Raw genomic sequence first — 72,089 nt, 5'->3', positions numbered from 1 at the left:
TTTACATATTGATTTTGTATCCTGAGACTTTGCTGAAGTTGCTTATCAGCTTAAGGAGATTTTGGGCTGAGACAATGGGGTTTTCTAAATATACAATCATGTCATCTGTAAACAGAGACAGTTTGACTTTCTTTCTTCCTATTTGAATACACTTTATTTCTTTCTCTTGCCTGATTGCCCTGGCCAGAAGTTCCAATACTATGTCGAATAGAAGTGAAGAGAGAGCATATCCTTGTCTTGTACCGGTTTTCATAGAGAATGCTTCCAGTTTTTGCCCATTCAGTATGATATTGGCTGTGGTTTTGCCATAAATAGCTCTTACTATTTTGAGGTACATTCCATCAATACCTAGTTTATTGAGAGTTTTTAGCATAAAGGGGTGTTAAATTTTATTGAAGGTTTTTTCCACATCTATTGAGATAATCATATAGTTTTTGTTACTAGTTCTGTTTATGTGATGGATTATGTTTATTGATTTGTGTATGTTGAACCAGCCTTGCATCTCAGGGATGAAGCCGATTTGATCGTGGTGGATAAGCTTTTTGATGTGCTGCTGGATTCAGTTTGCCAGTATTTTATTGAGGATTTTTGCATCGATGTTCATCAGGGATATTGGCCTGAAATTTTCTTTTTTTTGTGTGTCTCTGCCAGGTTTTGGTATCAGGATGATGCTGGCCTCATAAAATGAGTTAGGGAAGATTCTCTCTTTTTCTATTGTTTGGAATAATTTCAGAAGGAATGGTATCAGCTCCTCTTTTTACCTCTGGTAGAATTCGACTGTGAAACTGTCTGTTCCTGGACTTCTTTTTTTTTTTTTTCCTGCTTGGTAGACTGTTAATTACTGTCTCAATTTCAGAGCTTGTTACCGGTCTATTTAGGGATTTGACCTCTTTCTGGTTTAGTCTGGGAGGTGTATCTATCCACAAATTTATCCATTTCTTTTAGATTTTCTAGTTTATTTGCGTGGAGCTGTTTATAGCATTATCTGATGGTAGTTTGCATTTCTGTGGGAACAGTGGTTATCTCCCCTTTATCATTTTTTAGTGTGTCTGTTTGATTCTTCTCTCTTTTCTTCTTTATTTGTCTGACTTTTGCTCTATCTATTTTGTTAATCTTTTCAAAAAACCAGCTCCTGGATTCATTGATTTTTTTGAAGGATTTATAGTATCTCTATCTCCTTCAGTTCTGCTCTGATCTTAGTTATTTCTTGTCTTCTGCTAGCTTTTGAATTTGTTTGCTCTTGCTTCTCTAGTTCTTTTAAGTGTGATGTTAGGTTGTGGATTTCAGATCTTTCCCCCTTTTCCTTTGGGCATTTAGTGCTTTAAATTTCCCTCTGAACACTGTTTTAGCTCTGTCCCAGAGATTCTGGTACGTTGTGTCTTTGTTTTCATTGGTTTCAAAGACCTTATTTATTTCTGCCTTAATTTTGTTATTTACCCATGGGGAGCAGGTTGTTCAGTTTCCATGTAGTTGTGTGGTTTTGAGTGAGTTTCTTAGTCCTGAGTTCTAATTTGATTGCACTGTGGTCTGAGAGACTGTTATTATTTCTGTTCTTTTGCATTTGGTGCAGAGTGTTTTACTTCCAATTATGTGGTCAATTTTAGAATAAGTGCTACGTGGTGCTGAGAAGAATGTATATTCTATTGATTTGGGGTGGAGCGTTCTATAGATGTCTATTAGGTCTGCTTGGTCCAGAGCTGAGTTCAAGTCCTGAATATCCTTGTTAATTTTCTGTTTCATTGATCTAATATTGACAAGGGGGTCTTGAACCTCCAACTATTATTGTGTGGGAGTCTAAGTCTCTTTGTAGGTCTCTAAGAATTTGCTTTATGAATCTAGGTGCTCCTGTATTGGGTGCCGATATATTTAGGATAGTTAGCTCTTTTTTTGCCTTGATGCTTTTACCATTATGTAATGTCCTTCTTTATCTTTTTTGATCTTTGATGGTTTAAAGTCTGTTTTATCACAGACTAGGATTGCAACCCCAGCTTTTTTTTTTCTTTCCATTTGCTTGGTAATTATTCCTCCATCCCTTTATTTTGAACCTATGTGTGTCTCTGCACATGAGATGGAGCTCTTGAATACAGCACTCTGATTGGTCTTGACTCTTTATCCAATTTGCTAGTCTGTATCTTTTAATTGGGGCATTTAGCTGTTTACTGTTAGGGAAACCCACCCCACACCACCCAGCAGGTACCCCGAGTCCCGCGGAGACAAAGGAGTTAGAAAGAGACAGAATAAGCGTTTAAAAGGCGGGTTCAGGGGACCAGCGCCTCGGAGGTTTTCTCATGGCCCAGAGCTCTCCGGCTCCACCCAACTTATTGGTTTACAAGCTCTTTATTCTTAGGGCAGATGGGAGGGGGAGGAAGGGACGAGGAAAAGGATGAATGAGTGAAGGAGAACTCGTGAGTCATTCGATAAGATGTATAGCAGTGGTGGTTTCCGTGAATTTCCTTGAGCAAAGGTGTGTGTCTAAACTACTTAAGATCTTTAACTTTTTGGGACCGAAACCGGTGGGAGCGGGTTTCAGAAGGAGCCAAGATGTTTGATTATACTCCACAGCTTCAAGGGAGTGTTATCTCCATGAGTAACAAGGGAGTGGAATGGTGCTAGGTGGTTATGCTCTCAGGGCATAAAGACATGAAAGCAATAAGGAGACCTTTCTCCTCAGAGGCCGCCCATGGCTTCCCATGGGTGTCTCACACAGGGGAGACCAACTCAACTGGCACCCCAGAAACTCTCTTTCCCACATTTACTTTTAAGGTTAATATTTTTATGTGTGAATTTGATCCTGTCATTATGATGCTAGCTGGTTATTTTGCCCATTAGTTGATGCAGTTTCTTCATAGTTTTGATGGTCTTTACAATTTGATATGTTTTGCAGTGGCTGGTACTGGTTTTTCCTTTCCATATTTAGTGCTTCCTTCAGTAGCTCTTATAGGGCAGGCCTGGTGGTGACAAAATCTCTCAGCATTTGCTTGTCTGTAAAGGATTTTATTTCTCCTTCGCTTATGAAGCTTAGTTTGGGTGGACATGAAATTCTGGGTTGAAAATTCTTTTCTTTAGGAATGTTGAATATTGGCCCCCACTCTCTTCTGGCTTGTAGGGTTTCAGCAGAGAGATCTGCTGTTAGTCTGATGGGCTTTCCTTTGTGGGTAACCCAATCTTCCTCTCTGGCTGCTCTTAACATCTTTTTTTTTTTTTCATTTTAACCTTGGTGAATCTGACAATTATGTGTCTTGGGGTTGCTCTTCTCAGGGAGTATCTTTGTGGCGTTCTCTGTATTTCCTGAATTTGAATGTTGGCCTGCCTTGCTAGGTTGGGGAAGTTCTCCTGGATAATATCCTGAAGAGTGTTTTCCAACTTGGTTCCATTCTCTCTGTCACTTTTGGGTACACCAATCAAACGTGGGTTTGGTCTTTTCACATATTCCCTTATTTCTTCTTGGAGGATTTGTTAATTTCTTTTCATTCTTTTTTCTCTAATCTTGTCTTCAAGCTTTATTTCATTAAGTTGATCTTCAATCTCTGATATCCTTTCCTCCACTTGATCGATTTGGCTATTGATACTTGTGTATGCTTCATGAAGTTCTCGTGCTGTGTTTTTCAGCTCCATCAGGTCATTTATATTTTTCTGTAAACTGGTTATTCTAGTTAGCAATTCTGCTAACCTTTTTTCAAGGTTCTTAGCTTTCTTGCATTCGGTTAGAACATTCTCCTTTAGCTCGGAGGAGTTTGTTATTACCCACCTTCTGAAGCCTACTTCTGTCAATTCATCAAACTGTTGTCCATCCAGTTTTGTTCCCTTGCTGGTGAGGAATTGTGATCCTTTGGAGAAGAGGCCTTATAGTTTTTGGAATTTTCAGCCTTTTTGCACTGGTTTTTCCTCATCTTCATGGATTTATCTACCTTTTTCTTTGATGTTGGTGACCTTCAGGTGGGGTTTTTGTGTGGATGTACCTTTTGCTGATGTTGATGCTATTCCTTTCTGTTTGTCAGTTTTCCTTCTAACAGTCAGACCCCTCTGCTGCAGGTCTGCTGGAGTTTGCTGGAGGCCCACTCCAGACCCTGTTTGCCTGGGTATAATCAGTGGAGGCTGCAGAACAGCAAAGATTGCTGCCTGTTTCTTCCTCTGGAAGCTTTGTCCCAGAGGGGCTCCCACCAGATGCCAGCCAGAGCTCTCCTGTATGAGGTGTCTGTCGACCCCTGCTGGGAGGTGTGTCTTGGTCAGGAGGCATATGGGTCAGGGACACACTTGAGGAGGCAGTCTGTCCCTTAGCAGAACTCAAGAGCTGCGGTGGGAGGTCCACTGCTCTCTTCAGAGCAGGCAGGCAGAAACGTTTAAGTCAGCAGAAGCTGCTCCCACAGCTGTCCCTTCCCCCAGGTGCTCTGTCCCAGGGAAATGGGAGTTTTATTTATATGCCCCTGCCTGGGGCTGCTGCCTTTCTTTCAGAGATGCCCTGCCCAGAGAGGAGGAATCTAGACAGGCAGTCTGGCTATAGCAGCTTTGCTGAGCTGCAGTGGGCTTCGCCTAGTTCGAACTTCCTGGTGGCTTTGTTTACACTGTGAGGGTAAAACTGTCTACTCAAGCCTCAGTAACAGTGGACTCTCCTCCCCTCACCAAGCTCGAGCATCCCAGGTCGACTTCAGACTGCTGTGCTGGCAGTGAGAATTTCAAACCAGTGGATCTTAGCTTGCTTGGCTCCATGAGGTGCGGATCCGCTGAGCTAGACCACCTGGCTCCCTGGCTTCAGTCCCCTTTCCAGGAGAGTGAATGGTTCTGTCTTGTTGGTGTTCTAGGCACCGCTGGGGTATGGGAAAACAAAAAAAACAAAAAAAAAACAAAAAAAAACCAAACTCCTGCAGATAGCTGAGTGTCTGCCCAAATGGCCGCCCAGTTTTGTGCTTGAAACCCAGGGCCTTGGTGGTGTAGGCACCCGAGGGAATCTCCCGGTCTGTGGGATGTGAAGACCATGGGAAAAGCATATTATCTGGGTGGGAATGCACTGCTCCTCATGGCAGTCTCCCATGGCTTCCCTTGGCTAGGGGAGGGAGTTCCCAGACCCCTTGCACTTCCTGGGTGAGGCAATGCCCCACCCTGCCTTGGCTCACCCTTTGTGAGTTGCACCCACTGACTAACCAGTCCCAGTGAGATGCGCTGGGTACCTCAGTTGGAAATGCAGAAATCACCCGCCTTTTGTGTTGATCTCACTGGGAGCTGCATACCGGACCTGCTCCTCTTTGGCCATCTTGGGAAGTGTCTATCTCTTCTTTTTCTTTTATCTAAAATATTATCAATAAGATTGGGGTTATCTATCTCCTAAATAATGTATGAAATTAACTTGTGAAAGCTTCTAAGCCTGGTAATTTTGTGGGGAGGAGAAAGAAAGTGGTCTTTTTTGTGATTAATTCAATTTTTAAAATTATTACTGATTCTTTAGAGATTTCAACTTATTCTTGAGTCAGCAAGGGAAATCTGTCCTTTTCTAGACAATTATTTGCTTTATCTAGGTTTACAAGTGCATCGATGAAAACTTATTTGTTTCTTGACTGCTCTCTTCCTTTACTGCTATCCAAGCCACTTTAATCCCTTGTTTTTACTATTATAATAACCTCCCAACTGGTCGTTTCTCCCCATTTACCATGTAGCAGTTCAAATAATATTTTTAATATAAATAAAGTCATACTATTCCTCTCATTAATTTATTTATTACACATAAACTAAAATCCAAACTTTACCATACTCAACTTTTCTGTCCATGCTTCTATCTAAATCCCTTAATGTTATTTCCTTTGCTCGCCTACTGCTAATCACATTGGCTTTTTTTCCTACACCTCAAATAAGCCATTCTCCATCTTACTTCTTTTTTATTTATTTATTTATTTATTTATTTATTTATTTATGTGTGTGTGTGTGTGTAGAGATGGGGTCTACCTATGTTGCCCAGGTTGGTCTTGAACTCCTGGGCTCAAGCAATCCTCCCACCTCTGACTCCAAAATTGTTGCAATTATAGACTTGAGCCACCACACCCAGCCTCATGCTCACTGTTTGATCTTGAAAATTGCCATTCCTTTTGCCTTAATAGGTGTACCCCAAGGTTTTCTAGATAAGTGGCATTTTCTTGGCATTCATGTCTCAGCTCAAGAGTCATTTCCTCTGGGAAGCATTCTCTGACTACATTTTTAAATTATATTCCCCTAATGTATCTCTCACATACACATGCACATATTGACCTCAGCTCCATTTTATTTTCTTCATTGCATTCATCTGAAAGTATTTATTATTTTAGCTAAGCAAGTGTTCAGTTCATGGGATAATAAAATCTTGTAGTGGCGAAACCTGTTCCCCATATTTTCTTTCATGTCTCTAGCACCTAGAATAGTGCCTCATACATGGTCAAAGCTGGCTATATACCACAGGAGAGGAGCTGTTTGAGCTGTAACTTAAGTAGGTCTTTTCTCAGTGGAGAATGGGAGCAAGATATTAAAGCATATGCCCAGGAGTCTCTGTGCAAATAATTAATTACACCATTTTGTCATTTTTTCTTTTTTCTGAGACGAAGACTAAAGATTGAATGGTAATAAATAGGGAATATAAGGCATATCTTGCTATTCTCAGCATTATTGAAACTATCAGTTGCACTACTCTAGAGTACTCAGTAGATTATGAATTTTTGTCATCAAATAAATTCAAAACACCACAATATTTTTGAGTAAAGTGAATAGTCAAATATGTCAAATGTTCACAATAGCAAAGACATAGAATCAACCTAAGTGCCCATCAATGATAGACTGGATAAAGAAAATGTGGTTCATATGCACCATGGAATACCATATAGCTATAAATAAAAATAAGATCATATCCTCGCAGCAGCACAGATGGAACTGGAGGCCACTATTCTAAACAAACTACTACAGGAACAGAAAACCAAATACTTCATGTTCTCCCTTATAAGTGGAAACTAAACTTTGCGTACACACATAAACTCAAAGAAAAGATAACAAACACCAGGTCCTACTTGAGGATGGATAGTGAGAGAAGGGAGAGGACTGAAAAACTACCTATTGGGTACTATGCTTATTACCTGCTTGAAAAAATAATCTGTACACCAAATGCCCATGACATGCAGTTTACCTATATAACAAACCTCCACATGTACCCCTGCACCTAAAATACAAGTTTAAAAATGTGTAAAAATAGTTGAGGAGATAGAGTTAAATCTAGAGAGACTATATGAGCACTATGTTGCTCCAGGGTACTGCAGTTACTACCAATAGTTATTAGTTTCTAGTATAACAAAACAAAACAAGACAAAACTGCCTACATAATACTAAGCAGTTGGTCTGTACTAAAACAACCAGAGGTTATTTGCCACAGATTTAATATTTAAAAAACATATACTCGAATATAATTTAATTCCCATTTATCTCTAGAGAATCCATCACGGACACAATTTTACTCAAACTCAATGTTTGAAAGTAAAAGTAAAGACTGAGGTATTTACTCATACAATGCAATTGGATTTGAGATCAGCACATATTTGTTAGCCCTTGTGTTTGATGAGTGGCAGATAAAACTAGATAAAACTATAAATTGCCTATGTAGTATACGGTGATATAGAATTCAAGACACTAGAATTAATGTATCACAACTGCGATTGCCCATGGAGTTTGTGTAAAGAAAAACAGAGTCATCATAATTTTCAGATCCTACAGATCATTTTTGTCAGATATAGTGCTTGATAAAAGATTCTGGCTCATCCATGAAAGCTGTGATACCTTATTCAAATCATGTCAATACCTTGAGCTTCAGTATCTTATTCTTAAGACTGGAGAAAATATTACTTATTTCCCATAATTATTTTAAGATCTAGATAAAATCATACATGTCATATTTGCACATGGTAAAATTGGAGTTTCTTTCAATTAATTTTCCTTGTGTAACAAATTACCCTGAAACTTACATACTTAAAACAACGATCTTTTATATAATTATTGCCTGTAGTCAGCAATTTGGGATGAGCTTAGTTGGATGATTCTTCTGTTGGTTCTGCCAGGGTTCATTCATTCAGCTACGATCAATTAGGACAGCAGCAGGGACTGGATTGTGTAAAATGGCCTCACTTACATGGTTAGTGGTTGGCAGGCTGTTGACCAGGACACCTTGGTTTTCTTTTACGTGCCTTTTTCTATTTTTTTCCCCAAATCTCGAGAACCTGTGAGCTATATGGCTTTATCATAAAGCTACCTCAGACTCATTCACATTGTGGTAGCATTCTAAAAGGGCTAGAATGAGAACTGCAAGACTTATTGAAGTTTAAGTTCTGAAATAGCATATCACATATGCCACATTTTACTGGTGAAAAAAAAAATCATATTGCCAGCACATATAAAAGAGGTAGGAAAAATTCCACCTTTTTCTGGGAAAAGCTGAAAATAACGCACGGTCGTTTAATCAATGACAGTGACCTTAGGAAGTAATCTCAGCAGACTGATTTAGTAAAGGAGTTAACTTCTAATGAAATAAAGAATAAAATGTAAGTAAAGAAGTAGGTACTACATTCATAGACACTTCCAATAAACTTATCAGTAGACAGGAAGAGTATAAAAGGGTGTTAGCTGAAAGATACAGAGTCAAAAAATATTTAAATGTTTAGATTGGAGGGCCACAGGAATATTCAAATGCTAAGGGGAAATTTAGAAGCATGGAGGAGGCTGACAACAGAGAATAGAAAATGAGTAATGGAACAAGACATTGGAATGAATGGACTCCAGCAGGGCAAAAGAGGAAGGAGAACCTTCTTTGAGATGAAGAAGGTAAATATAGTTGCCATTGACATAAATATATTTGTAGAAAGTATTGGAGATGTTACAGGAGAGTTTCCCTTAATGACTTTTCTTGATGAAATAAGAGGTATGCTGATGCTAGGTATAATTTTTAATATTATGCATTTGTAAGATTAGCTTTGAAGATTAAAATGGGGTGGGCATTTCTGAATGCAGCTGTGATGACAGTGTTCCTCTTAGACTTCTTTCTACAGTAGGAAATGAGATTGAAGGCCCCAGCTGCTGCCTTGTCCTGAAAACCATCTCATGTTTATGCTGAGGCCTCCCATGTGTGCTTACCACTAAGGAAGAAAGGATAATAAGAGGACACATTCCTGGAAGATATAGAACTCCTTTGTGGTCGGTTTGGGCCAAGGCCTTCCCTACAGCTTGCCCAACCTTGCGTAGAGTGTACTGCAGTCTAGGTTGCTACCATTCAACCTTCTCTCCCTCTCTTCTTCTTTTGGAGTCAGATATACATGGAGATTTGACAGCTCTTTCAGTTTCCCCAGGTCCTTCCATATTGCCTTTTATATAGACATTTGCCCTAATAAAATCTTTGCACATTTAATCCTGTCTTAGTGTCTGCTTCTTGGAGGGATCCAGGCTAAAATGAATGGTACCCAGAGTAGTTCAAAAAAGATTGGCAGTAAGATCAGGATTTCATACTGGTTCGTCCGCTGGAGCATGGATAGTCCTTGGCAGAAAACAGTTGTTAAATTGTTAAATATTTGAGATTTTATGACCTTGGAAGATATCTCAGTGGTGAGGAATGCTGTAAAAGGTGCAATGAAGCAGGCATTTGGAACCTATAAGAAGGTTTGCAAAGACAGCAAAGTCAGCTGGTTAATGCTAAATTGTATTGACACAATGCATATGGATAATGAGAGACTTAGAGCTGTTAACAAGCAGTTAATACCTGAGTGCAAGAACTAGAGGGCCTCAGTGGTAGCATATAAAGAAGCCCTCATCACCTGTAGCAGAAGGCCAGACACAATCAAACAGCAGGCTGAAGAACTAATTGTAAGAGTTGCAGAGCCCCAGAGACAACAAAGTGGACTGTTATGCCAAAGTCAGGGTTCTGGTAGGTAAAGCCTATAATAGTATTCTGAATACTTAAAGGAGGACATCTGGATGGCTGTTCTGAAGATATTTTACAGCCCTCCCATACTCTGTACACACCAGAAATGCATAGGTGACCCACCCTTCCCTTGTAACAACTAGGATTTCCTCTGTGATTCAGGAGGTTTCAGAAGCCTATCTCCAACCAGGCAATTGGTGCTTCTTTAGATACTGCCCCCACTTACTTTGTTGTCTGCAAGGTTTACAACTAGTGTGAAATCCCAGCATAGCCTGGCTGTGGGCAAACCGGGACTCATAAGGAATTTATGAGATTATATACTTAAAGAATTGCAAGTATCGTCCAGCATATACCAGCAATAACCATGGCAGTACCTCAGGGATTCGGTTCTGAGGGTTCTTGATAAAGTCAGACTGGAAGGCTGGATAAGTAAGGATTAATTTGACTTGAGTACATTTTTTAGTTGCATGAGATTGAATGCTCCAGCAAAGACTTCAGGGAATAGGGCAAATTTGCTGCTAGGATGGCTCTTAGAAGTGTTGAAAAAAGTGATGGCCAATGTTCAGCAAAGGAGGCATGCATACATTTCCCTGGAATATGGTAGAAAAAAAAAGAGGCCTAGGGAAGTGGTCATCTTGGAATGGATATATTAAAACTAAAAGAACCACAGTGGGATTATATTCCATGAAAGAAGCCATAGTATATACCATTCACCAAAGCCACTGGGACTACAAGAGCACAGGCATCATTGAGAAGGTCAGGCGTGGCCCTCCTCTTTAATTTGTGTTTAATATTAAGGAAGGCAGTCACAGAATTGGACTCATTATTGACAATGGTGCTAGTGGATCCATAGTCTAGTAGTGGCCAGGTGGCTGTGCTTTACTGTCAGAAGTCAAAAGGCTGAATTTACCACATTGATAAGCAAGGTAAGACTAGCAGCCATAAGGACTTGATCTGCAGGGAGCTGTAAACATTAATGGAACAGGTATAACTAGAAGCAAAATAGAGATGGACATCTAGGTTCTGCTTAATACTTACCACCCTAAAAAGGCAGTCATGGAAGAGCAGAAGGCTGAGGGATGTCACCTCAATAAAGAGTCACAATTCTAGGCAGGGTTTGGTGGCTCACGCCTGTAATCTTAGCACTTTGGAAGGCTGAAGTGGGAGGATCACTTGAGCCCAGGAATTCAAGACCAGCCTGGGCAACATGGCGAAACTCCATCTCTACAAAAATTTCAAAAATTAGCTTGGCATGGTACTGTGCACCTGTGGTCCCAGCTACTTGGTAGGCTGAGATGGGAGGATCACCTGAGCCTGGGGAGATCAAGGCTGCAGTAAGCCGTGATATTGCCATTACGCTCCAGCCTGAAGCCTGGGTGACAGTAAACCCTGTCTCTAAATAAATAAATAAATACAAATAGGAGTTAAAAATTTTTCTTTGGTGCCCAGATCTGAGCTAATTTTCACTTCTAGGATTAGTTGACTGAAGAGGCCTGAGCTTCTAGAGGAAAGGAAAGGACCCCATAACACCATAGCCAGTATATGCTACGACAATTCTCTAGTCTTTCCCCAAAGTGATCTATGGTCATTTACTCAAGTGTGGTGAAATGACAATAACCAGACATTTTAAGAACTATTACACATAGAGTCTGAGTTGTATTGATACTCAGAAACCCAAATAATCATTATAGCTCTCTTGTGGGGAAGAAGCCTATGGGAACCAGGTAGTCAATGGAGTCTTAGCTAAAATTTGGCTCAGAGTGGACCCAGTGGTTATTTACCCAGATGCTAAGTGCATAATACAAATGGATGTAAATGGGAGGTGGAGTAATTCCCGCATTTGGCCCTTGGTTTATGGGGTATGAAATACTGTGGGAAAAGCCAGTGGGAACCAGTAAAAAGGTTCCCCACCTACTCTAGATAAAATAGTAAATTTCTAAAAATTATTGTATTGGGAGTTAGACCTTGGGTAAATTATTAAAGCTTGAAAGATGTTAGGGTGGTGATTTATATAATGTGAATAATCAATTCACCAAGTTGATTTCCATCCTGGAAGGGTCTGTAGTTTATCCTCACAAGAAGAAATACTTATCCAGGTGCGAGTTGCCTTTTCTGCTTGTAAAAGTCTCAGCCAGCACCACTTTATGCAGGATTATAGAATTTCTGATTCATAAGTATGGTATCCCATACACCATGGCATCTGACTAAACTCTCTCTCATGAAAAAGGAGGTGTAGAAGTGGGTCAGATGCCATTGAGTCCACTGATCATATCACCCACCAGACCATCCAGAGGCAGCTAGTCTTATAGAACACTGGAACACCCTTCTAAAGGTACAACTGAAGTGTCTACTCAGAAGAAACACCCTGAAAATGGGGCACCAACCTACAAGGTATAGTGCATTTGTTAAATCACAGACTGCGATATCGTGCTGTGCTGCAGTACTAAGGATGCATGAGTTAAGAATCCAAGTGGTAGAAGCAGGAGGGGCCCCAGTTGCTTTCACTCCTAATGACCCAATGGGAGCTTATGCTTTCTGTCATTTCAACTCTGGGTTCTGCCAAGCTGGAGGTCCTGTTTCTCAAAGGGGATGCACTCTTTCCAGGAAACATAGCAAGGGTCCCATTGAACTACGAGTCAGAGGTTATTTCAGGGCACTTTGGATTCCCTGTGCCCCAGGACCAAGCAAGTGACAAGAGTCACCATAATGGCAAGGGTAATTGATCCCGCCATTCAGGAGGAGATGTGGGGGTTTTTACACAGTGGTGACAGGGAGGAATTGTGTGGTGATCCTAGGTAATCCACTTGGGTACCTCTTTGTACTCTCTTGCTCCATTCTAACTGAACAGGGAAGTACAGCAATTCCAGACTGAGAAGGCCTCAGACCATTCAAGAATAAAGATTTGGACAACACCAGCAGGAAGTCAGCAAGATCTACAGAGGAGATAGCTGAGGGAGAGGTGGATTTAGAATGAATAGTAGAGGAGGGAAAAGATGACACCCAGTTGTGGTCCCAAGACCAACTACCATGATCAGAGTTGTAGTTCATCCCACTAACTACCTTCTTACCTTTCTCACAGAAAGAAATGTCCATGGGACAGTGCAGTAACTTCTTCACAAAACTGTGTGGAATAAGTCTGTGTGGCCAAAGGTGTTGACAGTGGCAGACATAAGAATGCACCTTAGACAATTTACTAAAAGAAAAAACAAATGACCAAGGTCCCCAGCTGTTGCACTTTGAAATTATTCCCTGTGCTTGTCCTGAGGAAACACTTCTCATGGACTGCTCCCAGAATCTGAATAACCAACAAGATACTAAGGCAAACCCATTTATGGAAGATACCGGGTTCATTGTTGGCTGACTTTGGTTCACGGACTCCTCCATGACTTTGCCAAAACTTCCTTACACTGCACTCCAGTCTAAGTCACTTTCACTCAATCTTCTTTCACTCTGTCCTTTACTTGGAGTTGGAAGTGCATGGCAATTTAACAGATTTCCCAGCCTCCCCATCTTATTCATATTTACTTTCACACAGGCATTTCTGTTAATAACATTCTTTCACATGTAATCAATATTAGTACCTGCTTCTTAAAGGCTCCCAGCTAAAACAATGGTGACTAAAAAGAAATTTGTAATATAAACATGGAAGTGAGTGACTGGGAATAAATGGGGTCATTGGAGTTCAGGAGAAGTGAATGAAAAATTAGGTTTTTGTGTAGGTTGTCCAAGTTAGATATTGACAATGCCGTACATGATGGAACCAGAGATAGTTTTCAGTAAGTAGTTCAATAGGAAAGTTTTCAGTCAATGTAAGAAGACTTTCCTGAAGAATATCTGTAAATAACAAAATCTTAGGGGCTAAAGTATAGTATAACAAAGAGAATGAACTCCAAAGAAAATATGGTACACAAAGAAAGAGAATTACTAGCCTAAAATGAGAAATGGGAAGTGAAAATATTGCTGGCGACTATAGCTACAGTACCTTAAAAATTGAGTAGCTTTTGAGAAACTACAGGGAAGTTTTTATTCTCAAAGGTGCAGGGGCCTTTGAAAACAGTATCCTGAGAATAGATAGGGCTCAAGGACAATATCTCCAACTGAACTTTTAATGAACTCCCGTAGGCGCCAAAAAGGTAAATAAATAAATAAAAATATAAAAACAAGATACTGAATAAAAAGTTACATATAGAAAAAAAAAGTTTGTTTTGCATTACATTCTTTCTGCTGACATAAGGTTTATAAAATATAAATAAAGTGAGGCAGAGGCTCTAAGTGCGGCCGCCATGTCCTCTGTGTGTCTTTGTCTTTGTGTGTGTTCTTTCATTCTCCACCACCCCCGGTACGGCCCCCAACACAAAGGAGAGCCAAATGTCTGCTATTATTAGGAGATAAAAGAAGCATTCTATATAAATATGCAAATATTTATATGCATAACAATATACATATCTATTTATAGAATAAATATAAGTCATATATATACACACATGTGCAAACACATGCAAGTGTATAATGTAGTATAAGGTAGTTTGCTTAACAAAAGAAATGCATGCAAGTGGTCCAGTTAGAAATGATTGGCAGTGATGGTGGCAATGAGTATATAAATCAGGAATAATAAAAAGCAAAACAGGATAGTATGAGATTATGGAAAATGTTAGGTGAACAAAACGTAAATAAAATGATGATAGCGGTAAAATATTTCTGTATTTTCATGGTTCCAAGAAAATTATATGTAATTTAAATATACAGCGGGCAGAACTTTGGGTAGTGCAACTGGTTGTGCATTTTGCTTGGAAAGAGAAATGGTGAGACATGTGATGATGTGCAGATTCATGGTCTGTGGCCAGTGGTTTGGCTAGACTGTCAGGGACTTGGTAGGAACATGGCTGGAAGATCGGTGAGAAAGAATAATGAGGAAGAGTTTTATTGATGGACATCTCTGAGTGGCAAAAAATGTTACGACATTTGTGTGCCATGTGAATCCTCACCCAAAGGTGACCTCAAGCGGAGGAAGATTTTAATAAAGTATTATGATGCATTCTGTGAACACTACTCAGCCTCTTTCCCCATTCACTCATGTCATTGTTCAATGGGCTCATGAACAAAGTGGCTATGGTGTCAGGGATGGACATCATAATGGTGTATTAAGTCAGTTCCCACATTGCTATAAAGAAATGCCTGAGACTGGGTAAGTTATAAAGAAGAGGTTTGATTTGCTCATAATTCTGCAGGCTGTACAGGAAGCACTGAGGCATCTGCCTGGCTTCTGGGAAGGCCTCAGGAAACTTACAATCATTGCAAAAGACAAAGGGGGAGAAAGTACTTCACATGGCTGAAGCAGGACAAAAAGAGAGAGCAGATCTCATGAGAACTTACTCACTATCATGAACAAAGGGGATAGTGCTAAACCATTCATGAGAAACAACCCCCATGATACAATCACCTCCTACCAGGTCCCACCTCCAACATTGGGAATTACAACCAAACATGAGATTTGGGTAGGGACACAGACCCAAACCATATCGCATGGGCTCAGCAACATGGACTTCCACTCATCAAGATCAACCTGGCTACAGCCATGTTGTGTGCCCAATCTTCTAGCAGTAGAGAACAATACTGAGTTCCAAATATGGCACAATTCTTTAGCGTGATCATCTAGCTATTTGGTGTCAGGTTGCTTACACTGGACCACATTCATCATGAAAGGGGCAACATTTTGTTCCTACTAGAATAGAAACTTACTCTGGATATGGATTTCCCTTCTTGCACACAATGCTTCTGACAAAACTACCATCCATGGATTTACAGAATGCATTATCCTGTATGGTATTCCACACAACATTGCTTCTGACCAAGGAACTCACTTCACAAGAAATCAAGCCTGTCAATGGGCCCATGATTATGGCATTCATTGGTTTTACCACAATCATTAGAATCCTGAAGCCACTGCCTTGATAAAATGATGAAATGGCCTTTTGAAGATACAGTTACAGTGTAATCAAAGTGGAGTGGCAATGGCAGTACCTTTCAGGGTTGGGGCGAGGTTTTCCAGAAGGCTATATATGCTCTGAATCAGCATCTAGTATATTGTACTGTTTTTTCCATAGCTAAGAGTCATCGATCAGGTATTAAGTGGTAGAAATGGGACTGGCACACTCACCATCACCCATAGTGACCCATAGCAGAATTTTTCTGCTTCCTGTTTCCTTGATTTACTCTCTGCTAGGCTAGAGGTCTTAATTTCAGAGGGAGAAATGCTTCTATCAGGAGACACAACAAAAATTCCAGTGAACTGGAAGTTAAGACTGCTCCCCAGACACTTTGGGCTCCTCATGGCCTCTGAGTAAACAGGCAAAGAAAGAAGTTACAATATTGGCTAGGGTGATTGCTCTGGACCATCAGTGGACATTTAGACTGCTACTACACAGTGGAAGGAAGGAGGAGTATGTCTGGAATACAAGAGATCTCTTAGGGCATCTCTTAATATTATAACATCTTATAATCAACGACAGTGGAAAACTGCAACCCAATTCAAGCAGAGCTATGAATGGCCCAAAGCCTTTAGGAATAAAAGTTTGGGTTACTTTACCAGGTTAAAAACCATGACTAGTTGAGGTGTTTGCTGAAGGCAAAGGGAATACCAACTCGATAGTAGAAGAAGGTAATTAAATATTTCAACTGTGACCATGGACCAGTTATAGAAACAAGGAAACTTTAGTCGTCCTGAGTATTTTCTTCTTATTCTATTGTAAATATGTTTGCATGTACATGTACAGATATTAAGCAAATATCTTTGTTTTTTTCTCTCTTTTTCTCTTATCATTAACATAAGATGTACTGGGTTTATATCAATATTTAAGTATTGTTAACTTTACATCATAGTACTTAAGTTACAGGGTATCAGGAGAAGAGTAAACATTAATCAAAGACTTGAGCTCCTTTTGCAGGGAAGAGATTAGTGCATTTTCAGTTGCATATCATGTTAGGTGGAATTATGACCTTGCTTTTGTCTTTGTTTTGCAGATAAGTATGGTTTAAAGAGATGTGTGTGCCTGCCAAGTTGACAAGGGGTGGACTTGTGATGCATAATTTATCAGTCAACTTAAGTGGGCTAAGGGATGTCCAGATAGCTGGTCAAACATTAATATGGGTTTGTCTATGAGAGTATTTTCAGAAGAGATTAGCATTTGAATCAGTAGACTGAGTAAAGAAGATCCACCCTCACCAAAGTGAAGTGGGCATCATCCAATCCAATGAGTGTCAGAATCTATTGTAAAGGAGGAGGAAGGGGGAAATTGTTTATCTTTTTGAGCTGGGATATTCACCTTCCACCCTTGGACAAAAGAGCTCCTAGCTCTGAGGGTTTTGGACTCAGATTGCGTTACACTATGGGCTTTCCCGGGTCTTAGGCTTGCAGAAAGCATATTGTTCTCTACTTCAATAATCACTTGAGCAAATTCTCATAATAAATTTCCTCATATATATCTATATGTATATTTATATATCTACATCTATATATACAGGTATATAGTTATACAGATAGATATTATATATCTATATCAATAGATATATATAGTGTGTGTATATATTCTATATGTATATATCTGGAGATATCTATCTATAGATATTTATGTATAAGAAAGATTATATATATATATATCTTATATGTATATACAGAGAAGATATCAGTTTTCTCTGGAAAGAATGTGGATGGCCCCTAAGATCTGGAAAAGATAAGAAAACTAATTCTCCTCTAGAGCGTCTATAGAAGATATCTCTCCATATACATATAGGATATATATATATATCTTCTCTGAATATACATACAGAATATATATATATCCTATATATAATATAGGATATGATATATGTAATATATTTATATAATATAATATGTTATTATTATAATATAATATATGTTATATACCAGTAGCATAGATAGATAGATAGATAGATAAATAATCAGTCAACTTAAATGGGCTACATAATTGTATTTCTAGTTCTGTTTTCTCTGGAGAATCCTGAGCAATACAGTGTTGTGTCTATATTAACAGACACTGATATTTTAGAATTGATACATTTTGCTTTTTGTTCCCTAGTTAGAGATTGTTGACTTTGGCTTTTAATTTCAAATTGAATGGAGGAAAACCAGTTTTTGCACTATGAGATTCCCACAATGTCTTTATTTCTGTTAAAATTAATTCAATTATTTTCATTTATTTGTATTCCTCCATATATAAGATTTTATACAGCTTCCTCATCTAACTAATGGGACACAAACTCACCATATTAATGATGCCTTACATTTGTACAGCATATATTTCAGTATCTCATCTGTGTTCACAAAAAGTGAGAAACTTTAAAGATTAGACTTTTTAAACAAATTTGAAAGAAAAGAGATCCAACAGAGTTAGAACATACTGAAATTTCCGACTACAAGTCCTGTGGTCATTTGTACCACTGCATAGCCACCAATTCTTTTTTCTTTTTTTTTTTCCTCAAGACAGATCCCAGGCTGGAGTGCAGTGGCGCAATCTCCGCTCACTGCAACCTCCGCCCCTGGGTTCAAGCAATTCTCTTGCCTCAGCCTCCCGAGTAGCTGAGATTACAGGGACACGCCACCATGCCCAGCTGATTTTTGTATTTTCAGTAGAGACAGGGTTTCACCATGTTGGCCAGTATGGTCTAGATCTCCTGACCTCGTCATCCGCCCACCTCGGCCTCCCAAAGTGCTGGAATTATAGGCGTGAGTCATGGTGCCCGGCTCTTTTTCTTAATCAAGGAAGAAAAGGGATAAAATAAAAATCCGAAGATGGACAGTCTCTGCTAATCTTTCACAAATCGTATGATTTTGAATGATATTAAAGATTCAAATCTTAATTCTATACGCATTCCATTGTTGTTAAATCATATTTAAAGCCCACATTTAAAGTTCTGGCAGAAGAACTAGTGTCATACTAATCCTCTGTAAGTTAACAATTGCAAACACTAGAATTGTGGTTTAAAATATTAGAAGGACATATTATCTTACACTTCTGAAGGTCAGAAGTTTAACATAGATTCCAGCGCTAAAATCAAAGGTTCAAGAGGGCTTCCTTATTTTCTAGAGGCTCCAGAGGAAAATTAGTTTTCTTATCTTTTCCAGATCTTAGGGTCCATCCACATTTTTTCCATATTCAAAGTCAGCAATTTTTAGTTGAGTATTTCTTAACATGCCATTCTCTAGTTCTGACTCTTCTGCCTTCATCTTTCACTTACCAGGAGCAATGTAATTACATGGTGCCTACCTGGATAATACAGGATAATTTTGCCATCTCAAAGTCAACTGATTAACAATCTTAATGCCATACGAATTCTATTTTTTTTTTTTTTTTGAGACAGAGTCTTCCTCTGTTACCCAGACTGGAGTGCAGTGATGCGAACTCGGCTCACTGCAAGCTCCACCTCCCGGGTTCACGCCATTCTGTTGCCTCAGCCTCCCGAGTAGCTGGGACCACAGGCTCCCACCACCACGCCCAGCTAATTTTTTCTATTTTGAGTAGAGATGGGCTTTCACCGTGTTAGCCAGGATGGTCTCGATCTCCTGACCTCGTGATCCGCCCGCCTCTGCCTCCCACAGTGCTGGGATTACAGGTGTGAGCCACCGCGCCTGGCTGCCATTATGAATTCTTAATCCCCCTTTGCCAAAGTTCAAGTTCCAGAGATTAGAATGTGGGCATCTCTGAAGAACCATTATGCTTACCACATAAGACCTTTGAGAGTGAATAAAAGCAGGCAAAAAATGGAGAGATTTCGACCTTTAAATGGAGGGAATTACAGGGAGTAAGATTCAGGTTCACATTGTTAAGGGTTTAAAGACATACCCCAATCCAGGCACCATATGTCAACCTGAAAGCTCCAGTAATATTATTTTAAGCAGACAGGGCGGAGATTGGGGCTTCCAAAGTAGCTGCAAATTGAGTGAGGAAATTTCAGGGGAGGAGCCTGAAAGAGTGGCAACCCCTAAAATCTGCTCATAAACTCCACTCAAATCCACAACTAAGAAGTTTGAGACTAGCCTGGGCAATATAGGGAGACCCTGTCTCTGTAAAAATAAATAAATAAATAAGATAAAAATTTTAAAAAAACAAAAACAAAAAAAACCCTCCATGACTAATTCCTGAACCGTGCCTGAGTAAGAGGGATTGCAAAGTAACAGCTGTAAGTCTAAAGGAACTAACCACAGATTTCAGGTACATTCCACTGTGTAGGGTTAGGGGGAGCGTGTGTAATTTACTACCTCATAGAAGAAACATCAAAATTCTTCAGAGAAAAGTGATAGAGTCAAGATCTTCTATAATATACAATGTGTCAACAAAAATATCCAGTTTCCAATTAACAATACTTGACATATGAAGGATACAGACCAATAAATAGTAAATAAATATTAAATAAATAGGACAGCAAACAGTAAAGGTAAATAAATAAAAGCCAATACCAAGATAACGGCAGTAATATAATTAGACTATGTAGGCATTACTAAAGCTATTATGAGCATGTCCAAAGAGTTAAAATGCAGCCATGATGAATTAACAGAAAGAAAATATCAATGACAAAATTATAATTATAAAATATGTGGGGAGAAAAAGAACTGGAGAAAAGCCATATGAAGTTAGAAAGTCACTGAATGGGATTAATATTGGACTGGACATAGGAAAACAGAAGGTCAATGAATTGAGATAATTTTTTTTTTTTTTTTTTTTTTTTTTTTTTTTTTTTTTGAGACGGAGTCTCGCTCTGTCGCCCGGGCTGGAGTGCAGTGGCCGGATCTCAGCTCACTGCAAGCTCCGCCTCCTGGGTTCATGCCATTCTCCGGCCTCAGCCTCCCGAGTAGCTGGGACTACAGGCGCCCGCCACCTCGCCCGGCTAGTTTTTTGCATTTTTTTTTTAGTAGAGACGGGGTTTCACCGTGTTAGCCAGGATGGTCTCGATCTCCTGACCTCGTGATCCGCCCGTCTCGGCCTCCCAAAGTGCTGGGATTACAGGCTTGAGCCACCACGCCCGGCCGAGATAAATTAATAGAACCTATGTAATCTGCAGAAGAGAGAAACTCATGATTGAAAATAAATAAACAGCCACAGTGACCTGTGGAAAACGTCAATTACAAATACATGTAATTGAATTGCCAAAAAGGGAAAAAAAATTGAATAAAACAGAGCAAGGCTGAAATTATTCTGCACTGTATTCATTAAGTCATAGTGCCACTTTTTACCCCATACATATATAAATATATATATAGTTATATATATAAAACTATAATTTGTCAACTTACAACTTAAAAATAAAAAATACAAACTCTAGAAGGGAAATCTATCACAATGAACACGCTTTGATCAAAATAAAATAAAACTAGAAATTATTAACAATATTTTTAAAAGCCCTTCCATTTAGGAGTGAAGGGAACCTCTGTTAAGCAATTCTGAGTAAAAGGGAAAACACAAACAAATCACATAATTTCTAAAAAGTAATGATCGTGAACACAGTTCATGCCGGAGTTTATGTGATATATTTAAAGCAGTAATTAAGAGAAAATTTCTATCACTAAATACTTTAATCAATAAAAATGAAGTGAAAGAACGGTCTTAAATTCTTATCTCGAAAAATAATCAGAAAATAAATAAGAAAACCAAATACAATTATCAGAAAAAATAATAAATATAAATATGATACTGATGAAGTAGTTAACAAAAATCACTAGACTGAATTAAAAATCAAAATTTTGTTTTATGAAAATAATAAACCACTAAGTAAACTGACTCAGAAAAGGAGAAAGCACAAATACATATAAGAAGAAATAACAGTGGGAGTAGGAAGGGAATTAAAAAAAAATTGGAGATCACTTTGCAGAAAACCTTTAGGCAAAAAATTTAGAAATATACGTAAAATGGATATCTTCATAGGAAAATACAGATTGCCAAATTTGACCCCAATTGAGGTAGAAAGCTTTGGTTCAATTTTTATGGAAGGTGCAAAGTTACTAATGCACTCCCCCACAGTAAGCACTAGCCCCACATGGTTTCACAGAGAAATATTAGAAAATCTTCAAAGACAGGGTAGTTGCGATGCTACAAAAACTTTTCCAAAACAAACTCCTACTGAATTTTTATGAAATACTAAAATATTGATACTTTAACCTGATAGATAGTACAATAAAACCTACATATAATTGCACTTATGGATATAGATGTACTAATTAAAATACTAACAAACGTAACCCAACACTGCATTTAGAATATAATAGACCATGACCGAAAGAACTTTATTCTATTAATGTAAAAAAAAACATTTAGTAGAATTAAGGGGAAAACATATGATATCTACAGTGATGCTAAATAAAACATCCAACACTATTTAAAATTATTCCTGTAAGACACTCGAGAACTTAGAAATTGATGGATATTTTCTTAACATTATATATATATATTTTATATATATCTTTAAGTATATTTTTATATATATTTATGTATCTTTATATATATTTACATATATATCTTTATATATGTATGCCTTTATATATATACATATATAAAGATACTTTAATCTTAAAGGCAAGATCTTACCTACTGCAGAAACACTGGAATCATTTCTGCAAAGATGATGAATAAATTAAAGATGCTCACTATATTCATTACTGTACTTTAGAAAATAAATGCACTTTATGTTTTAGGGAATCACTAGGTTCACAGCAAAATCGAGGAGAAAGTACAGTTACCACATAGCCCTCCACTACACACACAGTCTTCCCCACCATCAGCATCCTGAAGGAGTATGGCACATTTGCTCCGATCAATGAACCAGCACTGACATATCATTATCAATCAAAGTCTGTTGTTACATGAGGGCTTACTGCATACTACACATTCTATGAGTTTTGACATGTGTATAATGACATGTATCCATCATTATAGTATCATACAGAAGAGTTTCATTGCCCTAAAGCTCCCCATCCTCCACTAATTCACTCCCCCGACTCCTAAACCCCTGGTAGCCACTGATCCTTTTACTGTCGCCATAGTTATGCATTTTCCAGATGTCACATAGGTAGAGCCATGCAGTTTATAGCCTTTTCCTATTGGCTTCTTTAACTTAGTAATATACGTTTAAGTTTTTCCCACATCTTTTTATAACTTGATAGTTCTTTTATTAGCACTGAAAAATATTCCATTTTCTGGTTGTATTATAATTTTTAAAAATTCATTTAACTATTGAAGGACCTCTTATTTTTTAATTCCTTTCTTACCCCCATTGTTGTTTCTTATTACATACATCTGTGCTTTTTCCTTTTCTTGATCAACTTAATTAGTGGTTTATTTTATTATTTTTCTAAAAACAAAGTTTTGATTTTTAATTTGATCTAGTGTTTTTTGTTTGTGAGCTTGGTTGCTTCCAAGTTTTTGCAACCATAAATGAAGCTGCTATAAACAATTATGTGCAGATCTTTGAGAGAACATAGTTTTCAACTCATTTGGGTAAACACCAAGTTATGTGGATGCTGAATAATATGGTAACAATATGTTTAGTTTTGTAAGAAACTGCCAAACTGTCTTCCAAAGTTGTACCATTTTGTATTCTCACCACCTACGAATGACAGTTTCTGAGGTTCCACAACCTCACCAACATTTGATGTTGTCAGTCTTTTGGATTTTGACCACTCTGATAGTTGTCTAGTGTTATCTCATAATTTTAAATTGCAGTTCCCTAATGATATATGATGCTAAGTGTATATTCATATGCTTATTTGCCATCGGCCTATTTTTTGGTGAGGTGTCTGTTGATATCTTTGGACTATTTCTTAATCATTTTTTTTTTTCTTATTGTAGAACTTTTAGTATTCTTTGTCTATTTTAGATAACAGTCCTTTATGAGATATATCTTTTCAAATTATTTTATTCCAGTCTGTGGCTTGTCTTTTCATTCCCTTGAAAGTGTAATTTTGCAGAGCAGAAGGTTTAAGTCCAGTTTATAAATCATATTTTATGAATTATGTGTTTGATGTTAGACACAAAAAGTTGTTGTCCTACTCAGTAACATCTAGATTGTCTCCAATGTGATCTTCTAAGACTTATAATTCTGAGTTTTACATTTAGGTTTTCAATCAATTTTAGTTTATTTTTTAAAAGGTTTAATGTCTACATGTAGCCTTATTTCTCTGAATGTGTATTTCCAGTTGTCCCAGCACCATTTGTTGGAAAGATTATCTTTTCTCCATTAGATTGCCTCGCACCTTTGTCAAAGATCAGGTGACTATATTTGTGTACATCTATTTCTGGGCTCTCTATATTGTTCCATTGATCAATTTGTCTATTACTTTGCCAATTACACACTGTCTTGATTATTGTGGCTTTATAGAAAGTCTTTAAATCAGCAAGCGTCGGTTTTCTAACTTTGTTCTTCAACTTTAATATTGTGTTGGCTACTCTTGGTCTTTTTCTCTCCATTTAAACTTTACAATCAGTTTGTCGATGTACATAAAATAACTTGCTGGGATTTTTATTGCATTTATATTGAATCTATAGATCAATTTGGGGAGAGCTGACATCTTGACAATAGTATGCCTTCCTACCTATAAACCCCATAAATGTGGAATGTCTCTCCATTTATTTACTTCTATTATTTTTTCTTTTTTCATCAGTTTTGTAGTTTTTTCATATACCTTGTACATATTTTCTTAGATTTATACCTAAGTATTTCATAATCAGGAGTGCTAATTTTGTAAATGGTATTGCTTTCAAGTTCCACTTATTCATTGCTGATTTAGAGAAAAGCTATTGATGCTTATATGTTAACCTTGTATTCTGAAACCTTGTATTCTAAAGGTCCAGGAGTTTTCTTGTAAATTCTTTCATATTTTCTACATAGAATACTGTTTCATCCACCAACAAAGACAGTTTTACTTCTTCCTTTCTAATTTGCACACCTCTCATTTCATTTTCTAATTTTATTAGCTAGAACTTCCAGCATGATTTTGAAAAGAAATGATAGAAGGAGACATTCTTGCCTTGTTCTCAGTATTAGTGGTAAGGCTTCTAGTTTCTCACCATTAAGTAGAGTATTAGCTATAGATTTTGGTAGCTATTCGTTATCAGGTTGAGGAATTGCCCTCTATTTCCAGTTTACTGAGAGTTTTTATTATGAATGAGTTTTGGATTGTAATTATTATTTTGGACAAATGTATACAAGATTTTTAAGAATGCTTTGGAAAATAATAATTGATTCTTAGATAACACAAATCTTGCCTTCAATGCAAAGAACTGGACAACATTGTATCCATTATTAGTTGAACCATAATTTAACATTCAAAAACATATGCATTTTATTCATTGCAAAGCTGAAATGGAAGTTAGAATTAATGAAAACATAGTTTGCTGAACTCTTGATATGCTCCAGGCACTGTTTCAAGTGCTTTACATGCATTATCAATCCCCTTCCTACAAAATATTTTGCATGCTCCCCATTTTACTGTTGACTAATCTAATGCACAAAAAGTTTAAATGACATTCCCAAGGTCACAGGAATAAGAAGTTATTTTAATTAGAAAGGTGAGATGTGATCCTATATATTACGGCTCCAGAGCTCTTTATTTTTATTTCTGCTTTCTCCAAGTATAGAGGATGTAATACAAAACATAATAAAAATAAAAATATTTCCTGATCACTTACAGTGTGCTAGTAATCATGCTAATCACTTTATGTGTGTAGTTTAATTTAATCTTCATAACATAAGTGGGATATGTTTAACATCATTTCACAGAAAAGGAAAACTATGGTTCAGAAAGATTAAACAATTTGACGAAGGACACTGTCCAACAAGGTGGTAGGGCCAGTGTTGTAACTATGTTCTGTCAGACTCCAAGTATGCTGTACTACAATTATTAGTGAAATGTTTGTGAACATAATTGTAAAATTATTACACATTTGAAAAGAATAATGGCATTAAGTACATATAACTCTGTGATAAAGATGAAGGATACAATACATGCTGAGTGAAAATCATGAAAAATTACTTGGTTACTCTACAGTTCTTTGATGAGATGTTTGTTCAGATTATTCATTACTCCTTATTACTGTGGTATAAGTATTAGTTAATGAAACCATGAAAAGGATGATAAATTAGTAGTAGCCATAGTAACTGGTAAAGAATTGAAACCAGCTCTATTTTCAGATGCTATGATAATTCATCTAAATACCCTTAGAGATTTAATAATAAACCTAGTTGAAGCAATACAATCATTCAGTAAGATAGCAGGTTATAAAATAAATTATTAGGAGAATAATTTATTAAAGCTAACAGAAATTATTAGCTTTCATATATAAAAACAGTTATACTTTTCTCTTGAGTTGCTCCTAGACAAAGGCAACACATAATGGTTACTAGAACAAGACCATTTCTTCCTGCTCTCCATGAGAGTCCTCTAAGTTAACATTTGCTCTAAGAAATCAGATCAGCCTGGTTGAGACTTTTCCAGAACTGTGTTTTGATCTGAGGTTCTTGCTGTCCATTTTTTCTTCCTCTCTGATTGTTTCAAAGGTGTCAAAAGTGTTCATGGTCTTTCCCTATTTTGGCTCTCTCTCCCTTTATCTTTTACGGGCATTTCTCCCAATATATTCATTAAAAATTTAATCCTTGCTTGACTCTGCTTCTCAGAGGAACCAAGGTGACACAACTTGCCAACACAATTAATGAAGAACTTTTTCTGATACAAGTATCATACAAAAGACATTACAATAAAAAAGTCTACTGACATATTCTCCATAAACATAGACACAAATAACCACAATAAAATATTAGTAAACTTATTATTTGGACATATGAAAAGATAAAATATATCATGACCAAGTAAGATTTATGCCAGGATTACAAGTTTGTGTTAACATTCTGAAATCCATGAATGCAATTCACCTATAATAACATTTTATGAAGCCATATAATCATCTAAATTGATGCAGATGGATTATTTGAAAAACCACAACATCCATTCATGATAAAAACTTCCAGCAAACTACAATCGAAATTTGTTTCTATATGATAAAGGACATCTATATAAAATCTACAGTTAATATCATAGTTAATAGTGAATGATTGGATACTTTCTCCCAAAGAAATGGAAGGATACTTGCTCTAATAACTTCTGTTCAATATATTATATGTCCTAGCCAGTGCAATAAGCCATAAATAAATATATAAAAAACTTACAAATTTGAAAGGAAAACGTAATAGGGCCCCCATTTAGTAATATCTTGATCATGCACATATAAAATTCCTAGAAATCTACAAAAAGCCCAAAACTAATAGAACTAAGAAGTAAACCTAGTGAGGTGGAAGAATATAAGATAAATACGAGGTTTAGAAGATGGCCAAATAGGAACAGCTCCAGTCTCCAACTCCCAGCATGAGCAACACAGAAGACGGGTGATTTCTGCATTTTCAACTGAGGTACTGGGTTCATCTCACTAGGGAGTGCCAGACGATCGGTGCTGGTGAGCTGCTGCAGCCCAACCAGCGAGAGCTGAAGCAGGGCGAGGCATCGCCTCACCTGGGTGCTTTTGGGTGGGGAAGGGAATTTTCTTCCCAGCTTGCCAGGGAACTGAGATGACACAACACCTGGGAAAAATCGGGTAACTCCCAATCTCTCCCAATTAGCTGCTTTGGGCAACACAGGTACAAATTCTGTATTCATCCTGAACAATGGAGAGGGTCCCACTCACGGGAGCCTCCCCCCCACATTGCTAGCACAGCAGTCTGTGATTCACCGGGCAAAGGCAGCAGCGCAGGCTGGGGAGGGGTCAGCCATTGCTGAGGCTTGGCGCAGTAAACAAAGCCACTGGGAAGCTCTCAACCAGCGGAGCCCCAGCAGCCTCAAGGAAACCGCCCAGCCTCTGCAGACTCCACCCTGGGGACAGGGCACAGCAAACAAACCATGTGCTAAATAGAAACCTCTGTGATCGCAAACGACTCCTGTCTGACAGCTTTGAAGAGCAGTGGACCTCCCACAGAGGTTGAGATCTGAGAGACACTGCTCGGCCCCAAGCAATAACCTCAATCTCCCTGAGTGAAGCTCTTAACTCAGAGATGATCCCCCATCACCAGGGCAGTCTGACTCCACACTCCCACAGGCATGGCCACCCTGCAGGGAAGCCTCTGCAAAGCAAGAGAATCAGAGGTACACCACTGTTCAGCACATTCCCATTCCCAGCCTGCTGGGATAATCTAGTGCAACAGGTTCTGAGCGGTTCACAATTCCAACAGAACCTATGTTGATCCTGACTGTTGGAAGGAAAACTACCTGCCCAGGAAGGAGACCACCAAAACCCCATCAGCATCGTCGCCACCATCACCAAAGACCAGAGGTGACAAAACCACAAGAGTGTAAGCAGGGCAGCAAGTCAAAATCTAAAATAAGAGCCGCGATCACCTGCGGTATGGATGTTAGGCTCATCGCAGCAACGATCAGCTGACGGAGGAACACTTTTTGACGATAGGCGCGTCAGTCCATCAAAATCCTCTGATGGAAGAGAATTACGCACCCCAGCCGCGTGAAACTGTAAAATCCTGGCAATAACTGACGCTGGCATCACCACCGAATAATGCAACGAGATGAAACCGCGACATTGAGAAAGGCGACAAATGCATTGCCGGTAACCGGACTGACCACTGGAAGAGCGAGTACCGGCGCGATGACTGGAGCCGAGAGGAAACCAAAAGAAAGAAGAAGTGAAACAACAAAGCCTGCAAGAAGGGCGGGATTATGAAAAGATCCAAATCTATTGCCCCATTTAAGTGCCCTGATGAGGAATGAAACCAAGTTGGAAAACACTTCAGATATCATCCAGTAGAATCCCAACTTAGGTGAGGGCAGGTCATTTATCCAAACCAGGAAATGGAACTAAAGATACTCCCTGGAAGAGCAACTCCAGCATACATAATTGCCAGATTCTGCTCAGCTGAAATGGCTGAAAATCTGGTGGCAGCCAGGAAAGGCCTTGGTTACCCGCCAGCCCAATTACAGATTCTGCAGAAACTCCGCTGAAGAGATGGAAATAACATTCAATATTCCCAAAGAAAGAATTTTTAAACCTAGAATTCCGCTATCCACCAAACTAAGCCGCAGGAAGAAGAGCCAGTAACCTTTACAGATAAGCAAATGCTTAGATTTCGTCACCACTAGGCCCTGCCCTTCAAGAGACCAGAAATACCTTAACATGGAAAAGAACAGAACCGCACTAAAAGCCATTGCAAAAACCATGCCAGAAATCGTAGGCTGGCCATTTAGGTTAGGCAAGAACTGTAATTAACGAATTGTTGCAAAATAACCAGTTAACATCATAAATGGCAGGACTTCAAGTTCATACATACCAATCTATCCCGGAAAATTGTAAATGGACTAATTGCTCCAATTAAAAGACACACACTAAAAACTGGATAAAGAGTCATGAATCTAATTGTGCCTTGTATTCAGGAGACCTATCTCACATGCAGAGACACATAGGCCCAAATAAAGGGATGGAGGAAGATTTACCAAGCAAATGAGGAACAAAAAGTTGGGGTTGCAATACTAGTCTCTGAAAGCCGACCTTTAAACCATCAAAGATCAAAGATAAAAGCAAGCCATTAAGCATAATGGTAAAAGGACGAATCAACAGGAAGAGCTAACTATCCCAAATATAGCATGCACCAGAGCACCTAGATTCATAAAGCAAGTCCTTAGAGACTTACAAAGACTTAGGGACTTAAGCACAATAATAATGGGAGACTTCAACACTCAATTGTCAAATGAGACAGAAAGTTAACAAGGATATCCAGGAATTGAACTCATCCTGCAGCAAGCAGACCTAATAGATGTTCATATAGAACCTCCAATCTCAAACTGCATGGTGGAATATACACTTTTCTTGGCACCATACCCAGACTGAAGGTCTGGACTACATAATTGGAAGCAGCGCCCTCTCAGGCAATGCATGCAAGAAATGAAATTATAACAAACTGTCTCTGACCATTGAAAATTCAAACTGAATCAGATCAAGCAAATTAATCAAAACTGCTGCTCAACTTATGGAAACGAACAACCCCACCTGAATGATCATTGCTATACCCAAATGAAGGCAGAGATGTTCTTGAAACCAATGAGGAACAGATAATAAATATACCAGAATCTCTAAATAGCATTTTAAAGCAGGTGTAGAGGGGAAATTTATAGCACTAAATGCCTACAAGAGAAAGCAGGAAAGATCTAAAATCTGACACTTTAACATCGTGAATTAAAAAGAACTAGAGAAGCAAGAGCAAAATTACATTCCCAGCAGGAAGGCAGCCAAGTAAGATCAGAGCAGAACTAAGGAGATAGAGACACAAAAAAACCCTCCAAAAAATCACACACTGAATCCAGGAGTGAGCCAAGATCACTGTACTGGAGCAGACCGCCATATCTAATAAAGAAGAAAAAGAGAACCAAATCTAACAAAAAACAGATAAAGGGATACCACCGACCCCATAGAAAATACAAACTACCATCAGAGAATACTATAAACACTCTACTAAATAAACTAGAAAAATCTAGAAGAGCCTATAATTTGATACCATTCTTCAAGACTAAACCAGGAAGAAGTTAACCCTGAATATCCAATAATAGTAGGCTCAAAATTGAGGCACCCAATTAATAGCCTACCAACCAAAAAAAGTCCATATGGATTCTGAATTCCCACTGGGAGGCATAAGGGAGGAGCTGGCACTTATTCCTTCTGAAACTATTCAATCAATAGAAAAAAGAGGGAATCCCTAACCCATTTTATGAGGCCAACATCATCCTGATACCAAAGCCTGGCAGGAGACACAACAAAAGAGAATTTTAGACTAACATCCCATGAACACTCTGGCGTAAAAATCCTCTAATAAAAATACTGGCAAACCGGACTGCAAAACATATCAAAAAGCTTATCCACTATGATCATGGGCTTCTATCCCCTGGATGCAAGGCTATTCTAAATATCTAAATCAGACAAAATATAATCCAGTATATAAAACAGGTTCAAAGACAAGAACCATGATTATTCCTTAATTAGATGCAGAAAAGGCTTTTGACAAAATTCAACAGCCCTTCATATGCCAAAAAAACGCCACAACAGCATGATGGAACGTGACTTCAAAATAATACAAGAGCTTATTTATGACAAACTCCACAGCCATAATATCATACTGAATGTAAAACGTAGAAAAAAATTCCCTTTGAAAACTGGCATTAAGACAGGGATGCCCTCTCTCACCACTGTGATTCAACATAGTGTTGAAGCCTGGTTAGTAATCAGGCAAGAGAGAAAGAAATCAAGGGTATCTTGAAGTTAGAAAAAGAAGAAGTCACCTGTCTCATGTTTGCAGATGACATATGATTGTATATTTAGAAAACCCCATTGTCTCAGCCCAAATCTCCTTAAGCTGATAGTTAAATCCTACAAAAGTCCCAGGGGATACAAAATCACGCAAAAATCACAAGCATTCTTATACAGTAACTAGACAAACACAGAGCCAAATCTCAAGAAATGAATCTCCATTCAATTGCTTCAAAGAGAACAAAATACCTAGAATCCAACTTACAAGGGATGTAAAGGGACCTCTTCAAGGAGAACTACAAACCACCACTGCTCAGTGAAATAAAAGAGGCTATAAACAAATGCAGAACATCATGCCTTCATGGATAGGAAAATCAATATCGTGAAAATGGCCATACTGCCCAAGGTAATTTATAGATTCAATGCCATCCTCTATCAAGCTACCAATTTAGAGTTTCTTCACAGAATTGGGAAAAAACACTTTAAAGTTCATATGGAACCAAAAAGAGCCTTCCGCATCTCCAAGACAATCCTGTTAAAAGAACAAAGCTGAGTGTAATACGTGCCACTTGACTTTTAAACTATAATGCGCTACAGTAACCAAAACAAAGTAATGGTACTGGTACCAAAACAGAGAGATATAGTAGACCAATGAAATGAACAGAGTCCTCAGAAATAATAATACCACACATCTGCAGCCATCTGATCTCTTTGACAAAACTTAGAAATAACAAGAAATGGGGAAAGGATTCCTATTTGAATAAAATTGTGCTGGAAATTGGCTAGCCATGGTGCAGAAAGCTGAACTGGATCCTTTCCTTTACCCCTTATAATGAAATTAATTCGATATGATTTGAATACATCCAAAACCCTAGAGAAAACCCAGGAATTCATTCAGGACATATACAGGTAATGGGGCAAAGACTTCTGCCCAAAACACCAAAGTGCTAACGGCAGCAAAAGCCAAAATTGACAAACGGATTCCCATTAAATTTAAAAGAGCTTCTGCACAGCAAAAGAAATCATCACTAGAGGAACAGGCAACCAAGGTGAATGGGAGAAAAATTTCGTAATCTACTCATCCGACAAAGGGTTAATATCCAGAACCTATAAAGAACTCAAACAATCTCTCATAAGAAAACAAACAACCCCATCAAAAGTGGGCAAAGCGATATGAACAGACATTTCAAAAGAAGACATTCATACAGCCAACAGACACACAGAAAAAAATGCCTACTAACACTGGCCAATGAGAAAATGCAAATCAAAACTAATAATGAGATACCTCCATCTGCACTCTGTAGTTAGGAATGCATGCATCGCCAAAGTCAAACAACAGGTGCTGGAGAGGATGTGGAGAAATAGGAACACTTTTACAATTAAGTTGGTGGGATTGTAAACTAGTTCAATCCATTGGCGGAAAACAGTATGGCTGCATTCCTCAAGGATTCAGAACTAGGATGTACCCATATGACCCAGCCATCCCATTACTGGGTATATACTCCAAAGGATTAGTAAATCATGCCGCTATAAAGACACATGCACACGATGTTTTATTGCAGCACTATTCACAATAGCAAAGACTTGAATCAACCCAAATGTCCATCAGTGACAGATCTGGATTAAGAAAATGTGGCAATATACACCATGGAATACTATGCAGCCATAAAAAAAGGATGAGCTCTCAGGTCCTTTGTAGTGACATGGATGCAGCTGCTAAGTTCATCATTCCAGCAAAACTATCTAAGAACAGAAAACTAAACACCACATGTTCTTCCACTCATAGGTGGAACTGAACAATGAGATCACTTGACTGGGAAGGGAATACCGCAATGGGCCTACTATGGGAGGGGGGAGGGGGAGGGACTGTATTGGGAGTTATACCTGGATGTAAATGAGTTTAGATGGGTGCAGCCGGCCACCAACATGGCACAAGCATACATACATGTAACAAACCTTAAATGCTATGCACATGTACCCAGGAATCTAAAGTATAAAAAAAAAAAAAAAAAGAGGCTAAATACATTGTAAAATCACAGGAAGATTACACCTCATGACTGGATTGGACTCATTATTGTTAAATTGTCAATCATCTCCATATGTATAAATAGATTCAATAGAAATCCCATAAAATCCCAGTGTGTCTCTCTGTGGAGCTGCTGACAGCAAAATTTATTTTTGAAATGCAAATACTAATTTAACCAAAAGATAATCAAATTTAATATATCTTGTCTTGATTGCTGTACTATAAAGCTACAGTAATCAAGACAATGTGGTATTTGGAAAAGGCAAGATTAAAATAAAGACATAGATAGAGTGGAAGTGCAGAAATAGACCCATAGATATATGGCCAATTTATTTTTTTTTACAAAGGTCCTGAGGTCATTCAGTGGGAAAAAAGGTAGTCTTTTTAAATAAGTGGTGCTAGAACAACTATCATATGAAAAAAATCAACATTACTTATCATAAAACATTAACATAAAATAACTTGAAATAGATCATTCATCTGAAAGCATCAAAGATATATTATAAAATATGTAGATAAAATTTAAGAAAATAGCCAATAATTTCTTAAGACGAAGAAAGATAACACTGAAAAAAAATCCCTCAAACTGTAAATTACACTCCATCAAAATTAAAGCATCTCTTTAAAAAGCACAGTTAAGTAAATGAAAACACAAGTCACAGACTGAGAGAAAATTTTAGCAATATGTACATCTGAAAAAGGAATTGTATCTAGAATATAAAATAACTCTTAAATATCAATAATAAAAGCAGCTCAAAAATATGGCCAAAGATTTGAACAGAATCTATAGGAAAAAAAAACAAAACAAAACACATGAGTGACCAAACTGCCAACTACTAATCAAGGAAATGTGATTAAAATAACATTGATTAGCCACTATATATCCACTGGAATTAAAGAGTGAAAATAACAGATATCACCTGGGAGCAACTGGAACCCTCACATGCTACTGGTGGAAATGTAAATTGATACAATCACTTTAGAAAAGAGTTTGGCACTTTTTTACGAAATTAAAAAATATGCCCAACACATGATCTATCTATTCTACTATAAAGTATTTACTCAAGGAAAAAGGAAAGATATGTCCATAAAAGGCCTAAAATACATGTACATAGCAGCTTTATTCATAATAACTGAACTTCAAAGCAACCTATGTATCCATTAACACGATTAGATAAATTTTGTTGTATCTGTACAACTGAGCGTTACTAGCAAAAAAAAAAGGATGAAACTATTGATACATACAACTACATTGATGTGTGTCAAAAAAACGCTGAGTGAAAAAGTCACCTGTAAAAGAGTCCATATAATTTTATCTCATTTGTATGAAATTCTAGAGGAGACAAAATGTATCCATGGTATGATGAAGCTGATGAGTGGTTGCCTAAGGATGGGGATGGTTGAGATTGAATTCAGTGGGGCACAAGGGAACTTTCTGGAGTGACAGAAGTTTTTATACTTTGATCATGGTGTAACTTTATGGGCGTATAGTTAAGAAACCATTACAATGTATGGTTAAAGTGGGCCTGTTTATTATAAGCAAATGATTTTATAAAAAACTAAGAGTGGCACATAAAAGGAAAGAAAAAGTGTTTTTCCATTTCAGTATTCCCGTATTACCTGAAAAAAAAAAAAAAAATCCAGCTTATAAAGGAAACTGTTCACCCTTTCTTCACCTATTTTTCCTAAGAGCTGGTGCATTAAAAAAAAAAAAAAAAATGTTGGAACAGCCATGCCCTGAGAGAGTTTTGCTCATTGTGTAGAAGAATTGTTATAATATTAAATTAAATTGCATTGCACAATGAAGAACTACACTTGTGTGTAACTCAAAGAATATTTCCTCCAACCTGAAACCGTTTTCAATGGTTTTGTACAGTGAATTAGTTCTGTAGCCCGTATTCATAATAGGAGTTTTGCTTATGTTCTACAGCTGATGAAGCTGAAAATGGGCCTTGTGCTTTGGGGGTTTAGTTTCTCATTTGGAATTCATAGAAGAAAGCTTATTTTACCATTTTAAATTTTAAAAAAATTAAAAAACAAATATATGACAAGTTCCTGCTTAATGGAATGCTCAGAATGAGTCACATTTATTTGAAACTGTCTCAGCGGGCTCTTTTTATTATTTAAAGAATATACTTATGAAAAGATTCCTAGGAATCCTTTGGTTAAAAAAATGCACAATTCATAAAAAGCATGTGTATTAATAGTAAGGACACCATATTTCTCTTTTCAGACTCAGCTAGTAATCCTTTTTTCTTCCTGATTATAAATTTTCCAGGACGCAAATGACAGCGAATATGTTTGTTCCTTTCACCAGGATGCTAGCTATAATTTTTTTTTTTCATTCTGTCTAGTTCTTATCTCTCTCAATGCTAGAAGAATGACAGTGACTGTCAATTTCATTCATTGCTATATGTGTCCTTCTGGTTTTTATATTTGGAAAGCTTACTGAAGGAAATAAAATACATGTTGCATTCTAGGTAAGTATACCACAGAACAAAATGACTAGAACGTCTCTTGTAAATAACCTTCAGTTGTTAATATCCTTGTGTATTTAGAACCTTTTCAATATGGAAGCCTCACATATTCCTATAAGGCTATCAGAATGCTATTATCATAAAGCAGGAACATACTTAATAGGATATACTACTCTATATTTCTACGTGTTATAAAGGTTTCAAAATATATTGCAAAGTCTGCCCTTCTATGAAGGTGTACATGTTTCTGTGTGTATGTATACACATACACGCATATGCACAGATACGTCTTGGCAAAATGATATTCAAACTTAGTCTATTTGCTCTTTTATAATTCTTATTATTTAGTGTACTTTAGGTTTCTGTATTTAGGGATTACTGGGCATAAACGATTTAATAAGTTTTTAGTTGAAACAATGCAGTTTGTTGGAATCAACTCATCTTCAATCTGCATATACTACTTCAAATAGGAAATATGCTCTTTAAAGAGTAGAAATAATGTTATGCATAGAGTAGGGAATTGATACTTTCGTAGCCATTTATTTGGCATCTGTTATTATCAGGCCAAGATAAATATGACATGATATTCATTTTGAAAAGGCTAATAAATAAAAGATATGATTGGGATCATATAGAATTCAGGGTTATACACACACACACAGGTGTGCACACACATGTGACACTAATAAATTCATAGCATATCAGAATAAGAAGGGGTTTAGAGCACTTTTTGAACACGTGCAGTGAATGAGAACTTGTTAACTCTTAAAACAGCTCATTCCATCCTTGGCCAACTATCTGTTAGAAAGGATTTTTCTTACATTAAATCAAAATCTATTGCTCTGTCACTTCTATACTGTAGTCCTAGTTATTCCCTCAGGGACCATAGGAAATAAATCCCAGTATATTTTTTGAGAAGGTTATTCATTTTAAGCTTTCTCTGTATTGAAATGATAAGAGACTCAAACAAACCTTATTCATACAGTCTGTCATCACTGAGAGAAATGTTAATATTTATGCTAGGAAGGCACGCCATCTTATTTTTAAGTTTTATGAAAAAGTTCATGTTTTTAACTTGCAAATGTCAAATATTGGCTGAACTCAGGACTTAAAGTAGATTTAATGATGGTAAAAGGGGGAAATACATAGGAATATAGCATTTATCCACTATTTACTGAACACTGGAAACTATGATAAAAACTTACTCATATATCACTTAGTATCAACAAACAGTCCCATTAAGTGATATTTTATTCCCATTTTCCAGATGAGGAAAGTAAATTTCAAACAGCAGATACTGCTTTTCAATCCATTTGGGTTTGTCTTCTGGACTCTGCTTGAGATTTTGCTTGCTGCAGTACTGACCTTCATGATCCACCTTGCTTCTTTAGTCATCTGGTCTCCCAAATCCTGGCCTAGAAGTTTAGCTCCCCCAGTTCTCAGATGCCCTTTCTACCCTTTGCAGAATCATTAGGTTCCTGGATCTCACCAACAAGTAGTGCCTGAATACACTTGTTCTTTTACATGACCTCAGCCAACGTCTATAGTCACTCATATTCCCATCAAGCTGCAGCTTTCTCTGTGACCTTCATTATGCTGGACTAGTTTGAAAAACTGGGCTTCTGCTTATATCTCAGTTCTGAAATTTAACCTGCTTTGCTGGAGCCCTAGCTGGCACTTGTCAACCTCTTCTCCCTGGATAGCAGGGCTTATCCCTCATATCACTAATTGCTTCCTGGGGGTCCTCTTCCAAACAGGTTAATCACCCACAATCACAAAGCTGTCACCTACTTGACAATATTTACTTATTCATTTATTAAACAGACATGCATTCAAGTATCTAATATGGTAGGATCAGGAATGCTGACATATAGAAGAACTCATAGTCCATTGCGCTGAGAAGAATAGCAGTAGACTGTAATCTCACCTACGTGTCAGCATCCCTGGTCCTACCATACTTGTTTCAGTTTCTTATATGTGGTGGATATTAATCATTAGCAGATGCATAGTTTGCAAATATTATCTCTCAATACATGGATTGTCTTTTCACTCTGTTAGTTGTTTTTTTGCTGTATAGAAACTTGATGGAACCTTATTTGTCTATTTGTGTTTTTGCTGCCTGTGCTTACGAGGCCATGTCCAAGAAATCATTGCTGAGACCAATGTCATAATGCTTTTTATTTATGGTTTCTTAGTAATTTTAAATTTTCAGGGGTTGGGCGTGGTGGCTCATACCTGTAAGCCCCAGCACCTTTGGAGGCTGAAGCAGGAGGATTGCTTGAGCCCAGGAGTTCTAGACCCTGGGCAACATAGCAAGACCCCATCTCTATGCAAATATTAATTATTTCAAAACTTTTAAAGAAAATAGAGTTTCAGTTCCTCAGTTCAAATTTTTAATCCATTTTGAGTTGATTCTGTATATTGTGTGAGATAAGCACCTAATGTTATTCTTCTGCCTGTGAATATTCAGTTTTCTTCACATCATTTATTGAAGAGACTATGTGTTCTCTCTATTGTGTGCTGTTGGCAACTTCACAGAAAATCAAATGACTCTAAATACGTGGATTTATTTCTGGGATTTTTATCCTGTTCCATTTGTTGATGTGTCTGTTTTTATGCCATTACCATACTGTACCACTTTTATTTTTATTTTTATTGATATATAATGTTTGTATATATTTATGGTGTACATGTGCTGTTTTGTTACATTCATAGTATGTGCAATGACCAAGTCACAGTATTTATGGTATCCATCATCTTGAGTATTTATCATCTCTATGTGTTGGAAACATTACTCACCCTACTGTGATATTAAACTCACCCTACTCACTATACTCACCCTACGCACCATACTCTACTATTAAACATTAGAATTTATTACGTCTTGCCCTACTCTAATATTAACTATACTCACCCTACTCTAATAATATTCCTTCTTGTGTTGCCTTCTATCTCATTTCTTAGGTCTAGTAGAAATAGTTTTATAAACTTGGGAGCTCCAGTTTTAGTTGCATATATATTTAGAATTGTGATATTTTCCTGTCGAACTAGTCCTTGTATCATTATGTAATGTCCCTCTTTGTCTTTTTATTCTACCATTCTTTATCTTTTAAATGGACCATTTAGGGCATTTACAATTCAATGTTAGTATTGAGATGTGAGGTACTGTTTTATTCATTGTGCTATTTCTTGCCTGAATACTTTGTTTTTTTTTTTTTTTATTGTGTTATTGTTTTATAGGTCATTGGAGATTTATGCTTTAAAGAGGTTCTATTTTGATGTATTTTGAAAATTTGTTTCAAGATTTAGAGCTCCTTTTAGTAGTTCTTGTAGTGATGGCTTGGTGGAAGTGAATTTCCTCAGCATTTGTTTGTCTAGAAAAGACTCTATCTTTCCTTCATTTATGAAGCTTAGTTTTGCTGGATACGAAAATTTTGGCTTATAATTGTTTGGCTTAAGGAGGCTAAAAATAGGACCCTACTCCCTTCTAGCTTGTAGGGTTTCTGTTGAGAAATCTGTTGTTAATCTGACAGGTATTTCTTTATGGGTTACCTGATGCCTTTTCTTCACAGCTCTTAGATTATTTCCTTCATCTTGACTTTAGATGACCTGATGACTATATGCCTAGGCAATGATCTTTTCGCAATGAATATCCCAGGTGTTCTTTGAGCTTCTTGTATATGGATGTCTAGATCTGTAGCAAGACCGGGGATGTTTTCTTCAATTATTTCCTCAAATATGTTTTCTGAACTTTAAGATTTCTCTTCTTCCTTGGGAACACCAATTACTCTTAGGTTTAAATTTTAACATAATCCCAAACATTTGGAGGTTTCGTTCATTTCTTTTAAATTCTTTTTTCTTTGTCTTTGATGGACTGGGTTAATTCAAATGCCTCGTCTTCATGGTCTGAAGTTCTTTCTTCTGCTTGTTCAATTCTATTGCTGAGACTTTCCAGTGCATTTTGCATTTCTTTAAGTGTGTTCTTGATTTCCAGAAGTTGTGATTGTTTTTTATTTATGGTATCTATTTCACTGAAAAAATTTCCTTTCATATCCTGTATCATGCTTTTTGATTTCTTTACGGTGGACTTCACCATTCTCTGGTGTCTCCTTGATTAACTTAATAATTGACCTTCTGGATTCTTTTTCTGGCAATTCAGTGATTTTGTCTTGGTTTGGATCTATTGCTGGTGAGCTGGTATAATCTTTTGAAGGTGTTAAAGAACCTTGTTTAGTCATATTACCAGAATTATTTTACTGGTTCCTTCTCATTTTGGTAGACTACGTCAGAGGGAAGATCTGGGGCTCAGATGCTGCTGTTCAGATTCTTTTGTCCCACAGGTGCTCTCTTAATGTGGTTCTCTCCCCGTTACCCTAGGAATGGTGCTTCCTGAGAGCCAAAATGCAGTTATTGTTTTTGCATTTTTTTTTTTTTTTGGTGTAGCCACCCAGCGAAGCTACCGGGCTCCGGGCTGGTACTGGGGAGTGTCTGCAAAGAGTCCTGTGATGTGCCATCTTCAGGTCTTTTAGCCATGGATACCAGCACTTGCTCCTGTGGAGGCAGCAAGGAAGTGAAGTGGACTATGAGAGGGGTTTTGGTTGTGTTTTTGTTTAATACACTGATTTTGTGTTGGTTGGTCTCTAACCAGAAGGTGGCGCTTTAGAGCACATTAACTGTGGTTCTATAGGGAGGAGGCAAACTTGCCCTAGAAACTCCTTGTTAAGTGTTCAGGTTTCTCAGGCTATAGGCAGGGCCATAGAGCTTCCAATAGATTATGACCTTTGTTTTTGGCTACTAGGGCCCATAGAGAAAGACTACCAGGTGGGCGCAGGGATAGGCATGTCGGCGCTCAGCCTCTCCTTAGGCAGGGCTTGCTGTGGCTGCTGTGAGGAATGCGGTGTGGTTCCCAGTCCAATGGAGTTATATTCCCAGGGGGATTATGGCTGCCTCTGCTGAGTCATACAGGTCACCAGGGAAGTAGGGAAAAGCCAGCAGTCACAGACCTCACTTTGCTCCCACTAAGCCTGTAGTCCTAAAAGGCCAGCCTCACTCTCACCGTGTACCTCCAACAGCACTGAGTCTATTTCCAGGCAGCCAGTGACCAGGGCCAAGAACTTGGCTCAGACAATGAGCCTCCCGATTGAGAAAGCAAACAGATTCAGTTTTTCAGTGTCTCGGGGAACCTGCAGTGGTAATCCAGTTTCTTCAAAGGGTCTGTGCATTCTCTTGGCTTTCCTGGCATCTTCCTGTGATAGTTCTTGGAGCAAAAGTTCACGATGTGAGTCTCCATACACTGCTCTGTCCATCTGAGCGGTAGCTGCAAGCTAGACCTCCCTCCTATTCACCATCTTAATTCTCAGGTATTTCTTTATAGTAATGCAAGAAAAGCCTGATACAGAAAATTGGTATGGAGAGTGGGGCATTGCTATAAATATACCTGAAAATGTGAAAGAAACTTTGGAACTGGGTAATGAGAAGAGGCTAGAAAAATTTGGAGGGCTCAGAAAAATACAGTAAGGTGAGGAAGATGAGGGAATATTTGGAACTTCTTAGAAACTGGTTAAATGGTTGTGACTAAAATGCTTATAGTGATGTGGACGATGAAAGCCAGGCTCCTGAGGTCTCAGATGAAAATGACAAACATTGGGAATTAGAGGAAAGTTCATTAATATAATGTCTTAGCTAAATACTTGGCTGCATTCCGTTCATGTCCTAGGGATCTTTAGAAGTTTGAACTTGAGAATGATAATGTGGTGTATCTGGTGGAAGAAATTTCTAAGCAGCCAAGCTTCTTCAAGAGGCAGGAAAACTTGCTAGGACAATAGAAAGCAGCAGGGTTGTTGCAGAGATCCCTCCCTCTATTTTTTTTGTGTGTTTTTTATTTTGGTAAGAAAACGTAACATGATACCTACCTTTTAAACAAAATTTTAAGGGCATTATTCATTACTGTGAAGTATAGGCACAAAGTTGTATGATATATCTCTAGACCTTATTCATCATGCATAACTGAAACTTTACATTCATTGAATAGCAAACATTCACTTCTATTTTAATGCCTGGATTTTCCAGGTAATACAGTAACTAGGCAGAATTCTATTTGCATGCATTATATTTGAATAAGCTAATAATTTAAACATACCTACTTAGCAAAAATTGATTTATTTGGCCAAATAACTAGCTATTTTGAAAGTAAGTGGCTACCAATATATCCAAGACACACAAACTCAGGCATGTAAACATGTGACTTTATGATATAAAATGCAACACCATATCTCAAGCTCCACATCTTCACAGAGCAAACTGAAAGACTTATTCCTTTTTAGCAATTCAGCAGAATTCAATAATTTTTAAGTCAAACTCAAGTAATGTAAACTCTTTTACTGTCTAATTCAAAGTTTAATAATTTTGGACAAATACTCAGCCCTTAATAGTCTGTTTTCTCCCCTTTGTATGCACTTTTTCCTGATATGTGCAAAGTTTCTAGGTGGTGGTGGTGGGGGCGGTGCTTTTGCATCATTCTGGCATAATGAAAATGGTTTCCATCCTTGCTAGATGAAATTTGAGTTTTCTCCTGCCTCTCAATCTCTGGACATCACCTTCCATCCTTAGGCACAATGTTCAGCATACAGTAGGATTTTATTTTTTGAGATGAGGTCTCACTCTGCCACCAGGTTGGAGTGTAATGGTACCATCTCAGCTCGCTGCAACCTCCATCTCCCAGGGTCAAGTGATCCTCCCACCTCAGCCTCCCAAGTATCTCAGACCACAGGAACGTGCCACCATGCCCATCTAATTTTTTGTATATATGGTAGAGATGACATTTCACCATGTTGCCCAGTCTGGTCTCGAACTCCTGAACCCAAGTGGTCCACCCACCTCAGCCTCCCAAAGTGCTGGAATTACAGGGGTGACCCAGTGCATAGCCCCACAGTATAAATTTGGTAAGAGTGTATTTTTTGTTTAAATCAGAGGCAAGAGTTTTGAGACCTCACTTTTGTATTGTTTATGTGAATTTATTACAGACTGGACAATGTAAGACCATTCTGTAATATCTTCTAAAGTAATGCCTTACAAACAATAGATATATGACAAATATTTGATGAAAAGATTTGAATTATTATCTGAAATTCCACAAAGAAATGTGAGGTTGTTGCTTAATTTGGTGAAAGTTTAGGGAGTAAAATGTAGGAATGAGAAGGTTTCGATTCACACAGTATCTCAGTTTGCATTCATCAGATTTGTTTTATGTCTATAATTCGCATATCCAGGTGTATTAGTCCACTTTGATGCTGCTAATAAAGACATACCCCAGACTAGGCAATTTACAAAAGGAAGAGGTTTAATTGGACTTACAGTTCTGTGTAGCTGGGGAAGCCTAAAAATTAGGGCAGAAGGCAAAGAGAAGCAAGTCCCATGTTATATGAATGGCGGCAGGCAAAGAGAGAGAACTTGTGCAGAGGAACTCCTCTTTTTAAAATTATCAGATGCCATGAGACTTATTCACTATCACGAGAACAGCATGGGAAAGACTTGCCCCCATGATTCAATTACCTCTCACTGAATCCCTTATACAACATGTGGGAATTCAAAATGAGATTTGGGTGGGGACACAGCAAAACCATATCATTCCACCCCTGACCCCTCGCAAATCTCATGTCCTCACATTTCACATCCAATCATACCTTCCCAACAGTCCCCCAAAGTCTTAACTCATTTCAGCAATAACTCAAAAGTCCACAGTCCAAAGTCTCATCCAAAGCAAGGCAAGTCCCTTCCACCTATGAGCCTGTATAATCAAAAGCAAGTTAGTTACTTCCTAGATACAATGGGGTTACAGGCATTGGGTAAATACAGCCATTCCTAATGCAAAAATTGACCAAAATGAAGGGGCTCCAGGGCCCATGCGAGTCTGAAATCCAGTGGGGCAGTCAAATCTTAAAGCTCCAAAGTGATCTTCTTGAATCCATGTCTTGAATCCAGGTCATACTGATGGAAGATGTGGGTTTCCATGGTCTTGGGCAGCTCTGCCCCTTTGGCTTTGCAGGGTACAGCCTCCCTCCTGGCTGCTTTCACGGGCTGGCAATGAGTGTCTATGGCTTTTCCAGGTGCACGGTGCAAGCTGTCAATGAATCTATCATTCTGGGGTCTGGAGGATGGTGGACCTCTTCTCATGGCTCCACTAGGTGGTGCCCTAGTAGGGACTCTGTGTGGGGGCTCTGATTCCACATTTCCCTTCCACACTGTTCCTACAGAGGTTCTCCATGAGGACCTCACCCCTGCAGCAAACTTATTCCTGGGCATCCAGGCGTTTCCATACATCTTCTGAAATTTAGACAGAGTTTCACAAGCCTCTATTCTTGACTTCTGTGCACTTGCAGGCTCAACACCACATGGAAGCTGCCAAGGCTTGAGGCTTGCACCCTCTGAAGTCATTGCCTGAGCTCTACCTTGGCCCCTTTCAGCCATGGCTGAAGTAGCTGGGATGCAGGGCATCAAGTTTCTAGGCTGTACACGCATGGGGACCTTGGGCTCAGCCCATGAAACCACTTTTTCCTCCTAGGCCTCTGGGCCTGTGATAGGAGGAGCTGCCATAAAAGATCTCTGATATGCCCTGAAGACATTTTCCCTATTTTCTTGGTGATTAACAATTGGCTCCTCATTGCTTATGCAAATTTCTGCAGTCAGCTTGAATTGCTCCTGAGAAAATGGGATTTTCTTTTCTATTGCTTTGTTAAAAACATGCGGGAATTCAACATGACATTAGGGTGGAGACACAGCCAAACCATATGACCGGGTTTCACTACGCTGTAAGTATAAAATTAGGTCACACTGATTTTCTTTCCTTATTACCTTTTAAGGTCCAATTTACAAAAGCTCAAGCCTCTACCAGGTAGAATATAAGAATCCACAAAACAAATTAAACCCATTTGTTTCTGGTGAAGAACAGACTTGACAGCCATATATTTACAAATAATCTGTGGTGCTCTTTCTCTGCTGTTCCCATGCTTACTAGCCAGTGGCCACTATTCAGGCCACTCCCTAAAGAATGCTCACTATTAGTACTGTCAAGGTACTTTTTTAAGACTGCCATCATCTGCACTAAGAGCTTTTTATCCCAGTGTCTCCAGGAATTTCATGTAGCAATGATTTACCTACAAAGCTGGCATGATTAGCCCTTGCCTTGGTTTGCCATATAATTGTGTCAGCTAGGCCCTGAAATGACACTGCTTGCATCCAGAGTCTCACAGATTCTTTCAGGAACATTGTCCCTTCAAGTTCTTCAGTTATATTTATCACAAAAATTTTTTTTTGTAATTTATTTATTTTTATTGAGACGAGGTTTTACTCTTGTCGCCCAGGCTGGAGTGCAGTGGTGCAATCTCAGCTCACTGCAACCTTTACTTCCCAGGTTTTAGCAATTCTCCTGTCTCAGCCTCCCGAGTAACTGGGATTATAGGTGTGTGCCACCATGCCCAGCTAATTTTTGTATTTTTAGTAGAGACGGGGTTTCACCATGTTGGCCAAGATGTTCTCGATCTCCTGACCTTGTGATTCACCTGCCCCAGCCTCCCAAAGTGCTGAGATTACAGGCGTGAGCCACCGCATTCAGCCTGTCACAATTTTTACAACCAAACCAAGAACACTTAATATTTTCATTTCCTACCTACATCAACATATATATTTTTCAGTAAAAACCACAAAGGATATACTTGCCACAGGCATTTGCCAAATAAGTGTATGCTGTCTCAACATATATTAAGAATAAATTTGAAGGAGTATATTTCCAGAATTCCAGTGCATTTCTAGGTTAAATACAGTGAATTTTAGTTAAAATTCCTTTTTTCTTTGAATATTTTTGATAATTACTTCAACTTATCACTAAATTGGACAGAAATAGAGCATATATGTTTAATAATAATAATACATAAATAATTATGTCAAAGATATGCAACAAAAATAAGTGTTCTCAAAAAATAAGCCAAAAGAGAAAATATATTCATAATTTAGTGATATTTATACTCTTTTGAGAAAAACAAATGTAAAAGAGAATGATAATAAAATCCCATTTACTAACTGCCAAGTGGTGACATAAACAGTATATGAAAGACACCAGAAGGAGACACAACTGTATGGAGAATTATAAACTTCAGTAATTCTTTTGCAATTTTTTGTTAGAATTATTCTTCATTTTTCAGAGACTGTAGAAAAGTGTTGTCATAATGGAATATGTAATATAGTTCTTCATCAGAGGATTGTGTGTTAATTTAAAGATTGAAATAGGAAAATACGTTCATTAATAATAAGAACTTCTCTACAGTGAAATTCGTATCATAAACTTCCGATTTCTGTGAGGTGTGCTTAACTTTCTAACCATGTCCATTTTCCACTGGCATTTTGTAAAATCACTCAATAAACAATTTCTAGACCGCAGATTTTCATGCTTCATGGCATGTTGGAATCACCTGGGAAAGCTTTAAAGAAATAATTGATGCCAAAGATCCACACCTGAATATTCTGATACAATTGGTATATGGTGTGCCCTGGCATTTAAAAGGTCTAAAGCTCCCCCAGGCAAATTTAATGTACAGCCAAATTTGAAATGTTCTGTTGTTGAGTTAGAAGATTTCTTATATAAATTCCCAGCCATCATGATAAACATTGTTAAATATGTAGAGGCAATAATTTACAAGGTTTTAGAGTAGAAGCTCTGAATTTTAATTGCCTAGATTGGAGCTTCCAGCCTAACATGTCATATACGTGTCATTTTAAGCAAATTATTTAACCTCACTAAAATTTAGTTCTCTCGTATGTATAAAAAGAGGGATAATGTTACTTATCTCTGATTTGTGATGAAGATAAAATTAAATAAATTTTGTAAAATATTTAGCAGAATCTGGCACATGGAGTGTGCTCAATACCTATTAGCAATCCATAATCATGATTATTAATAAATTCGATAATACATGTAATTCATATATAAAAGCATCTGGCACACTAATTATTTGTTGATATTATGTTATTATTATTTAAATAACAGGTGATTGTTGCCTCCTATGGTCACAATACTGAATGTAAACCTTCTGCAGCAGCCAATTTTTAAAGAGTTTGATTAACTCTTGCACTTAAAATATGGATGGGAATGAAATACTTCCCTTTTATAAGATGAATTTGATAATGTCCCATGTTATCCATCTTCATATTCAGCATATAGCTCTGGTAGTCAAGATTAAAGGTAAATTAATTCTGAGATATTATATGTTATATAAGTAGATGAAATAATAATTTTCTTCTGTTTTAGATTAACAAATGGTTTATTGTGTTTGCTTTAATATTTTCTAAGAAGTGAAAAACTCTCATCATGTCTACTTCAAAAGTGCTGCAAAAACACGTAGTATCAAAGAGAAAGATAAATAACACAAAAATGAAATGAAGAGTGTCACTTAAAACTCTCATCTGAGCATTTCCCTTAAGAACTGGAACAATACAAGGATGTCTACTCTCATCACTCCTATTCAGCACAGTACTAAAAGTCCTACCTAATCAGGCAAGAGAAAGAAATAAAAGGAATCCATATAAGAAAGGAATAAAGGGCGGAGCAAGATGGCCGAATAGGAACAGCTCCAGTCTCCAACTCCCAGCGCCAGCGACACAGAAGACCGGTGATTTCTGCATTTTCAACTGAGGTACTGGGTTCATCTCACTGGGGAGTGCCGGACGATCGGTGCTGGTCAGCTGCTGCAGCCCGACCAGCGAGAGCTGAAGCAGGGCGAGGCATCGCCTCACCTGGGAAGCGCAAGGGGGAAGGGAATCCCTTTTCCTAGCCAGGGGAACTGAGACACACAACACCTGGAAAATCGGGTAACTCCCACCCCAATATTGCGCTTTAAGCAAACAGGCACACCAGGAGATCATATCCCACACCTGGCCGGGAGGGTCCCACGCCCACGGAGCCTCCCTCATTGCTAGCACAGCAGTCTGTGATCTACCGGCAAGGCAGCAGCGAGGCTGGGGGAGGGGCGCCCGCCATTGCTGAGGCTTAAGTAGGTAAACAAAGCCACTGGGAAGCTCGAACTGGGTGGAGCTCACAGCAGCTCAAGGAAACCTGCCTGTCTCTGTAGACTCCACCTCTGGGGACAGGGCACAGTAAACAACCACAAAAGCAACAGAAACCTCTGCAGACGCAAACGACTCTGTCTGACAGCTTTGAAGAGAGCAGTGGATCTCCCAACAGGGAGGTTGAGATCTGAGAAGGGACAGACTGCCTGCTCAAGTGGGTCCCTGACCCCTGAGTAGCCTAACTGGGAGACATCCCCCACTAGGGGCAGTCTGACACCCCACACCTCACAGGGTGGAGTACACCCCTGAGAGGAAGCTTCCAAAGCAAGAATCAGACAGGTACACTCGCTGTTCAGCAATATTCTATCTTCTGCAGCCTCTGCTGCTGACACCCAGGCAAACAGGGTCTGGAGTGGACCTCAAGCAATCTCCAACAGACCTACAGCTGAGGGTCCTGACTGTTAGAAGGAAAACTATCAAACAGGAAGGACACCTACACCAAAACCCCATCAGTACATCACCATCATCAAAGACCAGAGGCAGATAAAACCACAAAGATGGGGAAAAAGCAGGGCAGAAAAGCTGGAAATTCAAAAAATAAGAGCACATCTCCCCCGGCAAAGGAGCGCAGCTCATCGCCAGCAACGGATCAAAGCTGGACGGAGAATGACTTTGACGAGATGAGAGAAGGCGGCTTCAGTCCATCAAACTTCTCAGAGCTACAGGAGGAATTACGTACCCAGCGCAAAGAAACTAAAAATCTTGAAAAAAAGGTGGAAGAATTGACGGCTACACTAATTAATGCAGAGAAGGTCATAAACGAAATGAAAGAGATGAAAACCATGACACGAGAAATACGTGACAAATGCACAAGCTTCAGTAACCGACTCGATCAACTGGAAGAAAGAGTATCAGCGATTGAGGATCAAATGAATGAAATGAAGCGAGAAGAGAAACCAAAAGAAAAAAGAAGAAAAAGAAATGAACAAAGCCTGCAAGAAGTATGGGATTATGTAAAAAGACCAAATCTACGTCTGATTGGGGTGCCTGAAAGTGACAGGGAAAATGGAACCAAGTTGGAAAACACTCTTCAGGATATCATCCAGGAGAACTTCCCCAACCTAGTAGGGCAGGCCAACATTCAAATCCAGGAAATACAGAGAACACCACAAAGATACTCCTCGAGAAGAGCAACTCCAAGACACATAATTGCCAGATTCACCAAAGTTGAAATGAAGAAAAAAATCTTAAGGGCAGCCAGAGAGAAAGGTCGGGTTACCCACAAAGGGAAGCCCATCAGACTCACAGCAGATCTCTCGGCAGAAACTCTCCAAGCCAGAAGAGAGTGGGGGCCAATATTCAACATTCTTAAAGAAAAGAATTTTAAACCCAGAATTTCATATCCAGCCAAACTAAGTTTCATAAGTGAAGGAGAAATAAAATCCTTTACAGATAAGCAAATGCTTAGAGATTTTGTCACCACTAGGCCTGCCTTACAAGAGACCCTGAAGGAAGCACTAAACATGGAAAGGAACAACCAGTACCAGCCATTGCAAAACCATGCCAGAATGTAAAGGCCATTTAGGCTAGGAAGAAACTGCATCAATTAACGAGCAAAATAACCAGTTAATATCATAATGGCAGGATCAAGTTCACACATAACAATCTTAACCTTAAATGTAAATGGACTAATTGCTCCAATTAAAAGACACAGACTGGCAAACTGGATAAAGAGTCAAGACCCATCAGTCTGCTGTATTCAGGAGACCCATCTCACATGCAGAGACATACATAGGCTCAAAATAAAGGGATGGAGGAAGATTTACCAAGCAAATGGAGAACAAAAAAAGTTGGGGTTGCAATACTAGTCTCTGATAAAACAGACTTTAAACCATCAAAGATCAAAAGAGACAAAGAAGGCCATTACATAATGGTAAAGGGATCAATTCAACAGGAAGAGCTAACTATCCTAAATATATATGCACCCAATACAGGAGCACCCAGATTCATAAAGCAAGTCCTTAGAGACTTACAAAGAGACTTAGACTCCCATACAATAATAATGGGAGACTTCAACACTTCACTGTCAACATGAGACAGAAAGTTAACAAGGATATCCAGGAATTGAACTCATCTCTGCAGCAAGCAGACCTAATAGATATCTATAGAACTCTCCACCCGAAATCAACAGAATATACATTCTTCTCAGCACCACATCGCACTTATTCCAAAATTGACCACATAATTGGAAGTAAAGCACCCCTCAGCAAATGTACAAGAACAGAAATTATAACAAACTGTCTCTCAGACCACAGTGCAATCAAACTAGAACTCAGGACTAAGAAACTCAATCAAAACTGCTCAACTACATGGAAACTGAACAACCTGCTCCTGAATGACTACTGGGTACATAACGAAATGAAGGCAGAAATAAAGATGTTCTTTGAAACCAATGAGAACAAAGATACAACATACCAGAATCTCTGGGACACATTTAAAGCAGTGTGTAGAGGGAAATTTATAGCACTAAATGCCCACAAGAGAAAGCAGGAAAGATCTAAAATTGACACTTTAACATCGCAATTAAAAGAACTAGAGAAGCAAGAGCAAACACATTCAAAAGCTAGCAGAAGGCAAGAAATAAGTAAGATCAGAGCAGAACTGAAGGAGATAGAGACACAAAAAACCCTCCAAAAAATCAATGAATCCAGGAGTTGGTTTTTTGAAAAGATCAACAAAATTGACAGACCGCTAGCAAGACTAATAAAGAAGAAAAGAGAGAAGAATCAAATAGACGCAATAAAAAATGATAAAGGGGATATCACCACCGACCCCATAGAAATACAAACTACCATCAGAGAATACTATAAACACCTCTACGCAAATAAACTAGAAAATCTAGAAGAAATGGATAATTTCCTGGACACTTACACTCTTCGAAGACTAAACCAGGAAGAAGTTGAATCCCTGAATAGACCAATAGTAGGCTCTGAAATTGAGGCACTAATTAATAGCCTACCAACCAAAAAAAGTCCAGGACCAGATGGATTCACAGCTGAATTCTACCAGAGGTATAAGGAGGAGCTGGTACTATTCCTTCTGAAACTATTCCAATCAATAGAAAAAGAGGGAATCCTCCCTAACTCATTTTATGAGGCCAACCATCATCCTGATACCAAAGCCTGGCAGAGACACAACAAAAAAAGAGAATTTTAGACCAATATCCCTGATGAACATCGATGCAAAAATCCTCAATAAAATACTGGCAAACCGGATTCAGCAGCACATCAAAAAGCTTATCCACCATGATCAAGTGGGCTTCATCCCTGGGATGCAAGGCTGGTTCAACATTCGCAAATCAATAAACATAATCCAGCATATAAACAGAACCAAAGACAAGAACCACATGATTATCTCAATAGATGCAGAAAAGGCTTTTGACAAAATTCAACAGCCCTTCATGCTAAAAACGCTCAATAAATTCGGTATTGATGGAACGTACCTCAAAATAATAAGAGCTATTTATGACAAACCCACAGCCAATATCATACTGAATGGGCAAAAACTGGAAAAATTCCCTTTGAAAACTGGCACAAGACAGGGATGCCCTCTCTCACCACTCGTATTCAACATAGTGTTGGAAGTTCTGGCTAGGGCAATTAGGCAAGAGAAAGAAATCAGGGGTATTCAGTTAGGAAAAGTAGAAGTCAAATTGTCCCTGTTTGCAGATGACATGATTGTATATTTAGAAAACCCCATTGTCTCAGCCCAAAATCTCCTTAAGCTGATAAGCAACTTCAGCAAAGTCTCAGGATACAAAATTAATGTGCAAAAATCACAAGCATTCTTATACACCAGTAACAGACAAACACAGAGCCAAATCATGAATGAACTTCCATTCACAATTGCTTCAAAGAGAACAAAATACCTAGGAATCCAACTTACAAGGGATGTAAAGGACCTCTTCAAGGAGAACTACAAACCACTGCTCAGTGAAATAAAAGAGGACACAAACAAATGGAAGAACATACCATGCTCATGGATAGGAAGAATCAATATCGTGAAAATGGCCATACTGCCCAAGGTAATTTATAGATTCAATGCCATCCCCATCAAGCTACCAATGAGTTTCTTCACAGAATTGGAAAAAACTGCTTTAAAGTTCATATGGAACCAAAAAAGAGCCTGCATCTCCAAGACAATCCTAAGTCAAAAGAACAAAGCTGGAGGCATCACGCCACCTGACTTCAAACTATACTACAAGGCTACAGTAACCAAAACAGCATGGTACTGGTACCAAAACAGAGATATAGACCAATGGAACAGAACAGAGTCCTCAGAAATAATACCACACATCTACAGCCATCTGATCTTTGACAAACCTGAGAGAAACAAGAAATGGGGAAAGGATTCCCTATTTAATAAATTGTGCTGGGAAAATTGGCTAGCCATAAGTAGAAAGCTGAAACTGGATCCTTTCCTTACTCCTTATACGAAAATTAATTCAAGATGGATTAGAGACTTAAATGTTAGACCTAATACCATAAAAATCCTAGAGGAAAACCTAGGTAGTACCATTCAGGACATAGGCATGGGCAAAGACTTCATGTCTAAAACACCAAAAGCAACGGCAGCAAAAGCTAAAATTGACAAATGGGATCTAATTAAACTAAAGAGCTTCTGCACAGCAAAAGAAACTACCATCAGAGTGAACAGGCAACCTACAGAATGGGAGAAAATTTTTGCAATCTACTCATCTGACAAAGGGCTAATATCCAGAACCTACATAGAACTCAAACAAATTTACAAGAAAAAAACAAACAACCCCATCAAAAAGTGGGCAAAGGATATGAACAGACATTTCTCAAAAGAAGACATTCATACAGCCAACAGACATATGAAAAAATGCTCATCATCACTGGCCATCAGAGAAATGCAAATCAAAACCACAATGAGATACCATCTCACACCAGTTAGAATGGCGATCATTAAAAAGTCAGGAAACAACAGGTGCTGGAGAGGATGTGGAGAAATAGGAACACTTTTACACTGTTGGTGGGATTGTAAACTAGTTCAACCATTATGGAAAACAGTATGGCGATTCCTCAAGGATCTAGAACTAGATGTACCATATGACCCAGCCATCCCATTACTGGGGATATACCCAAAGGATTATAAATCATGCTGCTATAAAGACACATGCACACGTATGTTTATTGCAGCACTATTCACAATAGCAAAGACTTGGAATCAACCCAAATGTCCATCAGTGACAGATTGGATTAAGAAAATGTGGCACATATACACCATGGAATACTATGCAGCCATAAAAAAGGATGAGTTTGCGTCCTTTGTAGGGACATGGATGCAGCTGGAAACCATCATTCTTAGCAAACTATCACAAGAACAGAAAACCAAACACCGCATGTTCTCACTCATAGGTGGGAACTGAACAACGAGATCACTTGGACTCAGGAAGGGGAACATCACACACCGGGGCCTATCATGGGGAGGGGGGAGGGGGGAGGGATTGCATTGGGAGTTATACCTGATGTAAATGACGAGTTGATGGGTGCAGCAGACCAACATGGCACAAGTATACATATGTAACAAACCTGCATGTTATGCACATGTACCCTACAACTTAAAGTATAATAATAATAAATAAATTTAAAAAAAAAAAAAAAGAAAGGAATAAGTCAAATTATCTCTCTTCATTAATGATATGATTGCATATGTAGGAAATCCTAAAGATTTTGCCAAAAGGCTGCTAGAACTGATGCACATATTCAGTAAAGTTTCAGGACACAAAATCAATGTACAAAAATCAGTGGCATTTCTATACACCAATAGCATTCAAGCTAAGAGACAAATAAAAAATACAATCCCATTTACAATAGCCACAAAAAATAAAATACTTAGGTGTATATCTACCCAAGGAGGCTAAAGACCTCTACAAGGAGAACTAGAAAAAAATTACTGAAAGAAATCATAGATTGCAAAAACAAATGGAAAACTTTCCATGTTCATGGGTTGAAAGAATCTATATCATTAAAATGACCGTACTGCCCAAAGCAATCTATAGATTTAATGTTGTTTCCATTAAAAAACCAACATCATTCTTATCAGAATTAGAAAAAAAACTATTCTAAAATTCATATAGAACCAAAAAATAAAATAAAATAAAATGCCTGAATAGCCAAAGCAATCCTGTACAAAAAGAACAAAGCCAAAGGTGTCACATTATCTGACTTCAAACTGTACTTCAAAGCTATAGTATGTAAAAGAGCATGGTACTGGCATAAAAGCAGACATGTAGACCAATGGAACATAATAGAGAATGCATAAATAAGGCCACACAGCTACATTAAACTGATCTTCAACAAAGTCAACAAAAACAGGCAATGGGGAATGGTGGGCAATAAATGGTGCCAAGGTAACAGGGTAGCCATATGCAGGAGAATAAAACTTGACCCTTACCATTTACCATATACAAAAATTAACTCACAATAAATTAAACACTTATATGTAAGACCTCAAACTGTAAAAATTCTAGAAGAAAACCTAAGAAATGCCTTTCTGGAAATTGTCCTTCGCAAACAATTTATGATTAAGTCCTCACAAACAATTGCAACATGAACAAAATTTGACAAGTGGGACCTCATTAAGCTAAAGAGTTTCTGTACAGCAAAATAAAACTATCAGCTGAGTCACCAAACAACCTTCAGAATGGAAGACATATTCACAAAGTATGAATCCAACAAAGGTGTAATATCCAGAAACTCTAAGGAACTTAAACTATTTAACAAGCAAAAAAAAAAAAAAAAAAAAAAAAACCATTAAGCAAAGGAAATAGACATTTTTTTAAAAGAAGACATATGAGGGGCCAACGAACGTGAAAAAATGCTCAACATCACTAATCATCAGAGAAATGCAAATCAAAACCACAATGAGATACCATCTCATACCACCTGGAATAGCTATTATTTAAAAGCCAAAAAATAACAAATTATGACAAGGCTGCAGAGAAAAGGGGACACTTATACACAGTTGGTGAGAATGTAAATCAGTTCAGTCCCTGTGGAAAGAAGTTCGGAGATTCCTCGAAGAACTAAAAATAGAACTACCATTCAACCAAAAAATTCCATTACTCTGTATATACCCAAAGGAAAATAAATCATTCTATGAAAAAGACACATACACTTGTATGTTTATTGTAGTACTATTCACAATAGCAAAGACATGGAATCAACCTAGGTGTCCATCAGTGGTGGACTAGACAGAGGAAATGTGGTACATATACATGATAGACTACTATGCAATCATAGGAAGGAACAAAATCATCTCCTTTAGAGCAACATGGATGCAGGTGGAGGCCATTATTCTCAGCAAATTAACACAGAAATCAGTAAAGCAAATACCACATGTTCTCACTTATAAGTAGGAGCTAAACATTGAGTACACATGGACATAAACATGGGAATAGACACTGGAGGCTACTTGGAGGGAGGGGTCAATGTGTGAAGAACTACCTATTGTGTACTATGCCCACTACCTAGTTGACGGTATCATTCATAACCCACATCTCAGCATCATTCAATATACCCATGTAAGAAATCTGCACTTATACCCACTGAATCTAAAATAAAAGTTGAAACAATAAAATTCTCATTTGGAAAATATGAGACCAAAATGAAGGCCACGTTGGATCCATCATGTATACTGACTTTTAAAACTTTTTATTTAAAAATTATTTTAGAATTATAGAAAAGTTGCATAAATAGTACAAACTGATCCTGTTTCAGTTTCCCCAATATTAATATATTACATAACCACAGTGTATTAATCAAAATCAAGTCACTAACATTGGAGCGTTGATATTAACTGACCTTTAGAAATCATTTCCATTTCACTGGCTTTTTCCCTAATGTTATTTTTGTGTTCCAGGATCCAATGCAGAAAACCACATTTAGTTTAGTTGTCATGTGACCTTTGTCCCCTCTAATTGGTAACAATTCCTAAGTTATTCTTTATCTTTATGACCTTAATAGTTTTGAAAAGAGCTGGTCAGTTGTTTTGTAGGATTTTTTTCAGTTTAGGTGTGTTTGATGGTTTCTCATGATTAGGATTCAGTTATGGATTATTAGGATGAATACTAAAGAGCTGAGGTTCCCTTCTCAGTATAACATTTCAAGGTATTCATGAACTGGATATGCCTGATTTCTGTTCATGCTAACCTTGGACACTTCGTTAATATTGTATCTGACTGTTTTTTATATTAGCGAGTTACAATTATTCCATTTTTAATTAATAACTGTGTTGGTAGAGATACTTTGAGACTATTTATCCTATTTCTCCTCAAACTTCTTTTTCACTAACTTTAGTGATCACAAAGACTCATTGGTGGATCTTGCTTGCAACAATTGTCACTTAGTATTCTAATTGTGATTTTCTATTTCCCTCAATCGTTTTACATTTTTCAATTGGAATTCTTTACTAAGAAAAAGGTGTTCTGTCTCCTGCATTTACATATGTATTCGGTTACTTATTTCAGTATGGACATCTCTCAATCTGAAGCCAAAATGTATCTCTCCAGTTTTTATATATTAGATCTACGGGATTATAAATACCATATTCAAAGGTTACAGAAATTGACTTAGAAAAAAATCTTTGACTTCTTATGATTTAATTATTTATAGGCATGTACTGGGATCATTACAGATACTTATTTGTACATAATAATAATCTAGTAGAGAAAAGGAATAACTTTATTCCAGTTGTACCTGAAAGCTATGACTGATCTCATACTATGATTGTATTTATCTAATTATTAGTGAACTGTGGCTTTCCAAATAATAACATAAAAACATATACAATGATATTAATACACATATTTAGAAAGAAGTATGTGAATGCATCTTCTGTGTCATCTCTTTTGTGGAATAATTCTGGATGAATTATCTTCCCCATACGAAACTCCTTTGCTAAAACTGAGATTTTCTTAACAAAAGCAGTCATAATAAAGTGAAAGACATGTACCTTCTGTGGATAAGTGACGTCTGTGACCCGTAATTTGTTCAGTGTTAAAAAAATCAATCTTTTAAAATACAACTAATTTATGAATCAGAGGGAAAATAATATTTATCACGATTAACACCATTGTCTTCATTGTATATTTTCTAGGCTGCTTGTGAGATAGTTCATATTTATAGATTTTTCTTTCTGCATGATGGCATAGGGCCAAGGCAGCAGGCAGAGGAGAAAGGAGATGTGCCCGGAACCAGAAGTGTCTCTGATTCTGGGTGAGCAGTGACAGGGCGATGTGCAGATTTAGGAAGGCCATCAAATACTCAAGTTCTTGGTATTCACTGATGCCAAGTACACAGTGGATGTGGCTTATAATGGATGTGTGTTGTCTTTCTTAGTGTTATTTAGATACTTTTATACCTTATTATATTTTATCATTCTGTTCCTTAATACATAATGCATACTTAAAAAGTGTTTTTGAATTAATGAATGGCTTTTCAGATATTAACTGGTAGGAGCCATGGGAAACCGAGCCACAACTTGTAGCATAACAGTGAGTGACAGGCACACCCATGTTTTCCCAGCTGCCTTAAGGCCCAAATTCAGTGATAAGTGGGGCAGAGGTTTCTGAATAATCTTTCATCCGCAGTGTATGCAGAGTCCTCATAAGCTCAGAGGATAATGAAGTTGAAACAATTGATCAGTTTTCTGAGAATTTTGTCTTCAGTAATTGATCATTCCTTCAGCCTGTTGATTTTCCGCTTAAAGAAAAATTGTTTTTCCTTTCTTCTAGTTACTGTGAATGAACAGTGGCATTCATCACTATGAGCAATTCTAATTTCAGTTGAATTTAGCTGTCATTCATTAAATATTACAACTGTAGGAATAAAGTGGGATTACTGTTTGAAATAATGTTCTCATTTTTTTACCCCCAATTTTTTTTTTATCAAAACCAATATAAACTAAATGATTTTAGAGTTTCAGATGGGAAAATTACATTCTCATGGGGATATAACCTTGCTACTGCGCCCTTAATAATTATTTGACAACAACCAGTAAGTTGAAATAACAAATATTTATATACATATGTATACATATATGTGTGTGTATATATATACATATAGGGGTATATGTATATATATACACACGTGTGTGTGTGTGTACATATATGAATACCTCTTTAGTAGCAGCATTTATATGCCTTGACATTAAGAATTAGCACAATTACTTAGGAAATTTAAGTCAAAAGTATACCAGTGGAAAACATATTTGGATATTTCAATCATATTCAAGTAACAAATTCCTTTAAGCAAGTTAATGCACATACTTAACCAATTCAGATACAAGATAAAATAGTATCTCCAAATTTATCTGTGTTGTCACAAATGACAGATACCCCTTCCCCCTTAAGGCTGAATAGTGTTACATTGTGTATATATACCATATTTTCTTTATCCATTCATTTGTCGGCACTTAGGTTATTGTCATATCTTAGATGTTGTGAATAATGCAGCAATGAATGTGGGAGCACAGATATCTCCTTGAGGTACTATCTTCCATGCTTTTAACTATATATCCAGAGAAGGGATTGCGGGGTCATTGGGTAGTTCTAATTTTTTAAATTTCTGTGGAGCTTCTATACGTTTTTCCATAATGGTTATGCCAATCTACATTCCCAGAAAGAGCGTACAAGACTTCCCTTTTCTTCAGACACTCACCAACACGTTATCTCTTGTCTTTTTGATAATAATGTGAGATGATGTCTTGCAGTTTTGATTTCCATTATGCTAATTAGTGGTGCTGAACACCTTTTTATGTAACTGTTATCCATTTTAATGTTTTCCTTTGAAAAATAGCTATTCATGTATTTTGCTCATTTAAAAATTAGATTGTCTTTGGTTTTTATTTTTTCCTATTGATTCGTATAAATTTCTTATGTATTTTGAATATTTACCACTTATGAGATAAATGGTTTTCAAATATTTTTTCACATTCTGTAGCCTGATTTTTTATTTCATTGGCTGTGTCTTTGGCTGTGTTAAATAAAGTAAGCCAGGCACAGAAAGAAAAAGACTGCATAATCTTTACTTACTTACATGTAGAATCTGAGAAAAAGTAGAATACACAAAAGCCTAGAGGAGAATGGTGACATCTCCGGAGATGGAGAGGTGAGAAAAACAGGGAGATGTAGGCAAAAATGTACAAAGTTGCAGTGATGCAGGATGAGTAAGTCTAGAGACCTAATGCACAGCATGAAGACTATAGTTAATACTACAGTATTGTATACTGGAAATTTGCTGTAAGAGTTGATTTAAGTGTTCTTATCACACACAAAAAAGATGACTGTGTGACATGATGGATATGTTAATTTGTTTGACTGTAGTAATCATTTCACTATGTATTAAAATATACTGTAGACCTTACATATTTACAACAACACAATTTTAAACAGATATTAGAGTCTAAATATTGAAAAATAAAATAAGATAGAGCAACACGGGCAGAAATAACAGAAATAATAGAAATTGAAACAAGATATCAACTCTCAAAACAATTTTTTGTATATATCAAAACTGTTCCATTTGTCTTCTAGAAATCTAATCATATTAATTCAGCCTGAATCAATCAATCATTTTTGAGTACTGAGTTTGTGCAAAGTGTATCATACCTAAGGATAGGATGGGGTGCCATAAAGAACGGAGCATAATGTTGTGAAAAATAATACATTTTTTTCTTCTGTGCATTTTTGTTATTACCCTTCCTGAAATAAACTTGATGTGATTTAACCGTTAAAAAAAGGCTTTGTAACTACTATTTTCAGAATACCTCTTATGAGGTTCAAGCGTCTCTAATCTTCCATATCCTTTATATCTGATAATATCCTGGACATCTTTTTTTAATACCCTGTCTACATTGTTGGATAACTTTGCATGTAGTCAGAAATGTGCCGAAAATTATGACAATATTTATATTACAGTTGTCCATAGTGGCAAAAAAGAAAGTGGAAGCTACCCAATGGCCCACATTGGTTTAATTATGATATGACCGTATAATGGAATACCATGCTACAATAAAAAAGTATGCTTTAGCATCCTGGGGCACAAGATGGCTGACAAGATGCAGCCCGAAAGTGTCTTTCCCAACAAGACCAAATTGTTGAGTAAACCACAAAATTTGGGCAGATCTTTGGAGATAAAATGCTCAAAGTGAATAGAGAGGCTATTCTTAAGCCGAGGCTGAAAAGGGAGGAAGCTGGGAACCCTGTGCAGGGTACCCAAATGCCAGGGCTAGTTCCTGGCTCCGAATGGCTTCTGGGAAAGTGAAGAAACTGAGGGATGGCTCACTCTTGTCAAGGACCTCTGGGGTTGTAGTTATAGGGGACCCAGCATTCCCCATGGATGTGTGAGCTAGCAGGGAGAACTCCCTGGGCAGCAGGCAGAGACAGGGCTTCAGATGTCATGGAGCCTGGAAGGTTTTTGCACTGGGCAGCTCCAGTGGATAGCGGCCATAAATGCCCATCCCCCAGGTCTCCCCATCACCATCAAGGAGGCACAGGCCCCAGCTGACCACTGAGCTGGGAGAGAGCAGAGCCAACTTCTCTGTAAGACTGGGGCACATCTGCTCTGCAAGCCATGGTGCCTGCTGACCCTTCCCAGGGTCCATGCATGGCCACTTTGCAGGAGCAGGTGCACAGCACAGCCTCCACAGTCCAGCCTGAGACTGTTGCTGCACCTCGGATTTCCCAGTGAAGTCAGAAACCAAACCCTACTCATGGGGTGCTCCAGTGCTCCCAAGGTTGCAATGTGTAGCCAGAAGTATGGAGCCCAGACCAGTATTTGGCCAGCACTTGACTCTGGGAGGAGCCCCACCCTCACAACACTGAAAGGAGCAAGACACACGGATTCCTGGGCCAGAACAGGAGGGTGATGTGCCTCTCTCCACAGGGCAGGTCCAGAAAGACCGTGACACATATTTCTATTGCAGCACCTATCCATGGTGATCCTATGGCCCAGGACACATAGCAAAAGAAATGCCAGTGCAGTGCTGCTGATCTGAGGGGACTTCCCCAAGACCAAGGGCCTGACCTGGTTAGGAGGCGGCCTCTCTCCCCAACGCACCACAGAACACGCCTGCAAGACAAGGAACTACAAAAGGAACCCCCGGATGGATAGCCAGCTACTAGCCGTTACTCTTGCGCGCCATCTACTGGATTGTAATCCGAACTACAACACCAAAAAATCTATCCCGCTAACATATACACCTGTGAAACCAACTGCAGGAAGGTATCTGCATATAAAGACACTGTATAGAGCTCTGGCCCTCGGGAAGCGTCCAGAAATGAAGCCAACTGACGATATTCAACTTACACTACAGTTAAGGTATCACCAACTCTTATTAGTCCATTCTTACACTGTTATAAAGACATGCCCGAGACTGGGTAATTTATAAAAGAAAGAGGTTTAATTGACTTACAGTTCTGAAGGGCTGAGGAGGTCTCAGAAAACTTACAATCATGGTAGAAGGGGAAGTAAAAACTTCCTTCTTTACGTGGCGTCAGGAAGCAGAAGAATGAACGAAGGCAGGGAGAAGCCCCTTATAAAACCATCAGATCTCGTGAGAACTCAGTCATTATCACAAGAATAGCATGTGGGAAGCCGCCCTCATGATTCAACTACCGTCCACCAGGTCCCTCCCACGACACGTAGGGATTATGGGAACTACAATTCAAAATGAGATTTGGGTGGGGATAGAGACAAACCATATCATTCCGTCCAAAAAATCAAAAGGAAGTTAGTCAATTCCTGGACACAATGGGAGTACAAGCATTGGGCAAATACACCTACTTGAAACGGCAGAAATTAGCCAAAACGAAGGGGCCACAGGCCCCATGCAATTCCGAAATCCAATAAGGCAGTCATTAAACCTTAAAGTCCCTAAATGATCTCCTTTGACTCCATGTCCCACATCCAGGTCACGCTCATACAAGAGCTGTGCTCCCATGGCCTTGGGCAACTCCATGCCTTTGGCTATGCAGGGTACAGCCCCTCTTCCAGATGCTTTCATGGGTTGGCATTGAGAGCTGGTGGCTTTTCCAGGTGCACAGTGCAAGCTAACCAGCACCTGTTATTTTTTGACTTTTTAATCATAGCCATCATGACTCGTGTTAGATGTTATCTCATTGTGGTTTTAATGTGTGTTTCTCTAATGCTCAGTGATATTGAGCATTTTTTTTCATGTGCTTATCAGCTTCATGCATTTTTTAAAAAAGTATCTGTTTATGTTCTTTGCCCACTTTTTAATGGGATTCTTCATTACTTTCTTGTAAATTTGTTTGAGTTCCTTATAGATGCTGGATATTAGACCTATGTCAGATGCTTAGTTTGCAAACATTTTCTTCCATTCTGTAGGCTGTCTGTTTACTCTGTAGACAGCTTTTTTTTGCTGTGTAGCAGCTCTTAGGTTTAATTAGATCTCATTTGTCAATTTTTGATTTTGTTGTGATTGCTTTTGGCATCTTCATCATGAAATTTTTGTCCATTCTATGTCCAGGATGGTATTGTCTCAGTTACCTTTCAGAGTTTTTATAGTTTTGGGTTTTACATTGAAGTCTTTGATGTATCCTGAGTTTTTCATGCAGTTTAAGAAGGGAGTTCAGCTTCAATCTCCTGCATACGGCTAGCCAGTTATCCCAGCACCATTTATTGAATAGGGAGTCTTTTCCCCATTGCTTGTTTTTGTCAGCTTTGTCGAAGATCATATGGCCATAGGTGTGCAGCTTTATTTCTGGGCTCTCTATTCTGTTCCATTGGTCTATGTGTGTGTTTTTGTACCAGCACTATGCTGTTTTGGTTACTGTAGCCCTGTGGTATACTTTGAAGTCAGGTAATGTGATGCCTCCTGTTTTGTTCTTTTTACTTAAGATTGCATTGGCTATTTGTGCTCTTTTTTGTTCCATATGAATTTTAAAATAGTTCTTTTTTTTTTTCTGAGACAAAGTCTCACTCTGTCACCCAGGCTGGAGTGCAGTGGCCTGATCTCGGCTCACTGCAAGCTCTGCCTCCCGGGTTCAAGCAATTCTCCTGCCTCAGCCTCCCAAGTAGCTGGGACTACAGGCTCCCCCCACAACGCCTGGCTAATGTTTTGTATTTTTAGTAGAGACGGGGTTTCACCGTGTTAGCCAGGATGGTCTCGATCTCCTGACCTCGTGATCTGCCCACCTCGGTCTCCCAAAGCGCTGGGATTACAGGCGTGAGCCACCGCACCCAGCCAATAGTTCTTTTTTATAGTTTTGTGAAGAATGTTGTTGCTAGTTTGATACAAGTATCATTGAATCTGTAATTTGCTTTGGGTAAAATGGTCATTTTAATGATATTGATTTTTCCAATCCATGAGAGCGGAATGTTTTTCCTTTTGTGTCTTTTCTGACTTTTGTTGAGCAATGTTTTCTAATTGCCATTGCAGAGATCTTTTACCTCCCTGGTAAAACGTATTTTAGTCATTTCGTGGCAATTGTGAGTGTGATTGCATTTCTGATTTGGCTCTCAAAACGGCTGTTTTTGGTGTATTGGAATGTGAGTGATTTTTGCACATGGATTTTGTATCCTGAAAATTGTTGAAGTTGTTTATCAGCTGAAGGAGCTTTTGGGCTGAGACTACAGCATTTTCTTGATATAGAATTATATCATCTGCAAACAGGGATACTTTGGCCCCTCTCTTCCTATTTGGATGTCTTTTATTTTATTTTTTTATCTTGCCTGATTGCTCTAGCTGGAATATCCAAAACCATGTTGAATAGGAGTGATGAAAAGAGGGTGTCCTTGCCTTGTGCTGGTTTTCAAGGGGAATGCTCCCAGATATTTCCCATTCAGTATGATGTTTGCTATGGGTTTGTCATGGATGGCTCTTATTATTTTGAAGTATGTTCCTTCAATACCTATTTTATTGAGAGTTTTTAACATGAATGTCTTTTAAATTTTATTGAAAGCTTTTTCTGCATCTATTGAGATAATCATGTGGTTTTTACTTTTAGTTCTGTTTATGTGATGAATCACATTTATTGACTTGCGTATGTTGAACCAACCTTGAATCCCAGGGATGAAACCTACTTGATCGTGGTGGATTAGCTTTTTTATTGTGCTGATGGATTTGGTTTACAAGTATTTTGTTGAGGATTTTTACATCAATGTTCATCAAGGATATTGGCCTGAAGTTTTCTCTTTTTCATTGTCTCTCTGCCAAGTTTTGGTATCACAATGGTGCCAGATTTGTAGAATGAGTTGACCGAGAATCTCTGCTCTTCAATTGTTTGGTATAGTTTCAGTAAGAATAATACCAGCTTTTCTTTGTACATTTGGTAGAATTTGGCTGTGAATCCATTCTGTCCTGGGCTTTTTTTGGTTGATAGGCTATTTATTACTGGTTCAATTTTGGAGCTAGTCATTGTTCTGTTCAGGGAATCAATTTCTTCCTGGCTCAATTTTGTGAGGGTATATGGGTCCAGGAATTCATCCATATCTTCTCGGTTTTTCAGTTTGTGTGCATCAACATGTTCATAGTAGTTTCTGATGGTAATTTTTGTTTCTGTGGGGTCAGTGGTAACATCCCCTTTGTCATTTCTAATTTTTTTTCTATCTTCTCTCTTTCCTTCTTTAATAGTCTCACTAGCAGCCTATCAATCTTATTATTATTATTATTATTATTATTATTATTATTTTCAGAAAACCCACTCCTTGATTCGTTGATTTTTTGAATGGTTTTTCGTGTTAGGCTGTTAATTTGAGATCTTTCTAGCTTTCTTTATGTAGGCATATGGTGCTATGAACTTCCCTCTTAACACTGTTTTAGCTGTGTCCCAGAGGTTCTGGTATGTTGTATCTTTGGTTTTCTTCACTTCAAACAATTTCTTCATTTCTGACTTAATTTTATTATTTACCCAAAAGTAATTTAGCGTGTTTAATTTCCATGTAATTGCATGGTTTTGAGTGATTTTCTTAGTCTTGACTTCTATTTTTATTGTGCTGTGGTCTGAGAGTGTATTTGGTATGATTTTCGTTCTTCTGCATTTGCTGAGGGTTGTTCTATGGCCAATTATGTGGTCAGTTTTAGAGTATGTGTTATGTACATCTTAGAAGAATGTATATTCCATTGTTTGGGGTTGGAGAGTTCTGTAGAGGTCTACCAGATCCATCTCGTCCAATGTTGAATTCTGGTCCTAAATATCTTTGTTTAGTTTCTGCCTTCATGATCTGCCTAATACTTTCAGTGAAGTGTTGAAGTCTCCCACTATTATTGTGTGCAAGCCTATTCTATTTATAGTTCTCTAAAACTTGCTTTATGAATCTGGGTGCTCCTGTGTTAGGTGAATATATATTTATGACAGTTATGTCTTGTTGAATTGAAACATTTACTATTATGTAATGCTCTTCTTTGTCCTTTTTGATCTTGGTTGGTTTAAAGTCTGTTTTGTCTGAAATTAGAAGCGAAGCCCCTACTCTTTTGTTTTTCATTTGCCTGGTAGATTTTCATCCATCCCTTTATTTTGAGCATATGGGCATCATTACATGTGAAATGTATATATTCTTTGTAGAAATGTCTATTCAAGTTTTTGTTGCCCATTTCTTAATTTTATGTATGTATCCTTAATATTAACCCCTTATCAGTTATATGATTTACACATATTTTCCACACTTCTACATGTTGCCGTTTCACTCTGTTAATAGTGTTCTCTGATGCATAAGTTTTAAATTTTTATGCTGTCCAATTTACTGATTTTTTTCTTTTTTTTTTAACCTGTGCCTTTGGTGTTATATCCAAGAAATTATTGCCAGATCCGTCATGAACATTTTCATCTATGTTTTATTCTAAGGGTTAGCTTTTACATTGAGGTCTTTTATCCTTTTTGAGTTAATTTTTGTTTATAGTGTAAGGTAACAATCCAACTTCATTTTCTTGCATATGGATATCCAGTTTCCTCAGCATCATTTGTCGAAGAGATATTCTTTTTCCTATTGAATGCTCTTGCCTCTATTGTTGAAAATCTCTTTACTTTGGAATGAAGATTGAGTTCTTTTTTTTATTATCTGTGGAACGAAAAGAGTTGGTCTTTATCATATCTCAAATGAAATGTTTAATTTACCACTTCATACATTTAATATATGTTTCCCTTTTGGCTGACATAAAATATCATTCATTTCAATACACATTCACCATTTTGGAGGTATTCATTTAAAATGATGTCACAGTATATATCAGCCTCCTGGTTTATATATATGCCACTTTTACCACTACTAAAATAATTCAAAATTTTGGAGCTCTGAATAGATCAGAAGAAAACAAAGTATGATAACCTTTATCATTTGATGATATTAGTCAACAAACTAAAAAGAATATTGTTCATATTATAATTTATTTTCCTATTTTTCATTAAGAACCAATGGCCATTTTGCCAAGTTGACAAGGGAAAATAAATCATATCATCTTTTCTATTGAGCCATTTGAAACAGCTTATTAAACAGAAAAACCCAGGTGCATTTTGAACATTTACTCAAGAACAAAAGGAAAGGTCTGGGGAAAACATGTGTTTCTGTTTGCAGCCTCACTGTAGGAAAATCTGTCATGTTTGTTTACATTTACTGTAAGAAGACTTTAAAAATTAATCTTTATCCTAACATTCTCAATTAATCCATACATGTATGAACTATGGTAAGAATTGCAGCTACCAGTTTTGTAGAATTATTTCCCCATTGTCTCCTCTTCTAAAGAGAAAAAAGTCTGCTATTGTGAGAATATTTATGTGAATAATACATGAGAGCATGAAAAATCACATACTTTTGGGAACGATGGAAAATCTTACATTTTTTTCTTCAATTTTCTTATTTAGGCTGTATTTCTTACAGCATAGATGTTTATTTAGAAATAAATAATGTAGAATCTTGGAAACTTTAGCATCTCTACCAACAATATATTTAGAGGCTTTAACAAACTTTAGTTTTTGAACAAAATTCTCACTTGAAAATAAAGAAAATAAGTATGAGCGTATCTTCTACATTAGTTTAATGAATGGTTAAAGAAATAAATGAAAATTAGCTCAGTTTTCTAAACTACATCAAAACTAGTTAGAGAAGAAGAAAGCCTCCAGCTTTTTGAGAAATTGAAAGAAATGCAACTGTTTTGCATACAAATGTTATCTAGGATAACAAATTGGAGCTAAAGATAGGAAGAGTTTTATTGACTGATGATGAGCATTTCAATAGTTTCTATCAGAATGTGATTTTCAAATGCTCAAAAGCAATTTGCTAGTTCTATGAATTTTCTTAAAGTGTTGGAAAATATATAAAATCTAGAAGAGCTTAACAGGCCTGGTCACAATTGTTAAGTGTTCCTTAATTAGTGAAGTCCAAGTTAAAGTAGATTTTACGGCTTTTTGGAGCTTGAGACCAAGAATCTTCATCCGTAGTAAAGTTTTCAACATAGTATTTGTGATTTGGGGGCAATATTTTTCAAACATTTTTATTTCTTTAGGTAGACATTTTAAGAGGCTTTGTGTCGATTTTTCAAATCTACTTCTGTTAGCTTTATTACTTTGTCATTTCAATATCCTCATTTCAAAAGAAGGAGGAGGAGGAGGTGAAGAAGTAGAGAAAAAGAAAGAAAAAAGAAGAAAAATAGTTCTGTTGTCATGATAGTATCCCTCTGTTAATCTGGGTTTCAATTTGAACAGATAATTGACTGTATATATAATTCATGTAGATAAGGATTGATGCACATAAAAATTACTTCAGTTGAGGATGAAAAATGGCTGTCAATGAAACTAAGGTTAGTTAGCAGAAAATTACACACAGACATTAAAAGGGATATAACAAGAATGGTAATTTTTTCTCTTCTGGTATTTTTGATGAAAAAGAAGGTACTGAAATTCTTTCCAAGAACATCATTTTGGAACTATATGTCCAATCTCCAAACTTTTCAAGGTAACAATTTGACTCAGTAGGTTGTTGTGTGGTTTTTTTTTTTTTTTTTCATTTTGATTTCCTGAGCAGTTGTAAGTTACTTTATGTCCAGCATGGAATGAGCTGGTCTAATACTCCAAATCCTGGTGTATGGAATCTAGTCTAGCACTGGTGTACATTTGGCTGTCTGCCAAACTTGTTTCTTTTTGGGTCCTCTACACAATATGACCATTTTCATAGAACACACTGAACAAGCAATAAGTAGTTCTGGATTAAATATAGGAATATTTCTGCCATTAGTCACATAATCCATGAGGTGACACAACAGATAATCTCCACATAATCAAGTAGTATCCATTATCAATTTAATTCAACTATCAATTATTGAATACTTAATGTCCACCAAGCATGGTGCATATGAGCTGAGTTACCACAACAGTGAGTAAGGCAAAATAAGGCTGATATAGATTAATCTACCTCCCTGAAATCAAGATTAATAAGGGTCAATGTAAAGACTCAAGATAATGTCTCAACAATAAAGCAATGGATTTGCTCATTATATTCATATTTAGATATTATATATTAATGTATTTTTACATTAGAGAGGTCATCATTGAGATCGTTCAGTCACATTAGCCACAAGTGCATGGCATATACATAATATACATGGATATCAAATATATATGCATTTTATCAATATCCTATTAAATTTAATGTCATTGCTCAAACATATTTAAAATGATTAATATTCTCTACATAGCACAGTATAATGGTTGAGACCATAGACTTTCCAGCCAGAAGGCCAAGTTTTTAATCCTGGCTCTGCTACTTAGTAGCTATTCTACCTTGGGCAATTTATTTAACTTCTCTGTGCCTTGGTTTCTTCAAGTAAACAATTACTATACTTACTTTGATGGGTTTTCATGGGCATTAAATATATATATATATTTATATATACATATGTATGTGTAGATATGTATGTATGTGTATATATGTGTGTGTGTGTGTATATGTGTGTGTGTGTGTATATGTGTGTGTGTGTGTGTGTGTATATATATATGTGTATGTGTGTGTGTGTATATATATATATATTTGAGATGGGGTCTCATACTGTCACCCAAACTGTAGTGTAGTAGCTCAATCTCAGCTCACTAAAATCTCTGACACGCGGGTTCAAGCAATTCTCCCACTTCAGCCTCCCAAGTAGCTGGGACAACAGACATGCGCCACCACACCGGCTAATTGTTTTAGTTTTTATGTTTTGTGGAGACGGGGTTTTGCCATGTTGTTCAGCCCGGTCTTCAACTCCGAGCTCAAGTGTTCCACCTGCCCCAGTCTCCCAAAGTGCTGAGATTAAAGGTGTGAACCACTGTGCCCAGCACAAAGGTTTCTGATAAAGAAGTCAGAAGTACTTAAGTGTGCACCTTCTTCTTTCTTAGCTTTGTATTCAAATAAAGTTCCATTACCTAAATATTTTAGAGGAATCTGGACTTTTAAGGTGGTAAGGAAGAAAGTTTTAGCTGGATATGTTCTCTACATGATAGAATAGGTAAGGCACACTCACAGTCTATCTGTGTTTAATGCAAAATAACTGTATAAAGACATGCATATTCAGGTACAGAGTACACAAATTTTTGTGGCATTAGTAAGATGGTCATAGAGTCAACGTATAAATGTGAAGAAAGTAGAATATATTTTCATGACTGGGGATTTCAATTCTGTAGGTTTGATGAGAATAGGTGCCACCATGAATAGTTATTATATATGAGAAGAAAAATGTAATGAGGACCAAATGTTATGAACAATTTTATAGGTGAAAGCAATATTACATCATGCCTTTCCAAAAGACTACATAGGACAGGAATTGAATAAGTATGACAGTGTAAGAAGGTGAAAATGTTGGCCTAGTGTCTGAAGTTTTCCTATACTTCATCAGAAATTGTGGAAATTATTGCAGTCTATTTTGCTTCTGTCTTCATAAGAAAGCAGATTCAAGCACGTACAAAGTCAGATTGTACTCTTGTTATACTGTTACCTCAAATTACACTAAATTAACCTTTCTCATTTAGAATGCAATTCTTCATCTGTAGAAACTTGCATGCCAGATTTAAATAGCAAGTTTGGTTTTCTTCTTCTTTTCTAATATTGGCTTAAGATTTTTCCTAGTGGTAGTTAAGTGTAGTGAAGAAAATGAAGGTTGATATTTAAGACATGACTGTATAACCTTTGGTATATTACTTAGCATCTCTGAAGCTTTTGTTTCTGCAAGATGGGTATAATAGTAATGGTAGTGCAAGATGAAATTGTATTTTTGAAATACGAATCCATTTTCTCTCCTGATTTATAAGCCCCCAGTCAAGCATTTTGATACATTTTGCCTCAGTCGAAGGATGTGACAGGACATAAATCACATCACAAAATGAAGAATTCCTGGCTTTGGTTGCCAACCAAACACTTTAGGAAAAAAGAGAAACATTGAGAGGACAAACAAGGATTTTTGTTTATCCCTGTATTTGTTACATATCACTGCATAACAAACTATCCCCAAACATAGCAGGTTAGAGCAACAATTTATTGTTTTACAGTGTCTGTGAAACAGTAAACTGCTGAGTGAAGGTTTTTTATAAGACTGCAATCAAGATGTCAAGTATGATCTCATCTAAGTTTGGCTATGAAGGGAGGAGGTGCCAAGACACCGGAATGACAAACAGCAGACAAATTCTCAAAACACTTGAGTATGGCGCAGAAGTTGCGGCAAGAGTCACACTATTTAGAAGCCTACAAGGAGAAATGAGGAGTATCTCAGTAGCTTTGTGTACATATCAGACTGCCTAAGTGGATAGCTAGCACTGGGAAATGGACATACCAAACTTCACTCACCTACACCATTCTCAGTAAACTCTTTGGTGCTTTGTAAGCCCCGAGGGACTCAGATACAAGGTTGGGGAAATGGGAAGGAGGAAATCCTGCAATGACAGTGATTCAGTTTTGCCCTCCCTGGTAGGTGTGGGCCCACAAAAATAAGGTAGGTTAAATCATGGGGAAATAAGGAAGTTCTATTTCTTCCACATTTGGTTTTACAGATTAGCTTTACATCCCACATATACAAAGGGCCTAGTTTATATCTTGAGACTTTATAAATGTTTATTAAATGGTAGCTATTATTATTTTAATTATTTTCCTTACCAAATATCATTTAGAACACCTCAAAGAAATAATATTTCCTATGTAGACAACACAAGCTCTTTTAGAACCAGGAGTCTACATTTATGTTGGGAATATAAGGAGCAATTCATTGAGATTGAAATCTGGCCCACTGCTGGTCATCTTCTCATACCTGTTTCCATAATAGCAGCTGACCTGGGGATATCCTACTCTTCTCATCAAGAAAATGGAGACTTTAGTCCCCTCAGCAATATGCTATTTAGAAGTAGATGGTAGTGCAGAGATATTGCATTCACCAGTCCTCTTAATACGTAATATAGCTTTTTAAATTTTTTTCTTTCACTGAATTGTAGAACAAAGTAAAACATATAAACTGATAGATTAATTGTAATTGCTAAAAAGTACATTGGAAATGCTTAACCATTTACATCAGAAAATAATTGCAAATATTTACTGAGTAACTAGTATGTGCCAGGCACTATTCTAAGTGCTTGGTGTATATTCTCTCATTTAATCCTCGTCACATCCTTACAAAGTGAATACCATTATTATCATCATTTTATAGATGAGAAAACTGAATCCTAAGTTCATACAGCTGGTAAGTAAATAAGGCAATATCTCGACTCATACATTCTGACTCTGAAGCCTGTATGCTCAGTCACTTTCTCAAGAATAAGATAAATACGCACAGGATCAAAGTTGAAAAAAACTCTTTGGTTCAGATAGGGAGAGAACTCAAAGTACCTTTGGTTCAGAGCTTTGCGACTGACTATCCAAATAGGTTTGTGCAAGTTATTTAATATTTGTTGACCTCATTTTTCTCATCTGTACCCTAGTACCTATGTGCCATGTCTGTGTTAAGAATTAGATGATCAATTGAGATAATTTCAGTGACAACATTTTGAAAATTATGTCATAGATAAATGGAAAAAAACTATATTGGTTACCACTATTAGTATAATTAGCTAAAATTTTTAATGTACCAGGCACTGAGCCAGACAATTTTATACATGAGCTAAAAAAAAAACTCAAGAATTTTTAAAAACTGTGAAGTAAGTACAGTTCTATAGATAAGAAAAGTAAGCCCACAGAAGAGATAAGCAACATACCCATGGTTCCAACCAG

Source organism: Papio anubis, chromosome X (genome assembly GCF_008728515.1).
Source record: "Papio anubis isolate 15944 chromosome X, Panubis1.0, whole genome shotgun sequence".
Taxonomy (NCBI): Eukaryota; Metazoa; Chordata; class Mammalia; order Primates; family Cercopithecidae; genus Papio; species Papio anubis.
The sequence above is the reverse complement of the archived record's forward strand: the minus strand, read 5'-3'. Positions refer to the sequence as shown.